Here is a 72,089-nt window from a genome sequence, read left to right as displayed (position 1 = left end):
AGCATGGTCAGAGGGGGAGGAGAAAAATGCTTAAAAGCTAGCGGTCTAGTGAGAGAGAGCAGAAAGGAACGAAACACACACACACGTTTTCTTGAGCCCCACAGAGACCCACAGAAGGACGGCAGCAGGAACAAAGAAGCAGACGAGAGACCAGATTCCTTTGTGGTCACCAGGCCACCGAGGCCTACATTAACCATTCCTTTAGTAACATTATTTTGATTAGTCTGGAACAAAGATCTGAGGGCATAGTCTCATGATCTTTGTCTCATTGCACGTTTTAAATTCAAGCCTTTTGTTATTTCACTTTTCACTTTTTAATAAAGCTGGATCTGAGAACAAGCAAACTCTCTGCGCTTCATTCCATCCTCCTGCTCCGCCGTCGTCTCAAGGCCATTCCTGGCCTTTTTAAGTACAAGGGAATTAGTAACGGACAATCACAACGCAGAGTAGCTTAACTGGTTCTTAAATATAAGAACCATAGACCCTTGTTACTTCATTAGCAGTCGGGCTGCAGAGTTTTGGATTAGCTGAAGCTTCTCTGTGGTTTTCTTAGGGAGACCTGTGAAAAGTGCATTACAGTAGTCTAACCGGCTAGATATGAATGCATGAATTAGCTTCTCAGCATCGTTCTGATTAATAAATGGTCGTACTTTTGCTATATTTCTGAGATGGAAGAACGATGTTTTCGTCACTTTGCTAATATGAGAATTGAAGTTCAGTTCTGAATCTATGATAACCCAGAGACTAGTGACCTCAGATTTGATCCAAGGGGTTAGTCCTCCCAGGTTCTTTATTAATGTTTCTTTTTTAGTTTTGGGGCCGATAATTAGAATTTCAGTTTTGTTCTCGTTTAGTTTCAGGAAGTTCTTACTCATCCATTTATTTATTGGCAGCAAGCAGTCTGTAATGGAGCTAATCGCTGTATCATTTGGTTCAGCAGATATGTACAGTTGCGTATCATCCGCATAGTTATGGAAATCTACATTATGTTCTCTGATGATATCACCTAGCGGTAACATGTAAAGGGAGAAGAGTAAAGGACCTAAGCAACTCCCTTGTGCAACTCCATAGTTGTTGTCGTATATATCAGACATGTGATCTCCTAGTTTAACATAGAATTTCCTCCCTCTGATGTAATGATATTGCGTCTTCGCTGAATGGTTGTCAAGCCCATCTGTATGCAGATGATACTGTTGTGTATTGTATTACTGACTCTGTACAATTGGCCATTGAGAACTTACAACTTTCCTTTATTACCCTCCAGGAAGCTCTTATTCAATTTAAATTGGTTCTTAATGCTAGTAAAACTAAATTGATGCTGTTTTCTAGAGCCATAAACATTGAATATGATGGTATATCTACGTGGTTCTAGCATTGAGAGAGTCACTGAATATAAATATCTTGGTCGTGGCTTGATGAGAAATTAACATTTAAATTCCAAGTTGCGACAGAAAATTGGCTTCCTACAGAACCAGCTTTCCTTTTATTAGTAGGAAGGGAGTTGTCAAAGCAGTTTTCTTATCAGTCCTGGACTATGGTGATGTAAATTATAGGCATGCTGCAACTTCAACCCTTAAATCCATGGACTCTGTATATCACTCTGCCCTCAGATTCATCACTAATGATAGATACGACACTCATCACTGTGTCCTTTATGAGAAGGTTGGTTGGTCCTCTCTGATGGAGAGGCACAACAAACACTGGTATTTGTACATTTTTAAGGCCTGTATTGGTAAGCCACTTCCTTATACTACATCATTATTGGTAAGCTACCTCCTTATACTACATCATTATTAGAATGGAATTTTGGTATATGGAACCCGTTCTAGTGACTGGCTGGGCAGTTGGCTCTGAACAGGGTAAATCTGCATTTTGCTATGATGCCCCTCTAGCTCATGGATTGAACTCCAACAGTCCTTAAAGCTTGAGATTCTCCCCTCTGTTGCAGAGTTTAAAACATTGATCTCCAACCTTTGTCAATCAAGTTGTACGTGTTTTAATTGATTGTTATCCTTACTTGTCTTTGTCAGGATTGGGGGGGGGTGTAGGACACACACAGACACACTCACACAAAAGAGGGGAATCTTAATGTTACCCCAGAGGAGTAACCACTGGAATCGCAGAGCGATTAGATAGGGCGGGGGAAAACACAAGAACGCTGAAATAAAAAAAATAAAAAGGTATAGAAAACACAAAACACTGATAAAATAAATGGGGAAAAGAACCCAAATGACTACCACTGCCTAGCAGTTGAAAACAACCAAGAAACCAAAAGCACTACAGACAAAGAAAACCCAAGAAACATGAACTTGGTACATTCCTCTACTACTGAGGGAAAACATGAAATTGTAGAAATCGTCGGGATATACAGAAACGCACAATTTTAACAGTTGACAACACAAAGCCATGTGTCATTTATTGAGCAGCATGCCGTGGTGCTAGAATCTGACAGCTCGTAGTAACCAAACATTTTATCAATGAAACCCCAAAAAGGGTGTCTCCTCTAAGCCCAACCCCAAAACCAACCTCCTTAAAATGACAGTGCCCAATCAACACATCAAAACAATACCACGGTGAATTATGTCTCTAGAACCCACTACAAAATGAACAAGCATCTGAACACAGGGAACCAAGCCTACTTAGGCACTGCATACCTGACACCAATCAGGTGGCAATCAAGCCCACACACCTGCCATGCCGCATGGCAAATTAACTGGTGTCTGATGATTGACAGCTCACAAGAGAAAACCAAAATACATCCAAAGCATGCAGGAATACACATAGATCCAAACCCACATAGGCCGTGATCCATCAGTCTTATTGTTGTGATTTTATATGCTGTGTGATTTTATATGCCTTTTTTTACTTAATGTGACTGTAAATTAGGGAAATCTCAGTTGCCCAAGTAAAGCTTTGAAATGAAATACAAACATAGTCCTTCTCAATCGTCACTTATTATGACCCACTAGAAGTGTGTAGTGGTGTCTTTATGACCCACTAGAAGTGTGTAGTGATGTCTTTATGACCCACTAGAAGTGTGTTTGGTGTCTTTATGACCCACTAGAAGTGTGTTTGGTGTCTTCATGATCCACTAGAAGTGTGTGGTGGTGTCCTTAGTTATGCCCACTAGACGTGTGTTTGGTAGGGTGACCAGATGCAAAAAGTCCAAAAGCAGGACAACAGTAAGATTTTGGTGGGACAAAGTGGGACAGATAGATAATGTAATTTTTTTTATTAGAATAACTCGTCTTCACCGAATAGATAAAGGTTAAATAAAAATAAATAAATACAGAATTATATCTCTCCACATTCATCTTGGCACTGGCAGCCGGCTTGTTACCACCTAACATCTGTTTTAAATATTCAAACTTTATCACTTGACAGGAATGTCTTGTGTTCGAAAAGAGGGACATCCTCTCAATATGTGGGACGCGGTCTCAAATGGTGGGACAGTATACAACCAAAAGGGGGACACCTGGTCACCCTAGTTTGGTGTCTTTATGACCCACTAGAAGTGTAGTGGTGTCTTTATGTCCCACTAGAAGTGTGTGGTGGTGTCTTTATGTCCCACTAGAAGTGTATGGTGGTGTCTTTATGACCCACTAGAAGTGTAGTGGTGTCTTTATGTCCCACTAGAAGTGTGTGGTGGTGTCTTTATGACCCACTAGAAGTATGTGGTGGCGTCTTTATCTTATTTATAAGTAATATATGACATATTCAGCATTTCAAAATGAAAATGGCGGCTCATTCGCTTGTCACTTTCTCTTTTTCTACTTAAAGTTGAACCTTTCTGTAACATTTCTAGTGGTAGGTTTGATGATACCGCTGGATCCTGAGTCATATTTGATCTGCAACGCCTTATTTGATCTGAACTACGTTCAGTGGCACGGCATTTGTAAACACCACATTGTTTTGGTGGTGCTCTAGTGACATCTAGTGGCTGAAACTACTTAGTGTCGTTAATTAGATCCAAATGTATTATCCTCATGCAGCACAAGTACAATAACAACAAAAAGAAGCTTGGCATCCAACCAGAGTGCAAATGTAAGAGTAAAGTGCAGTAGTAATATACAATGTACAGATGTTTAAACTTGGTATAAAATATATAAATGAGTACTACTGAAAAATAGTGCTAATCAGATGTATGTACAGAGTTGTAGTAGTAATATGTACAGTGATACAGGTATAAAGACACTATGGTAGTAAATAATACTGGTGGTATTAATATGTACAGTGATACAGGTATAAAGACTGGTAGTAAGTCATACTGGTAGTATTAATATGTACAGTGATACAGGTATAAAGACACTATGATAGTAAGTCATACTTATAGTATTAATATGTACAGTGATACAGGTATAAAGACACTATGGTAGTAAGTCATACTGGTAGTATTAATATGTACAGTCAGTGATACAGGTATAAAGACATTTCTTTCTATTAGTGTATTAATTAATAATATCTAATCTGAAATCAAGCTCACTGACCAGCTCACTATATACAGCATTATTGTACATGCTATCATACAGAGTTGTATGGAATATGCAGGTGTATAAGTAGGTATATAGAAGGATTATATGCAGGTGTATAAGTAGGTATATAGAAGGATTATATCCAGGTGTATAAGCAGGTATATAGAAGGATTATATCCAGGTGTATAAGCAGGTATATAGAAGGATTATGCAGGTATATAGAAGGATTATGCAGGTGTATCAGTAGGTATACAGAAGGATTACATGCAGGTGTATCAGTAGGTAGAAGGATTATATGCAGGTATATTCAGACTGATATGGATGTTGTAACTGAGGGGTTACAAAACCCTGACTGTATTAAAGATTGTGATAGATTAAACCACTACTACATATTATTATTACTTGCCAGACAGTACAGTTAAATATGGCAGACACTCAATAGACGGCACAGTGACAAAGAGATAACGTTTACAGTATTTTATTATCAATGTCAAATATACAACTGAGAATTATTTGGTCGCTCTTTTATGGCGAATGATATTAGAATGTCAGAGTATCAAAGTCAGTGGGAATGAATCATTCCTAGGCTAAGGATACTAGACCGGAACGCTGCATGGCGTGAAATGGCGATATAGGGGGGCAAACGAGGGTATAGCTGGAGGTGATTTCCTCCACGGAGTGGTAAACTCCAGAGGATTGAAGAATAGGCGGATACTCCGGCTGGTCACTGAAGAAAGGGGGTCTCATACGGATCCGGTCCTTGTAATCCAAGTGCTCGATAGCAAGGTAATAGCTATTAATCCAGTGCCCGACGGCAGTGATGATAGCTAGCTAGCTTCGTCCTCGAAGCTAGCCCGATGCAGATCTTCAGGGTAGTTAAATCCAAACGACAATGGTATTAACGATGCTCTTCTCCACGGTACTACGTTTCCACAAGTCACTATAATCCACCAACAATGGTTCTACAATATCAAGGTCGTATCTAAGGAGCTACTAGTTATCCATAACGATACACCGCGGGTAGGTTCCACTGCTCACATGTCCAATAGTTCTGCTGCTAGGTTCACCTCGTGTTCTGATACTAATTACGTTAAGTCCACACACACTTGCTAAGGTTCACACTAGTTACTAGGTTCACACTTCACTTCACGTTAGGTTAGGTCGAACTGCACACGTTACTTTAGATTAGGTTCACACTACGGCTGCTGCGCCTTCCACATTATATACTCAGAGTGCTTTCTAGGGCGCAACCGAATCTCTTGTCCGGAATCAATGCGCTGGCCAAGGGCATGTCTCAACTTGTCCGAACTAGTCTTTGAACTTGTCTGGGGGGCGCGATTGTTGGCGCCATGGGTGTCAAGGGCGTTGTCCAATGAGGAAAGCGAATAATGCTATGATTCAAACGGAGTGTGGTATAATATATTGTCCTCATGTAAATATACTCCCCTCCCCTGTGTCCCCATTACCTGTGCCCCCCCCCCTCTCTGTGGAATAAGACATTCCCCTCCCCTTTCTCTCCAAACCTGTACCCCCCCCCCCCATCTGACCTATCAAATGGGACCACACACCCCCCTTTGTTACCTATATAGATCTCCTCCCGAGATCTATCGAGGTCTTCTTACCTGGGGGATTTCAGCTGATCACCTGGGGGGAAGCCCTCAGCCATTCTCTCTATGTAATTCTATCTGTTTGGTTAATAAAACCTTGTTATTATCCAAGCCTCGGTTGACTGAGAACATTCTTCATCAGAATATCCCACAATTGGCGTCTACGAACTTGTGACGGACTCTTGCGTCCTACCGGCGTGCTGTATTGTTTCAGCTATACAGAGAAAAGTGAGTATAATAGGATGGTCGACCAAAAATGTATGGCAAGGAATTAAAACCTTCCCGCTTTTCTCTGTGCCAGGTGAATATTACAGAATGTTGTCAAATATTGAGATCATGGCTGAGTAAGAATAATGTGCATTAATATATCTGATCTGTATTGAGAATTGTACCGGGGAAACGCGTGTACCTGGGTCCTTATCTGGACAGATGTTCTGAGAGGATGGGTTGTTAGTGCTATTCCCGGATTTGAGCTGTTGCCAAACCGAAAGTTAGGGCACAAAATAAGGTTGTTGGTTTGCTAACCCAAGTCTAGCTGATGCAGGCTAAAATATAGGCAACAAGGCAAGAAACGTGGGCTTATTATGATGTGATATCCTTGGAAAACGCTACTCTATTGGAACCTATTAATTACCAGAGTAGCGTCATAATATTCATTGTTTCAACCTCAAACTAAGCCCACAATCTCTTCCATTCCTGAAAACGATGTATTTGGATTGAATTAACCAATTGATTAATACAGATAGCGGGAAGATGACCGGCGATGCCTCGGCAGTACGTGAATGTACATTTAACGGGACATTAGTCGCGGGTCGAAGGGACCGTGAGTATGATTAAAAGGTATATATAATTTAATATATCGCTGGTAAATTTCGAAGTCAGGTTCGGTCGTTATGACTTTAATAACGATGTGTAGTTATATCAAGGGATAAATGCCTTGTCGCAGCAGATGCTGGTCGACTAAACGTACAGCGATCCAATACAGTCAGATATTCACACACGTTAACTTATATGTATTAATGTTTGTTTGTCTGTTTAAAGTCTCGTTTGTATACGCACAATATGCCGACTGATATCGCGCCGAGCATTGAGAGACTAGTACCGTTATACACAGAGAATAACATTGAGGTGCAGTTCACGGGACAAACTAGGATAGTAATTTCCGGAATCAACAAAACCGGCCCACGGGAACGACCATTTGGGGAAGTATAGTTTTATCGTTTCAGTTTGTTTACGTTTCACATATGCACAGACGCGTTCATTCGGTAACAAAACGCTGGTTTAGGAATTCCAGGCTATTGAGAGCTCGTGGGAAAAATACTGTATGAATTGCAAAGCGTTATTTCCGAGGCGAATGAGAACGCACGAACGTCGCTTGGAGCGATGACGTCACGCTATGCGTGCCGTGAAGTTATGATTTTATATGAAACTATCCATAAGCGAACGTAAAGTTTAATGTGCCCAATGCCAAGGGTGTGTGAAATCCACGTGTAGTATATGTTTTATTTGTATATGTATGTGCGCGCTGCTATTGGAAAATGTTGAGTTGCGGTGGCGAGATGCGGGTTGCATTATCCCAGACCACCGGAGAAACGAGCCGAACATTGCATTGACGACACGTAATGTGCTACAGCCTCTGGAACCACTATTCGATTATAATATACGACGTCAACACAACAGCTTTCTCCGGTGAGTATGAAAATCATAAATATATATGCTTTGATTGATTGATTGAAAACTTTATTAACAGATTGCAGAATGGGTACAATACAGTACAGCTCAATACACACAAATTGTTAAGGGGATGCAGACCAGAGAAAGACTTTTGTCTTGTTTACATCAGGGTCCCCCATTTTCAATTCATCAGGACATATTAGGACATACATGACAGACAGATAGTCAGTACTGCTACATCTATACATTTATGACATACCAGATTTGCAAATTCAGTACTGTTTGTGATACAAAAGGAGTCAAGAAAAGGGAGTATATACATTTGACGTAGAACCTGTACATACACAACTATCATCTCAGTTACAGTAAATTACAACTATCTCAGATCACTTGAGTGTTTATGTTGCTTTAATTTACACATTATAAGTCACATAAAGCTAATTACAATGTCTGTTTCAGAATTATAATACATCTGTGGGCGTACCGGTCATACTGACCAATACGGAGAGTTAAACAAACACTCCCGGTTTCCAGTATATGGCAGTACAGGAATTGTAGTCCACATAAACAGCGTTAGATTAGACTTTATACGCTTTTAATGTTGAAAACTTGGGCACAAACAACATAGATTATGTTTAAAAGTAAGATGTTTAGGTTATATTCACTTGAGTTAATGTGTTTATCTAAAGAACCAATGAAAGATAACTAGCCCTTTCCATTGTAAGACATTTTAAACATGATTCAAAATGTGTGGTTCCACATTCATATGATGCTTGTGTACATATGCGATATGATTGATAAATTATAACACTATCATTACATCCTAGGATGGGATGGATGAGAAATAGCTGATGTTTTGTTAAGCTCACAGACAATCAACAAAGAACCCATTCAAATGGTCTTAGGAGTGGAAAATTAACATGTGTTTTTATTTTCAGTCAGGCTCTGAGGCGAGATGCAGAGACCTACACCCAAAATTGTATCACAAAAGACTGAAACTCCAACAATTTGCATGTCAACCAAGAGACAGTGCAGAGCTGAGAGACAATCGATTGACCATTTGAAACAAATCTGCATCCAAACACCCACATGTAAATTTCTTTTACAGGAACGCCAACGATAACAGACGATATTCAGAGTGGGCACTTGGGAGACAAAGCAATGCAAATGCCTGCACTCGTGACCACAGACTTGGTGGACTCACCTGGCGGTGGATGGCAACAGAGAACCACTTAGTTAACATGAATCAGACACTAGTGATGAATTTGCAGTCATGAAAGGCACCATATTTCCCATACTAACAAAATAACATAACTTGCATGCTATCCCCTCCTTCTATTTTCTGCTTTATAACCAATAACATTCATAACTATTCTTTTAACAAACTAATACATTTCCATGACTGCAAAATTATCAACCACCAAAATTGAAACACAATTATCTAAATGTACAAGGTATACACATACATTGATCATTTAGCTGACACTTTTATCCAAAGCGACTCACAGGTTCTGTACGACAGGACATCAAAAAGGGCACAACTCTATCAGCTGAGTAACCATGGTCATCAAAGTGTTGAGTGCTACAGTGTAGGTTAGTTTATTAGGACAAATGCATGACAGTAAGATTAGCTAGGGTTAGAATTATTTGTATCAGTTGAAAGCAGGATAATCATTTACACAATGATTATCAAAATGCACAAGGTGTATTAGAGGTAATTAAATTAATGCTATTTAAGAGTAAATGAGAAAACGAATGATTGTTTTTCATGCAAAATTAACTGGCTGCCTAGATTTTATGTTTTTCCCCCATGCTAAATTATGATGAGCACACTAGAGGTGTGAGGAAAGCCAGAGAAGTCGTGACGAGGTAAGTATCCTGAGGTACATCGCACGCATCCTGAGGTAAGATCAACTCCAATTTGACATCACAGATTATAAAGATAAAAAGAAATTTTCTGATTCCATGCAAAGATCGGATCCAAACGATATCAAATGCATGATGGTATTACACAATGAATTGAATTAACCCTAAATGATTTTCCTCTTTAGCAGAAAGGCGTTGAATCATTTATGTGAGGAGTTTTCTAAGGCAGTTTTTATCATCCTCAGATCACAAATTGGTGAGAGGACAGGACGAGTGAGACGACACATGACCTGAACCACAAACGACAGCATAGAATCACCAGGGACGCCGCCAAGGAGCTGCGGACACAACCAGAGGCGACGACAACAACCGTGGGAGAACCACCAGCCCACACAACACAGACGTCCCCAAAGGAAGGGGAGCAGAGACAGAAAGGACGACATGCAGCCTCACCCCAGCGACCCGCGGCAGACCATCTGCAAAAGGGAACTGAAGTCCCCGACCATCAAGGTGGATTCCCATGACAAGATTGTCATCCGTGTGAGAGAGAGCGTCCTACAGACAGGCCACTACACCAGCAAACCCTCGCCCCTCTGGTACCGCGATGACGGGGAGCGGGGGAACAACCACCACACAGCACGTTCAAGACCACCCTACCGCCATGTCTCTAGGCCTGATAAAGGTCAAGCGTGAGCACAGTGGCAGACATGTGATGGTGGTGGAGAACAACATAGGCTCCAGGAAAAGAGTCTGCAAGGCCACTATAGTTGACTGTTACCGGTGACCCTTGACAAGGTACACAGGGAGTGGACGGCGACCTCCTGTAGGCCCCCTCTGAATGATGGGGGAGTGAATGTTCCCGACTGCACCGTCAAGAAGAGAGACACATCATCAGAGACCTGTGAACCAAGAGACTTCTGAACACACAGTGTCCACATTGTTATGTATTTATTTAATTTTTATGTGTTACTGTTTGGCCCTGCCACACGACCGACAGAACAGTTTCCCATAATCAATCATGTTAGTTTTATTAACCACCAGGTTAACGGTTGTTAAAATGTTTTTGTACACATTAGCCTTATGTGTAAATCCTATTCCTAATAATTATGCACACAATTTTGTTTTTTCACCCTGTGCACTCTGACCACACAGAGACAGTGCATGTATTTAATTGGTTTATTACGATGCCTGTATGTACAACCATCACATTAGCTCCCCTGAGTCACGACATGAACGACTGAAGGTATGCCAAGATATATGCACAGCTATAGCTTATGTTAATTGGTTTGATATCAGAGTTGAGGACCACTCATTGACATAGGTATTTTGAGCAATTAATAAAAGAAAAGGGTGATATCTATTCCCACATCTCTGATATCAAAATAACACAGACCGCAGTCCAGTCGATCATGTCATGAATCATGTATATAAATAATTCTATTTTAAACTGTTATGCCAACCAACATCACATCGGCCAAAATTTTCATTATTTTAATTGTTTTCTATTTTCACTTTTACCTGTTCCAAACAATCCTGGTATATTATACATTAATCTCACCCACATTATAACAGAGAAAGGTGAGTATTGTGGTATAATATATTGTCCTCATGTAAATATACTCCCCTCCCCTGTGTCCCCATTACCTGTGCCCCCCCCCTCTCTGTGGAATAAGACATTCCCCTCCCCTTTCTCTCCAAACCTGTACCCCCCCCCCCCCCCCCCATCTGACCTATCAAATGGGACCACACCCCCCCTTTGTTACCTATATAGATCTCCTCCCGAGATCTATCGAGGTCTTCTTACCTGGGGGATTTCAGCTGATCACCTGGGGGGAAGCCCTCAGCCATTCTCTCTATGTAATTCTATCTGTTTGGTTAATAAAACCTTGTTATTATCCAAGCCTCGGTTGACTGAGAACATTCTTCATCAGAATATCCCACAGGAGGCTTAAAGGGATATAGCTTATATATATAAATAATATACAAGTTATATAAATAATAAAACGTAGATTCTCAGTGTTAATCTGGCCCTTCACAACAGCCGCCTCCTAATTAGTCCGCACCTAATTAGTAAATAAAGGGCACAGATTAATATTAGCGTCCAGTCAACTTCTCCATACTTCGTTATGAGGAGTTGGAACAATCTACAAAGTCAGTGGGTCATGGTCGTCGTCAGGGGAGTCAGGGATCTCCGGCAGGTCTATCAACTTAGCCACAGGTCGGGTGTAAGTCCGCCCTTGGACGATGACTTCTGCCGCTCTGACCTTCCCATCTGCACCAGTAATCACTCTGCTCACACGGCCGGCCGGCCACGTAGCTCGGGGTAGTGACTGGTCTATTATCATGACGACTGTATCCACCTTCAGGTTGTCCCTGTCCTTTACCCACTTCTGACGGGCTTGAAGGGATGGTAGATAGTGGAGGAGGAAGCGGGTCCAAAACTGGTCGGCCAGTACTTGGCTGTGTCTCCACATTCTCCGGCCGTTTATCTCATCTTGTCTGTACACCGCCTGTGGTAGGGCAGGGTCCAGCCGCCCCATCAAGAGGTAGTTTGGGGTGACGGGGTCGACATCTGTCACTTGAGACGTAACCGAGGGGCTTAGAGTTCAAGACGCCCTCGATCTCCGTGAGGACTGTCATCAGGACTTCCTCAACCACGGTCTGGGCCCCAAGTACGGTGTACATAGCAGTCTTTATGGAACGGACCTCTCTCTCCCAGGTTCCCCCGAAATGAGGGGCGTTCGGGGGGTTGAACTGGAATGTGATCTGAGCGGGAGCGAGGCGGGTCTTGAGTTCTTCACCCATAGCCAGGAAGCTCTCTCTCAGTTCTGTGTCTCCTCCTCTGAAGTTTGTCCCTTGGTCGGACAACAACACTGATGGGGTTCCTCTTCGGGCTTGGAATCTCCGGAAGGACATGAGGAATGAGTCCGTACTCATGGTCTGGAGGATTTCAATATGAACAGCTCGGGTGGTCATACACTTGTACACAATGCCCCACCTCTTCTCTGTCCCTCTTCCTTTCTTGACGTTGAATGGGCCGAAGCAGTCCACGCCTGTGGAGTGGAAGGCCCGCTCGCCGAGTCGGAGGCGGCAGGGAGGCAGGTCGGCCATCATCGGGATACTAGGCTGTGCCCTCCACTTGCGACAGTTTAAGCAAGTCCGTTGGAAGCGACGTACAGCTTCTCTCCCTTGGAGTATCCAGAAACGTTGTCGGATCTCAGCGAAGACTCTCTCGGCCCCCGCATGGTGCACCACCTCGTCGTACTTCTGGATGATCAGCTCGGTTATCTTGTGTCGGCGGCTGAGGACGATGGGATGCTTAGCATCGTCAGTCACGTCCGGGGCCCGTCTCAATCGACCACCCACCCTGATGAGGTGCTGGGCGTCGAGCTCTGGGGCCAAGGTGAGGAGTCGACTGTCTGAGGGGGCTGGCTTTTCCCCTGTCAGGCAGTCTAGTTCTTCTGGGAATGAGTCTCTTTGGGCTCTCCTTAACAGAAGAAGTTCGGCTTCTTTGTAGTTCGATGCGTCAAGGTCGGTGGTGGGGGGAGTCTCAGGGTGGTGCCATAAGAATTTCCTTTTCTGAGCACTCTCAAGAGTTAAGCAGTCGTCTAGGTTCGGGTCCGTTGGAGCCGGGGCGTGCGTCAGCCCGCAGAACATAGACTTCTTGATCTCTGACTCCTCTTGACTCGCCTCCCGTGGTGTGGGGGTAGGCCACTTCTCCTCCGGGAGCTTGAGGAACTCAGGACCGTCACTGTAAGGGTTAGGACGTGTGAGGTCGTCTAAGGACATCCCCCGTTTGATGACATCCGCTGGGTTCTGCTTGGTGTCAATGTATCTCCAACATGCTGCTCCTACCAAGTCTTGGATCTCGGTGACTCGGACTCCGACGAAAACCTTGTACCGACAGGAGTCGGACTGGATCCAGGTGAGCACAGTCATAGAGTCTGACCACAGGATGGTCTCTCGCACCGTTATGGTGAGTTCACTTGGTATCAGCGAGTTGCGCGCCTACCAGAGCTGCGCAGAGCTCTAGTCGCGGGATCGACTGCTGCTTGCGGGGAGCTATCCTCGAGCGGGCCAGGACGAAGGCTACGTGTACTTCTCCTCCCTCTTCTCGGGCTCTCAGGTAAGCCACCGATCCGTACGCCACTTCGGAGGCGTCACTGAAGACGTGCAGGTCTATCTGACACGTCTCCAGCCGCACTGTAGGGGGGAAGTAGCTCCGTTGAATGGTCACATCTTGGAGTGAGTCGAGTTCTCTCTCCCATTCTCTCCAGGTAGAAGCCAGGTGCTCGGGTATGGGGTCGTCCCAGCCCTGCTCCTTGTCCCACAGTTCTCGCACCAGCATCTTCGCCCGAGTGGTGTAAGGTAGGATACACCCCATGGGTCGTATTGGCTGGCGAGTGTTCGGTACACACTCCGCCGAGTGGTCGGTAGAGTCTTGGACCTTCCCTGCTCCGTGGTCAGGGGTGTGTGTTTATAATGGAGCGAGTCTGTTTTGAAACGCCAGACGAGGCCCAATGTCATTTCTTGCGCTTCACCTGGGGTGGTCTCCATCCAGGTCTCGCTGCTTGCTGCCTTTGTCTCTGGGGGGCCGTGGGGGTCACGGTGATCTCTTTGCCGCCGAAAACGTTCTTGGCGGGATGGGGGGAGCTTCTCTAATATCCGCTCCACGTTGGAGTTGGCGTACAACTCGTACATCCCCTTCTCTCTTTGTGACCCGAGCATCCCTACCAGGGATTGTACTTTAATGGATAGGTCATCCAGGGCTCTATTGTCTTTAGCTGGGGGGAGACGTTCAATCTCCCGTATCTCCTGAATGACATAGTCCCATGTACGTCCGTAACGCGCGTCGAGGGCCACCAGGGCATCAGAGTAGGGAGTCTTTGAGTTAGAGTATGCCAGCGCTATGTTGTGCGCTCTGGGTACTTTGAGGTGCTTAAGGAGGATGGACATAATGGACATAATGGTCTCTAAACACATGCGCAGTTCGGTATACTGCGCTCTGTCTTCACGCGTAAAGTCTGGGAATGTGGGTGTCCCAATGTAAGATGCCATGGATGGCTGTGACACTGATGCGCGTAGGGGGAGAGGCCTCCTTGGCGAGTCTCCCCGTACGTGGGGTCGTGGGTTCGTGCTGGGTGGGAACCAGAGGCCGGGCCCCCAGGTACTGCTCCTCGGTGCTGTCTGTTGCTCAAACTCACCCCTGGGACGGGTTGGGGGTTCGTAACGCAGCGTGTCGGGGCTGAGATCGGGGCTGTACTGTTCCTCCTGGTCTGAGATGGGTTTGTGCGTGTGGGCTTTATGTCCTCCCTCGTCCTCCGCTAGGCTTTGTAGTCGCTTGGTTAGTTTCTCGGCGACGTAAGCAGGTTCTTCCCGTTGGCTGGGTCCCGTGTAGATTGGTCGGGGAGGGGAAGGTGCCCTCGACCCTTGTCGTGGTGATCTCCGGGAGCTCCGGGTGGAGGAGTGGGGAGTCGCCCTCTGGAGCGCTTGCTCCATCATTTGCGCCTGCAGACGGTCTCGTTCCGCCTCGCGCTGTGCATTGGCGCGGTCTCGTTCCGCCTCGCGCTGTGCATTGGCGGCGTTGCGCTGTGCATTGGCGCGGTCTCGCTCCATGGTTTCTTCAGCCTGGAGACGTTCTCTTTCCGTTGAAGCGGTCAGCGTGGCGATCAAGACTTGCGCTAGCCTCTGGTCGGCCTCGCTTGGGGATGACGCTGATGATGGTGATCTGGAGTTGACAGGGCTTGGCGTTGACCTGTTCTCTTTACGCGCTCCGAGGTCCATCTCGGGGGCGCTGTTTCTTATCTTCTCCCGCGCTCCGAGGTCCATCTCGGAGGCGCGGTACTCTTTTCTTTGGTGCGCGCCGAGGTCCATCTCGGGGGCGCGTTCTTTATCCTCTTGCGCTCCGAGGTCCATCTCGGGGGCGCGTTCTGTACCTTCTTGCGCTCCAAGGTCCATCTCGGAGGCGCGGTCTTTATCTTCTGGCGCTCCGAGGTCCATCTCGGTGGCGCGGTGGTCGTTGGGCATAGTCAAGTCATGTCCCGCTTGTCCCCCCCGTGAGCTAAGTCAGTTTCGCTTAAACCAGCTTGGGTCTCTACTAGAGGGGCTGACAGGTCGATAAGGTTGGGCATACTTAAGCTATTAATTTTATCCGTGCTTAACGTCTTTTTAGATAAGCTAGGAGGTAGATCTACAGCGTAGTTCTCCAAGTGTGGAGGGGGCTGACGCTGGCGCCTAGGGTGCTCTAGTTTGGGAGAGCCGTTTGGAGAGTGTCCGCCGCTGGCCATATTATTATTAATATGATTAGTATTACTGATACCCTCCGGCTCGAAGGACCAATTGTAACTGAGGGGTTACAAAACCCTGACTGTATTAAAGATTGTGATAGATTAAACCACTACTACATATTATTATTACTTGCCAGACAGTACAGTTAAATATGGCAGACACTCAATAGACGGCACGGTGACAAAGAGATAACGTTTACAGTATTTTATTATCAATGTCAAATATACAACTGAGAATTATTTGGTCGCTCTTTTATGGCGAATGATATTAGAATGTCAGAGTATCAAAGTCAGTGGGAATGAATAATTCCTAGGCTAAGGATACTAGACCGGAACGCTGCATGGCGTGAGATGGCGATATAGGGGGGCAAACGAGGGTATAGCTGGAGACTGGTGATTTCCTCCACGGAGTGGTAAGCTCCAGAGGATTGAAGAATAGGCGGATACTCCGGCTGGTCACTGAAGAAAGGGGGTCTCATACGGATCCGGTCCTTGTAATCCAAGTGCTCGATAGCAGGGTAATAGCTATTAATCCAGTGCCCGACGGCAGTGATGATAGCTAGCTAGCTTCGTCCTCGAAGCTAGCCCGATGCAGATCTTCAGGGTAGTTAAATCCAAACGACAATGGTATTAACGATGCTCTTCTCCACGGTACTACGTTTCCACAAGTCACTATAATCCACCAACAATGGTTCTACAATATCAAGGTCGTATCTAAGGAGCTACTAGTTATCCGTAACGATACACCGCGGTAGGTTCCACTGCTCACATGTCCAATAGTTCTGCTGCTAGGTTCACCTCGTGTTCTGATACTAATTACGTTAAGTCCACACACACTTGCTAAGGTTCACACTAGTTACTAGGTTCACACTTCACTTCACGTTAGGTTAGGTCGAACTGCACACGTTACTTTAGATTAGGTTCACACTACGGCTGCTGCGCCTTCCACATTATATACTCAGAGTGCTTTCTAGGGCGCAACCGAATCTCTTGTCCGGAATCAATGCGCTGGCCAAGGGCATGTCTCAACTTGTCCGAACTAGTCTTTGAACTTGTCTGGGGGGCGCGATTGTTGGCGCCGTGGGTGTCAAGGGCGTTGTCCAATGAGGAAAGCGAATAATGCTATGATTCAAACGGAGGCTTAAAGGGATATAGCTTATATATATAAATAATATACAAGTTATATAAATAATAAAACGTAGATTCTCAGTGTTAATCTGGCCCTTCACAACAGATGTGTTTAGAATAGATCTGGAAGGGATCTTTTAAATGTTGGGGTCACAGGAATTTTCCAACCCTGGGTTTGAGGTCACGTGTCTGGGACTGGGTGGGAGGTTGGAAACCTTCTGTTCCTGTAGACCTGCAGTGTTCTGTAGACCCTCTGTGTTCTAGACCCTCTGTGTTCTGTAGACCCTCTGTTCTAGACCCTCTGTGTTCTAGACCCTCTGTGTTCTGTATACCCTCTGTGTTCTAGACCCTCTGTGTTCTGTAGACCCTCTGTTCTAGACCCTCTGTGTTCTAGACCATCTGTGTTCTGTATACCCTCTGTGTTCTAGACCCTCTGTGTTCTGTATACCCTCTGTGTTCTAGACCATCTGTGTTCTAGACCATCTGTGTTCTAGACCTTCTGTGTTCTAGACCATCTGTGTTCTGTAGACCCTCTGTTCTAGACCTTCTGTGTTCTAGACCATCTGTGTTCTAGACCCTCTGTGTTCTAGACCCTCTGTGTTCTGTAGACCCTCTGTGTTCTGTAGACCCTCTGTGTTCTGTAGACCCTCTGTGTTCTAGACCCTCTGTGTTCTAGACCCTCTGTGTTCCTGTAGACCCTCTGTTCTAGACCCTCTGTGTTCTGTAGACCATCTGTGTTCTAGACCCTCTGTGTTCTAGACCCTCTGTGTTCTGTATACCCTCTGTGTTCTGTAGACCCTCTGTGTTCTGTAGACCATCTGTGTTCTAGACCCTCTGTTCTAGACCCTCTGTGTTCTGTAGACCCTCTGTGTTCTAGACCCTCTGTGTTCTAGACCCTCTGTGTTCGGTAGACCCTCTGTGTTCTAGACCCTCTGTGTTCGGTAGACCCTCTGTGTTCTGTAGACCCTCTGTGTTCTAGACCCTCTGTGTTCTACAGGCTAAAGCTTTGATTGATTGATTGAAAACTTTATTAACAGATTTCAGAAAACCGCTCTCAAAGAGCACCTACGGGAGGCTGCAATTCAAAACTGGCCCGGGCCGGTAAATGTCCAGAGCTGCACGGCCAGCAAGCTATTGTTATTAATATTATTATACATCTATGATCCTAACGGTCCTTCTTGGTGTTTATTACGTTGCAGTGTGTAATGTCTGCAGATGGCCACTTGTCGGCGCTAGAAGATCAGTGGCTTCAGTCCATTATAGCCTACTACAAGGGAGGGAGGTATGTGTTTTTAAGGGAGCACTGTGTCTGTGGGATACACTGTTTTATAACAGGCTACCAGGCAGTGACTACTACTACTACTCTCTGGATGATTATCAGACCTCGTCTCCAACAGAATCCAACACGCACACACTCCTACGCAAACCGCTTCTTTGCGCGTCACACAAAGCAGTTGAAATGTTTTGACAGTGGAAACACGTCCACCAGCCTTCTGCGTAGGAGTGTTGCATCCGAGGAGGGGGAAGCCTGTCTGTCTGTGGACGCCGCGCCTGCGCGTTTGCGCCCCGCTTGTGAGGAGGTATGTGTTGGTCGTCTCTGCTGCTGCACGGTCAGCAGGTCTGAGGTCAGCAGGTCAGCAGCAGGAGGTGGAGGACCGAAGAAGAGCGCTGTCAGAGAGCAGGAGAACGAAACGATCGACCGGTTGACACTCGGACGCTCATGCGCTTGGATCTATTTACGCTTCGATCGTCACTATTCTCTGTAGTGTTTGATATGTCGCGTCCGCCGCGCCAGCAGCGCTGCGTTCAGGCCGCCAGCAGGAGCCGCAGTCTGAGCCCTCAGCCTCGGCGTGTTTATTATGGATGATCTATCGCGGCGTGTTTGTGGGTGATCTAACTCAGCCTCTCTGTTTCTGGATGATCTCTCTCAGCCTCGGCGTGTTTTATTATGGATGAGCTGCTCTCTCTCAGCCTCGGCGTGTTTCTGTCTGGATGACCTCTCCGGTCCACGTAGTGATGAGAGATGATCTATTTCTGTGATGGCGAGAGGTCTGTTTCCACGGGCCTGGGTGAAGAACTCGTTCTATTTCCAGGTAAATGATATCGCTGTCTATCTTTCTGTTTGATCCCACCCACCACCCACCCCCTCCTAATGTACAGTCTCCTCCTCCCCCCACCGTATGTATATTTCTCTCCCACCCACCCACCTCCTCCTAATGTACAGTCTCCTCCCCACCGTATGTATATACTCTGTCAGGATCTATGGGTAACAGTAGCCTACTGTATATTTGAATATCGTATATGTCACAAATGTATCAGTACTAAATACCTGTATGTCCCTATGCCATAAATGTCATGTATGTTGTGTATGCCATACATGTCACTATGAATTGAAAATGGGGGACCCTGATGTAAACAAGACGAACGTCTTTCTCTGGTCTGCATGCCCTTCTGTATTGTACCCATTCTGCAATCTGTTAAATGAAGTTTTCATTCATTCATTCATTCATTCATTCATTCAATTCATTCATTCATTCATTGATTGAACATGTTACAGATTGCAGAATGCGGGTACCGTACAATACAGTACAGCTCAATACACACAATTGTTAAGGGGATGCAGACCAGAGAAAAACTTTCATCTTGTTTACATCAGGGTCCCCATTTTCAATTCATACACTGTCTTTCTTTCTTTCTTTCTTTCTTTCTTTCTTTCTTTCTTTCTTTCTTCGCGTGACGTGTATAATGACAGAGCCCCCCCCCCCACTGCATATTGAATGTTGTCATAACACCATGTTGTTACCAGGAGAATTGACAGCTGCTGGCGTTGCATCGTGACTTGAGCGGGTCAACAGACTGTATAGGCTACTTGTTTAGCCACTGGGTAGACCAGCAGCGACCCTGGTCCAGCTAGACCAGGCCTGGACTAGACCCTGGTCCAGCTAGACAAGGCCTGGACTAGACCCTGGTCCAGCTAGACAAGGCCTGGATTAGACCCTGGTCCAGCTAGACAAGGCCTGGACTAGACCCTGGTCCAGCTAAACAAGGCCTGGACTAGACCCTGGTCCAGCTAAACAAGGCCTGGACTAGACCCTGGTCCAGCTAGACAAGGCCTGGACTAGACCCTGGTCCAGCTAGACAAGGCCTGGACTAGACCCTGGTCCAGCTAGACAAGGCCTGGACTAGACCCTGGTCCAGCTAAACAAGGCCTGGACTAGACCCTGGTCCAGCTAAACAAGGCCTGGACTAGACCCTGGTCCAGCTAAACAAGGCCTGGACTAGACCCTGGTCCAGCTAAACAAGGCCTGGACTAGACCCTGGTCCAGCTAGACCAGGCCTGGACTAGACCCTGGTCCAGCTAGACAAGGCCTGGACTAGACCCTGGTCCAGCTAAACAAGGCCTGGACTAGACCCTGGTCCAGCTAAACAAGGCCTGGACTAGACCCTGGTCCAGCTAAACAAGGCCTGGACTAGACCCTGGTCCAGCTAGACAAGGCCTGGACTAGACCCTGGTCCAGCTAGACAAGGCCTGGACTAGACCCTGGTCCAGCTAGACAAGGCCTGGACTAGACCCTGGTCCAGCTAGACCAGGCCTGGACTAGACCCTGGTCCAGCTAAACAAGGCCTGGACTAGACCCTGGTCCAGCTAAACAAGGCCTGGACTAGACCCTGGTCCAGCTAAACAAGGCCTGGACTAGACCCTGGTCCAGCTAGACAAGGCCTGGACTAGACCCTGGTCCAGCTAGACAAGGCCTGGACTAGACCCTGGTCCAGCTAGACAAGGCCTGGACTAGACCCTGGTCCAGCTAAACAAGGCCTGGACTAGACCCTGGTCCAGCTAGACAAGGCCTGGACTAGACCCTGGTCCAGCTAGACAAGGCCTGGACTAGACCCTGGTCCAGCTAAACAAGGCCTGGATGAAGGAATGAATGAATGAAAACTTTATTTAACAGATTGCAGAATGGGTACAATACAGTACGGCTCACACAATTGTTAAGGGGATGCAGACCAGAGAAAGACGTTTGTCTTGTTTACATCAGGGTCCCCCATTTTCAATTCATAGTGACATTTATGACATACACAACATACATGACATCATGACATTTATGGCATAGGGACATACATGACATACAGGTACTGTTACATTTGTGACATATATGATATGCAAATATACAGTACTGTTACCCATAGATCCTAACAGAGAATATATGATGGGGAGGAGACTGTCTATTAGGAGGGGGTGGGGGGTTTGGACATTTACGGGGGCCAGTTTTGAATTGCAGCCTCCCGTAGGTGCTCTTTGAGAGCGGTTTTGAAGGTGGGTATGGATTCACATCTTTTTACGGCTGTGGGTAGGGCATTCCACATTGATGTGGCATAATTGCGAAATGTGTTTAGTCCCTTGTTTGTGCCGAATCAGGGTTGAACATGATTTTTGGAACTCTGGTGTTGTGGTTGTGGTATTCACTGACCTTTGGGAAGTATTTCGACATGTACGTGGGTACCTGAGTCATAGTGTATCTTGTAGACCAGGCCCATTGCAAGTTGCTGTACTCTGTCATCTACTCTAAGCCATCCTAGGTTGTCAAAGTGGGCAGGGGTGAGGTGGGTTTTAGGAGTAAGGTCAAATAGTAGTCTGACCAGTTTGTTTTGTGATGTTTGTTAGGAACATGATGAAATTAGGAACAGTAACGGTCCTAGTATGCTTCCTTGTGGAACACCACAGCTCACTGGGAGGGGGGTAGAGTACCGTTTACCTCTACAATCTGTTCTCTCCCCTCCAGGTAGGATTGCATCCAGCTCACTGATAAACTATCAAAACCAATTGCTTTTAGCTTGTCAATCAGAATGGAGTGATTGACAGTGTCGAAGGCCTTTTTTAGGTTGCAGTATTTGCCCGCGTCCACCTCTTGTTTGATGTTGATGTGGTCGTTCAAATAGAGAAGGCATGTGTCAGTGGAGTGGGATGTTCTGAAGCCAGATTGGAATTCGTAGGTTTGCTTTTTTCCCCGCGAGGTACTTTTCGACCTGTTTGTAGAAAATTCTTTCCATGACAAGTATGGATGTCCAGCCTCGGATATATAAAATAAAAGAGAATAAAAACATAAAAAGGGAATAAAAACATAGAGAAATTGTGCAATATAAAATTGTGCAATGTCAATCACAGAGAAATAGTGCAGTAGAATAGTGTAAATTCAATCAAATGCTTTGGTAAAGAGATTTTTAAGAGTTTTTAAGCTGCCTTTTAAAAATGTCTGATGTATTGGCGGCTTTCCTAATATTGTTTGGTAACGTGTTCCATAGTTTTGGGGCGTAGTTTACAAAGGCTGCATCACCGATCTTCTTATGAATGAAATAATGATTTTATTTCGGTCTTCTTTTACAAAGCAATGTACAGTAGTTGTAGGACTCTTTCTGGTGACCTCTAATAGACTTGCATCTGATGATCACAGTGTTCTGGCAGGTGTGTAGTTTTAGAGAGTCAGCAATGTAGCTGGGTCCTTGAGACAGGACTAATGTGTTCCCTCCTTTTGGTTTTGGTTAGTCGTCTAGCTGCAGAGTTTTGAATGAGCTGGAGTCTTTCATTAGTTTTCCTGACTGAAAGACTTCTAAGATGTTGTTTTCTTTAAGATCTTATTTGGACTGAGACTATCTTTTCCAGTATTTTACTGATAAATGGTAGATTTGATATTGATCTGTGGTTTGCTACTGTGTTGTTAATTATCCAATTTAGGTTTCTTTAATAGAGGCGTTACAATAGCTGCTTTAAAGGCATCTGGGAAGACTCCAGTTTTAAGGGATGTGTTTATAATGTCCAGGACCGGACTGGAGACGCTATCAAACACTCGCTTAAATAATTGTGTGGGTATAGGATCAATATCTGAGGCTGTGGAGTTTGCTTCTGAGACAGTTTTACACAGTTCACTTAGTGTGATGCATGTAAAGTTACTCATGGTTACATTACATACTCTACTGAGATCGGTTTCATCTCCACCTCCACTAGTAATATGATACTAGCTCTGATTGAAGTTATTTTTTTCTAAAAAAAAGAAAAATTAGCAATTTCCTCACATTTAGCTGTTGAGGAGGGTGGGGGGGGGGCAGAGACAGTGTTTAGCAGCTGATCAATAGTGGAGAAAAGAACTCTGGAATTTCCGGCATTTTTTATTTTTTTTTATCTACTTTTTCTCCTTTTAAAATGTTTCTCCCATCCCAATTCCAGTGTGCCAATTCTCCCCTCCCCTATCTTGAACGTTGCTTGCATATGCCCCCCACTGGCCGGTTGTAGGGAGGATAGAAGCCTTGCATCACATGTCCCCTCCGATACACAAGGAGGCAGCCTGTCACATCTTTTCACCTGCCAGCGCGGACTCTCATTGGCGAGGTGTAACGTGTGGGAGGCTCACACTACCCCCCCCCCCCCCCACATTTCCTGTCTCTGCTGTGCAGGCGTCCCCAACCGACCTGTAGGGGTCGCTGTCCACAACGTCCAGATTACCACCCATCGACTTCCACCCGCTAACTCTGCCAATTGAGTTAGTATGACGGCTGGCCCAAGCCGGAGGCAACGCCGACAGCCGGAGTCGAACCCGGTGTCTCTTGCGTTGGTGACGAGCGCAATGTCCACTGCGCCACCCAGCCGCTCCTAATTTCCGGCATTTTCTATGATAATATTGGAAAAATTATCTTTCCTTGCTAAACTGTTATAGGCAGTTAAAGCATCTTTGTAGATATCACAGCAGATAGTGTTTTTTTTTCCAAAAAAAAATCTCTGCTGCACAACATTTCCTTTTTTCTTCTTTGACACCATTATAGTTCAACCAGGGGGAGGCTCTGGTTGTCGACTTATTTTTAGTTTTTAGTGGGGTGACAGAATTTAATACAGATGATAGTGCAATGCATCATTGAGATTTTCTACCATTTCATTTAGAGAGCTGTGTCATGACTGTGTGTTTCATATAGTCTGATAAGATCGGTGAACTTTGATTCAGCTTTGTCATTAAGGAGCCTCTTTTGAACTATGACTTATTTTTTAGTTTTAGTAAGGGTTATTTGATCATCAAAGAATATACAGTGATGGTCAGAGAGAGGTAGCTCAGTTATTGAGATATTATTGATGTTTTTAGGAGAAAATGGCTGCAACCCCTCCTCCTCTTCGGTTCTTTCTGGGCAGTTGATGAAAGCTATAGTCTGGACAGGTCTCTATCATTATTGATGTAGCTGTGTCATTATTAAAGGAACACGACAACCTTTTGGGAAATTAAATTAGCTTATTTGCCATCTACCATGGAGTTAGACAAGCAGATACATACTGTTGTGGAATATTTTAAATGAGCCATGACAGTGAACTGTAGAAATTAGATAGAGTCAGTTCAAGGGGCGGCTAGGTGGTGTACTCGCCACCAATGCAGGAGACGCTGGGTTAGAGCCCAGCTCTCCACATTGCTATCAGCTTGGCTGGTCGTTCATACTAACACAATTGGCAGTGTTAGGGGTGGGAAAGCTGATGGGTGGGTCCTGGTCGTTGTAAACAGCGACTCCTACAGTTCAGTCGGGGCGCCTGCTCAGCGAGGATAGGATCTAAGGGGGGTAGTGTGATCCTTCCACACGTTACACCCTCTCAGTGAGAGTCCGCGCTGCCAGGTGAAAAGAAGCGGTTGATTGGCTACATGTGTGTCGGAGGAAGCACGTGATAGCCTCCACTCTCCCAGACCGACTGTGGGGGGTAAGTGCGCAGCGACCAGGAAGGGGATTGGGAATTGGCATAACGACTAACATTGGGATGGGAGAAAAACGGAGGAAAAAGGAGGGGGGAAAAGATAAAAAAAAAAAAAAAAAAAAAAAAAAATCAGTTCAGTTGTATATAAAAACATAGTTTAATATCTGTGCTTCCAGGGGCGGCTACGTGGCGTAGTGGGCAAGGCGCTCGCCACGAAATGCTGGAGACGCTGGGCTCGTCAGTTCGAGCCCAGCGCTCCACATTTGCTTTCAGTTTAGCTGGTCGTCCGTACTAATACACATTGGCCGTATTAGGGGGTGGGAAACTGATGGGTGGGGATCGGGCGTTGTGGACAGCGACTCCTACAGGTCGGTTGGTGCGCCTGCGCAGTAGAATCAGGAAGTGTCGGGGGCAGCGTGAGCCTCCCACGCGTTACTCCTCGCCACTGAGAGATCGAGCTGCGCAGGTGAAAAGATGCGACTGCTGTTACCTCAAGTACCGGAGGGGACTTGTGCTATGTATGACTTAGTCCACATTGCAGCCGGCTTGTGGGAGGCAAGAAACAGCGTCCGTGACAGGGGAGGGTTGAATTGGATGATATGAAATTGGGATGGGAGAAAAATATAGAAAAATGGGAGAAAAAGTGGACCAAAAAAAAATATCTGTGCTTCCACAGAGATCAGTTTATAGAGAGACACATAAGCGTCTGTACAGAAAGTGACCAAGAGGTCTGGTCAGACACAGATTAAATACATAATTGAAATGACGTACATTAGACATCCAGATATGACCGGAAGGGTAAACAAAATATGCCCTAGTTAGGGAGTCATAACAAGATTGGCTCAATAGCCTTTGTTATGTCTCAACTGGAGAGGTAAATAGCCTTGGAGCTCTCCTATCTCCTCAAACCTTGGTTCGTTGTTAAAGAGACAGTCAGACTGTAGAAATTGTCTGCTGTAGTCAGACTAGTTTACTAGTTGGTCATATTAAACTAGTCAAGGCTATCAGAGATAGAATATGTATTTCAACACGGATCTATAATGACATGATAATATTTCCCTCACAATACCATTTTCTTCTCTGTGCATGCATTAGGCTTAGGGAACAGCCGCACTGTTAGCCTAGCTTAGCGTCATTCACTGGAAGTAGGTGTGCCAGTGTAGCCTAGTTCCCAACAGTCACCCCCAATACACTCCAAATACAACTCCAAAACGTTCCTGTAAACATGTTGTGACCTGTGTATTTACCACGTGGAGAAATAAAAAAAAAAAATTTTTAGTTTTCTAAGCAGATATATACTCTGAACTATATTTTGCAGAACCACTGCTGCCTGGGCGCAGTGCTTTTATCACCTCAAAAACCCTCTCTGTCTTCTACCATCATGATGAGAAGAGAGAGGGTTAGTTACCTGCTTACTGTCTTCTACCAATCTACCATCATGCACTCTTCCACTAATTAATCTTCCTTTTCTATATTTACTACCTACTATACTAATATGTCTCTACTATCATGCACTCTTCCACTAATTCATCTTCCTTGTCTATATTACTACAGTACCTACTATACCAATATGTCTCTACTACTAAGCACTCATCACTGCAGCACCCAAGTTTCAACACTGTTTGATGAACATTGTTACTGAGTTGTAAGAGTCGTACAGAACTTGTAAGTCGCTGCGTCAACGTGGTACAGAGTTCAGAGAGATGACAGCTGATTGGACGGGAACTCACAGACCTTTAACCTTCCTGTGAGAGAAGCCTGTTTACTACATAACCTCACAGATTAGGCATCTGCAAAATCATAAATGCATGAGAAAAGGCATGAAACACAATGGATTATGGATATAATATAAAATATGAGGAACCATGTCACTCTGGAACAGAAACAATGCAAAGAACTTGCTGCAAAGAAACATATTCAGAGAAAAAGAGTCTGATGTCATGATTTAACCCTTTCACTACCACACTACAGAAGGTTAACCCTTTACTATCACACTACAGACGGTTCCGAGATGGCGACAGTGAAGCCACTTCTCTTTTGACAGTAGCAGCTAGAACCATGAAGGATGACCACTCGCCAAGTAGCAGCTCTCATCCTGCTCCCCTCTCCTCCTCCCTGCTCCTCCTCTCCTCCTCCCTGCTCCTCCTCTCCTCCTCCCTGCTCCTCCTCTCCTCCTCCTATCCTCCTCCCTGCTCCTCCTCTCCTCCTGCTCCTCCTCTCCTCCTCCTCTCCTCCTCTCCTCCTGCTCTCCTCCCTGCTCCTCCTCTCCTCCTGCTCCCCTCTCCTCCTCCCTGCTCCTCCTCTCCTCCTCCTCTCCTCCTCCTCTCCTCCTGCTCCCCTCTCCTCTCTCCTCCTGCTCTCCTCCTCTCCTCCTGCTCTCCTCCCTGCTCCTCCTCTCCTCCTGCTCCCCTCTCCTCCCTGCTCCTCCTCTCCTCCTGCTCCCCTCTCCTCCCTGCTCCTCCTCTCCTGCTCTCCTCTCCTCCTCCTCCTCCTCTCCTGCTCTCCTCTCCTCCTCCTCTCCTCCTGCTCCTCCTCTCCTCTCCTCCTCCTCTCCTCCTCTTCTCCTCCTCTCCTCCTGCTCCCCTCTCCTGCTCCTCCTCTCCTGCTCCCCTCTCCTGCTCTCCTCCTCTCCTCCTGCTCTCCTCCTCTCCTCCCTGCTCCTCCTCTCCTCCTCCTGCTCCCCTCTCCTGCTCCTCCTCTCCTCCTCCTCTCCTCCTCCTCTCCTCCTCTCCTCCTGCTCCCCTCTCCTCCCTGCTCCTCCTCTCCTGCTCTCCTCTCCTCCTCCTCCTCTCCTGCTCTCCTCTCCTCCTCCTCCTCTCCTGCTCCTCCTCTCCTGCTCTCCTCTCCTCCTCCTCCTCCTCCTGCTCTCCTCTCCTCCTCCTCCTCCTCTCCTCCTGCTCCCCTCTCCTACTATCCTCCCTTCTCCTCCTCCTCTCCTCCTGCTCCCCCTCTTCTCCTCTCCTCCCTGCTCTCCTCTCCGCTCCTCCTCTCCTCCCTGCTCTCCTCTCCTCCCTGCTCTCCTCTCCTCCCTGCTCCTCCTCTCCGCTCCTCCTCTCCTCCCTGCTCTCCTCTCCTCCCTGCTCCTCCTCTCCTCCCTGCTCTCCTCTCCTCCCTGCTCCTCCTCTCCGCTCCTCCTCTCCTCCCTGCTCTCCTCTCCTCCCTGCTCTCCTCTCCTCCCTGCTCCTCCTCTCCTCCCTGCTCTCCTCTCCTCCCTGCTCCCCCTCTCATGTTCTCCTCCCTGCTCTCCTCTCCTCCCTGCTCTCTTCTCCTCCCTGCTCTCCTGCTCTCCTCCCCTCCCTGCTCCCCCTCTCCTCCTCTCCTCCCTGCTCTCCTCTCCTCCCTGCTCCCCCTCTCATGTTCTCCTCCCTGCTCTCCTCTCCTCCCTGCTCTCTTCTCCTCCCTGCTCTCCTGCTCTCCTCCCCTCCCTGCTCCCCCTCTCCTGCTCTCCTCCCTGCTCCTCCTCTCCTCCTGCTCTCCTCTCCTCCTGCTCTCCTCTCCTCCTCTCCTCCTGCTCTCCTCTCCTGCTCTCCTCTCCTCCTCCTCTCCCCCTGCTCTCCTCTCCTCCCTGCTCCTCCTCTCCTCCCTGCTCTCCTCTCCTCCCTGCTTCTCCTCTCCTCCTGCTCTCCTCCTGCTCTCCTCTCCTCCTGCTCTCCTCTCCTCCTCTCCTCCTGCTCTCCTCTCCTCCTCTCCTCTCCTCCCTGCTCCTCCTCTCCTCCTGCTCTCCTCTCCTCCCTGCTTCTCCTCTCCTCCTGCTCTCCTCCTGCTCTCCTCTCCTCCCTGCTCTCCTCTCCTCCCTGCACCTCCTCTCCTCCTCCTCTCCTCTCCTCCCTGCTCCTCCTCTCCTCCTGCTCTCCTCTCCTCCTGCTCTCCTCTCCTCCTCTCCTCTCCTCCTGCTCTCCTCTCCTCCCTGCTCCTCCTCTCCTCCTGCTCTCCTCTCCTCCCTGCTCCTCCTCTCCTCCCTGCTCTCCTCTCCTCCTGCTCTCCTCTCCTCCCTGCTCCTCCTCTCCTCCCTGCTCCTCCTCTCCTCCTGCTCTCCTCTCCTCCCTGCTCTCCTCTCCTCCCTGCTCTCCTCTTCTCCCTGCTCCTCCTCTCCTCCTGCTCTCCTCTCCTCCCTGATCTCCTCTCCTCCTGCTCTCCTCTCCTCCCTGCTCTCCTCTCCTCCCTGCTCTCCTCTCCTCCCTGCTCCTCCTCTCCTCCCTGCTCTCCTCTCCTCCCTGCTCTTCTCTCCTCCCTGCTCCTCCTCTCCTCCTGCTCTCCTCTCCTCCCTGCTCTCCTCTCCTCCCTGCTCCTCCTCTCCTCCTGCTCTCCTCTCCTCCCTGCTCTCCTCTCCTCCCTGCTCCTCCTCTCCTCCTGCTCTCCTCTCCTCCTGCTCTCCTCTCCTCCCTGATCTCCTCCTCCTGTTCTCCGTGTTTAGTCTGTTTTTCCACTCCGCCCTGTGGACCACATGCATTATGATATCATGTGAAAAACCACATGACTGGTGTTTTAGTTCAGGAGTTTATGTTGTCATGGTTTCCTACTGGAAGGTTCACACTGTCCTTCTCTCCTTCTCTTCTCTCCTTCTCTCCCTCTCTTCTCTCATTCTCTCCTCCCTGCTCTCCTTCTCTCCTCTCCTTCTCTCCTCCCCTTCTCCCATTCTCTCCTCCCTGCTCTCTGGAATGTTCACACTGTCTTTCTCTCCTCTGAGTCTCCTTCTCTCCTCCCTGCTCTCTGGAATGTTCACACTGTCTTTCTCTCCTCTCCTTCTATCCTTCTCTCCTCTCCTTCTCTCCTCTCCTTCTCTCATTCTCTCCTCCCTGCTCTCTGGAATGTTCACACTGTCTTTCTCTCCTCTCCTTCTCTCCTCTCCTTCTATCCTTCTCTACTCACTGCTCTCTGGAATGTTCACAGTCTTTCTCTCCTCTCCTTCTCTCCTTCCTTCTCTCCTTCTCTCCTCACTGCTCTCTGAAATGTTCACACTGTCTTTCTCTCCTCTCCTTCTCTCCTTCCTTCTCTCCTTCTCTCCTCCCTGCTCTCTGGAATGTTCACACACTGTCCTTCAAGGCTGATTGTGGTCACAGGGGCCAATGAAACCCATTCAAAAGCTGTTGATGATTTCAGTAAATCCATTAGATTATAATATATTAGAGTCACATCACATGTATTGTACAGTAACTTACAACAATAAGAGGTTTGGTGTCCAACCAGAGTGCAAACGTAACAGTAAAGTGCAACAGTAATATACAATGTGATTAAACTGGGTATAAAATATATAAATTAGTACTACTGAGTAATAGTGCTGCTAATCAGATGTATGTACAGAGTTGTAGTATTAATATGTGCAGTGATACAGGTATAAAGACACTACTGGCCAGCAGCATAACTAGTAAGTAGGTAAGGGATATGTACAGATATAGATATAGTATCAACACATATGTACAGATATAGTATCAACAGATATGTACATATATAGTATCAACAGATATGTACAGATATAGATATAGTATCAACAGATATGTACATATATAGTATCAACAGATATGTACAGATATAGATATAGTATCAACACATAATGTAACAAGGATATAAACACCTAGTAGTTTTACAGCCTCAGCAGGATGTCACCTGGGAGTTTCAGGGGGGTCACCTAGGGGGTCACTAGGGGGTCACTAGGGGGTCGCCTGGGAGAAGAGGAGCCTCTGGAGGTGTTCATGACAAAGTGCTTACTGGGGGGGAACTAAAGACCCACCACACTGGTTCCTCCTCTCTGTCTCTCAGCCAGCCATGTTTGCTGCCTGTTCACACAAAGACCTGTCGACAGACGCCTCGCCCGACATGCAGGCTGCTCCTCCGGGCAAATACCCCACAAGTCACCAGTCTTATCGTTCCTTTGGTCTGTGTGGACTAGCTGTCGAACACACACACACACACACACACACGCACACACACACGCACACACACACACGCGCACGCACACACACACACACACACACACACACACACACACACACACACACACACACACACACACACACACACACACACACACACACACACACACACACACACACACACACACACACACACACACACACACACTCGGGTGACTTATATCTGGCCATGTCATCTGGGTCTATTTAAAGTTCAACCGACATGCATGTCAAGGCCAGGTCCGTAATCCCACAGTAAACAGCAGCCATAACATGTCTTTCTGTAACGTGGACTTATTTTTCATAATCTGCTTGACTGACCCCTTCATAGAAGGACTCTTCTATCAAACACTCCACAACTGTTACGTTTCTATTTAGATTTTAGAGTTGTGGGAAGCGCTTGGTTGGAGGTGCAAATACACATTTACTGTAGAGGTAAATACAGGTTTACTGTACATTTACATTTTACATTTAGTCATTTAGCTGACGCTTTTATCCAAAACAACTTACAGGTTCTGTACGACAAGTCAGCAGGAAGGGTACGACTCTTTATAGGGCTGACCTTCGAAGCTTTTTTTGGCAATCGGAGCTTCGATTTTAATTCGAAGCTTTGGAAAAAAATTTAATTAAAAAAAAAATTAAAACAAATATTTTTTTTATTTATTATTATTATTATTATTATTATTATTATTATTATTATTATTTTTTTTTTTTTTTTTATCTTATGTTGTGGGACTTGTACAGCACTTTCATAAACTTTGTTGTTTTTAAATGTGCTATATAAATAAAGTGGGTTGGATTAATTAATTAAGTAGCCCCTTTCGTGACTGAGCCAACAAGGTTTCACTCGGCTGTGTGATTTAATTCAAGGTGGATCGCTGTTGTCGTTTGAACAACTTCAGATTTCATGGGAACTACCAATCCCCCAAATCAAGAATGTTTAAGATGAATGAAGTAAGATTTTGATTATTTGAAATATGGCCTGTGTAGACTAAACTATGCACAGAATTATGTCAGTCTACAAGGTCCGGATTCTACATGGTCCGGCAATGTAGACCTTGTAGACTCCACTACAGACCAATTATCAGTGAATGTTCATGCATTTTTAAGAAGGGCAACTTCCACAAAAAAACAAAGAACTCACCAAAACATCTCAGTAGCACCTTATCTAAATTTTATTTCCTATTTTGTTTATTCATCCCAGTATCTTTCTTTCTTATGTGTGGAATTCTACAAGGCATGTAGGTGTATATGTATTTGAGGATGATATCCTTCAAACAGGCAATAGTGATGATATAATTTGGGCAGTGCTGAGCTGGGTTACTTTCCTCCAGTGTATTTGTCCCCCGGCTCCACCCAATGGACACACACACACACACACACACACACACACACACACACACACACACACACACACACACACACACACACACACACACACACACACACACACATATTTACATTTACATTTAGCTGACGCTTTTATCCAAAGCGACTTACAAGTTCTGTACGACAAGACAGCAAGAAGGGTACAACTCTATCAGCTGAGTAACAATGTTTATCAAAGTGTTGCGTGTTACAGTGTAGGTTAGTTTATTAGGAAAAGTGCATGACAGTAAGGTTAGTCACGGTTAGATTTTTTTTTTAATCATTTCAGATAATGGTTGAAGAAGTGAGTCTTTAGTCGACGGCGAAAGATTGGACGGGATTCGGCTGTCCTAACTGGGATGGGTAGTTCTCACACACACACACACACGCACACGCACACGCACACACACACACAAATCGAAGTTAAAAAAAAAAAAAATAATAATTTAAAACTTCGATTTTTTTTTTAATGTTCGAAGCTTGTGCCATCGAACGAAGCTTCGAAGCTTCGAAGTATTTAAGACAGCCCTAGACTCTTACAACTGAGTAACAATGTTCATGAAACAGTGCTGAAACTTGGGTGCTGCAGTGATGAGTGCATAGTAGTAAAGACATATTAGTATTTAGTAGGAAGAGTGCATGATGGTATAAGACAAGATTTTTTTTCATTTCAGATATTGATTGAAGAAGTGTGCTTTTAGTCGACGGCGAAAGATTGATCGGGTTTCGGCCGTCCTAACTGTGGTCCACCATTGTGGAGCAAGGACCGAGAATAGGCGACTTGATGACCCTCCCGCAGCTCGGATAGGAGTGGGTCTGACTGGCATCCAGAGGATGTAGAGCGGAGGGGTCTTGAGGGTGTGTAGTTAGAGACCATTGACCGGAGGTAGGCGGGAGCCGTTCCCTTCGCCACGCGATACGCCAGGTCTAAGTGCCTAAGAGCCTCTGTGACCGCTATGAGGCCCGTCTCTCAGGAGTGACCAGTCCTGAAGCCTGACTGACTGGGTGTAGGAGGTCATTCTGTAAGACATATTCAGTAAGTTGGGGTACAGCACGTTCAAGTGATTTAGAGAGGAAGGAGAGAAGAGAGACAGGAGTGGACGATAGTTGTCTATGACGGTGGGGGTTCATGGTAGTTTTTCTTATGAGGGGTGTGACTCTGGCTTGTTTTTAGGGAGGTGGGAACCACCCCCGAGTTGAGGAAGGAGTTGATGGTTGCTGTTCGGAATAGGAGGATGTCTGGTGCTATGGTCTGGAGGAGTGGGGAGGGCAGCGGGTCCAGCTGGCATGTAGTGTAGTCTCTATCACTACTAACTGATGTCAAACACCTGCCTCTGGGCCTTGATGGCTCAATTACCTAAAGAAAATGGCAGTTTTAAACACACACCCTATCAAGTCACCTGATACCTGAACAGAGTTCAGCTTTAAGATTTAACTAACTAAGAAAAGCTTACCCTAAGTTTCAGTTTAAAGCAATGTTTCTCAGTAGTAGCTAGTAGTAACTTTTACTGTAGAGGTAAATACAGGTTTACTGTAGAGGTAAATATTTTAGTATTTATTTATGCAGGTACTGTTTGTTATATTGGAGTGAAGCAGAGTCATATTCTGACGTACAATGGGTTAAGAAGAAAGATCCAAACATCTTTATTTTCCAGCTATGACTTCAAGAATGTATATCAACATACCCTGTGTTAATATGTTCCAAAGCTTGCAGACGGTGGCTTTAAAGGTCAGATCTGATAACTATGTGTAGTAGCTTTGTTCTCCACTGGTACCAGTTTAGTGAGACCTCAGCGAGACCTGATGCTATCTGGTGACAATCTAACATCATCAAAGAGAAGTCGCCTATTCTCAGTCCTTGCCCCACAATGGTGGAATGAACTACCCACCCCAGTTAGGACAGCCGAAACACGTCCAATCTTTCGCCGTCGACTAAAGACGCACTTCTTCAACCATTATCTGAATAAAAAAAAAAAAAAAAAAAAATCTAACCCTAACTAACCATACTGTCATGCACTTGTCCTAATAAACTAACCTACACTGTACATTTACATTTACATTTAGTCATTTAGCTGACGCTTTTATCCAAAGCGACTTACAAGTTCTGTGCGACAAGACAGCAAGAAGGGTATAACTCTATCAGCTGAGTAACTGTAGCACTCAACACTTTGATGAACATTGTTACTCAGCTGATAGAGTTGTGCCCTTCCTGATGGCTTGTCGTACAGAACTTGTAAGTCGCTTTGGATAAAAGCGTCAGCTAAATGACTAAATGTAAATGTAACATCAACAGCACCTAGCTATACTACTCTCAGATATTCATGCAGGTCAGTAGCTACACTACTCTCAGATATTCATGCAGGTCAGTAGCTACACTACTCTCAGATATTCATGCAGGTCAGTAGCTACACAACCCTCAGATATTCATCTAGGTCAGTAGTAGGGCTGTCTTAAATACTTCGAAGCTTCGTTCGATGGGCATGGGATTCGAATATGAAAATAAAATTTGAATATATTAAAAAAAAAAAAAAAAAAAAAATTCGTTCTTTTTTTTGTGTGTGTGCAAAATCAACTCTGTGTCTCTCTGTTAACTACAACAAGAAATGCTGTTTGTTATTTAAGATTAGGTCGGACTCGGCACTGACAGATTTGTGTTCATTGCTTTTATAAAGCCTCAAATGACGGCTTACAATATTTCATGAAAGCAAAGTGTTTCGTTTGTCTAAGATTTAAAAAGGTTTAAACTTTACAGCACTGACAAAGTTGAACAAAGTGCTGTACAAGTCCCACAACATAAAAAAAAAAAAAAAATTATTTATACTTTTTTTAATTTTTTTAATTTTTTATCTCGAAGCTTCGAATCAAAATCGAATCTCGGCCCGAAGCTTCGATTTCCAAAAAAAGAATTCGAAGGTCAGCCTACCCTCAGATATTCATGTAGGTCAGTAGCTACACTACCCTCAGATATTCATGTAGGTCAGTAGCTACACTACTCTCAGATATTCATGTAGGTCAGTAGCTACACTACTCTCAGATATTCATGCAGGTCAGTAGCTACACTACTCTCAGATATTCATGCAGGTCAGTAGCTACACTACTCTCAGATATTCATGTAGGTCAGTAGCTACACTACTCTCAGATATTCATGCAGGTCAGTAGCTCTACTACACACAGATATTCAGGTCTTGGTGAGGTTCCATGATATCCCGGGAAAATGTTAGGTAATAGTTTCATTTCAATATTCTATTGAGTGCTTCTACTGCAGATTATTTATTAAAGGTGCTCTAGGTAAGTTCAAGTTCACTTCAAGGTTTTCTCTCCCGTCCCCTCCGGCTGTCAGGCCTGAAATGCAGCTCTCTGACATCGATTAGTGAACTGGCCTCCAGGTGTGGCGACGCCCACATGCTGATTGGCTGCAGAGAGTGAACAGGGACGGAGCAGTGGTTACATTTTTATCTATTGCACCTTTAACCCTTTCACTACCACACAACAGCCGGTTAATCCTTTCAGTACGACACTACAGACAGTTAACCCTTTCACTACCACACTACAGACAGTTAACCCTTTCACTACCACACTACAGCCGGTTAACCCTTTCACTACCACACAACAGACGGTTAATCCTTTCAGTACCACACTACAGACAGTTAACCCTTTCACTAACACACTACAGAAGGTTTACCCTTTCACTACCACACAACAGACAGTTAACCCTTTCACTACCACACTACAGACAGTTAATCCTTTCAGTACCACACTACAGACAGTTAACCCTTTTCACTACCACACTACAGACAGTTAACCCTTTCACTACCACACAACAGACAGTTAACCCTTTCACTACCACACTACAGACAGTTAATCCTTTCAGTACCACACTACAGACAGTTAACCCTTTTCACTACCACACTACAGACAGTTAACCCTTTCACTACCACACAACAGACAGTTAACCCTTTCACTACCACACTACAGCCGGTTAACCCTTTCACTACCACACAACAGACAGTGAATCCTTTCAGTACCACACTACAGACAGTTAACCCTTTCACTACCACACTACAGACAGTTAACCCTTTCACTAACACACTACAGGCAGTTAACCCTTTCACTACCACACTATAGACGGTTACCCCTTTCACTACCACACTACAGACAGTTAACCATTTCACTACCACACTAGACGATTAACCCTTTCACTACCACACTACAGACGGTTAACCCTTTCACTACCACACTACAGACAGTTAACCATTTCACTACCACACTAGACGATTAACCCTTTCACTACCACACTACAGACGGTTAACCCTTTCACTACCACACTACAGACGGTTAACCCTTTCACTATCACGCTATAGACGGTTACCCCTTTCACTACCACACTAGACGATTAACCCTTTCACTACCACACTACAGAAGGATAACCCTTTCCCTACCACATTACAGACCATTAACCCTTTCACTACCACACTCCCTTTCAGACCTGTCAGATATTTAAAGGGATAGTTGTGATGTTTGGAACCCTGGCCCTATTTCCTACTTACCAGTGATGTTGTTCCTCATAGCAGAGAAGTATCACTTTAACATGTGACTGCATCATGTGACACGCTTTAATGTGCCGTCTGCGACATGTGACACGCTGTGATGTGCCGTCTGCATCATGTGACTCGCTGTGATGTTCCGTCTATTTAGGGGTTCTTGACACAATAACATTTGAGAACCACTGAAGTACACAACATACAAGTACAATGTTGGGCGACAGTGGATCGGGAGGTAGAGCAGTCGTCTGGCAATCCGGAGGTTCCTGGTTCGATTCCCGCTCCTCCCGAGCAGCGTGTCGAAGTGTCCTTGAGCAAGATACTTAACCCCTAATTGCTCCCGATGAGCAGGTTGGCACCTTGCATGGTTGCCTCTGCCGTCGGTGTGTGAGTGGGTAAAATGTGAGTAACAAATTGTAAAGCACTTTGGATAAAAGCGCTATATAACAAATCAGCCATTTACCATTCACAATGTGACTTGTGGTAATGTAGAACTCACACTGTTCCTCACTTGTGTGTGTGTGTGTGTGTGTGTGTGTGTGTGTGTGTGTGTGTGTGTGTGTGTGTGTGTGTGTGTGTGTGTGTGTGTGTGTGTGTGTGTGTGTGTGTGTGTGTGTGTGTGTGTGTGTGTGCGTGTGCGTGCGCGAGCGAGCGCATGGGGCCATTGGGTGGGGCCGGGGGACAAATACACTGGAGGAAAGTAACCCAGCTCAGCACTGCCCAAATTATATCATCACTATTGCCTGTGTGTGTGTGTGTGTGTGTGTGTGTGTGTGTGTGTGTGTGTGTGTGTGTGTGTGTGTGCGTGTGTCCCACTGTAGGCTCGTATCTCCTTCGTCAGGGTGAAGTACCTGTTCCTCACCTGGCTGACGGTGCTGTTGGGAAGCTGGGTCATCTACGTCCAGTACTCCACCTACACAGAGCTATGCAGGGGGCGCCAGTGCAAGAACGCCATTGTAAGTCATCTATCTATCTCTATCTCTTTCTCTCTGTCATTCTATCCCCTCTCTCTCTCTCATTCTGTCCCCTCTCTCTCTCTCTCATTCTGCCCCCCCCCCTCTCTCTCATTCTGCCCCTCTCTTTCTCTCTTCTCTCTTCTCTCCTCTCTCTCTCATTCTGCCCCTCTCTTTCTCTTTCTCTCTTCTCTCCTCTCTCTCTCATTCTGCCCCCCCCCCCCTCTCAATTCAATTTCAATTCAATTCAAATGGGCTTCATTGACATGGGAAACATACGTTTACATTGCCAAAACAAAACAATCAAACAGAGAAACCAGAAGAAACCAGTACAGTACAGAAGGAATTTTGTTTGTGTGATTGACAGTCTTTATGGTGGTTGTATTCCGTTGGATGTCCTTTTCTTGTCACAGCAGCTCACAAATCTTGCTGCTGTGTTTGCACATTGTTGTATTTCTCCCAGTAGGTAGGGGAGTTTTGAGTTATTTTCCATGTTTTCAAAGTCTCTTTGGGTGTTTGCAATTTGTGGGACGTATATGTCTCTGATGTCTTGGTATAGTGGGCAGGTTGTTAAGAAGTGTAGCTCGGTTTCCACCTCTTCTTGTGTGCAGTGGGTGCACAAACTGTCTTATCTTGGGAGCCAGGTCTGCCTATGGCGGCCTTTCTCGATGGCTAGGCTGCGCTCGCTGAGTCTGTACCTAGTCAAGGATCTTCTTCGTTTTGGGTCAGTCACAGTGCTCAGGTATTCTGCCACGGTGTACTCTCTGTTTAGGGCCAAATAGCATTCCAATTTGCTCTGGTTTTGGGTTGATTCTTTGATTCAATGTGTGAGATGTCTGACTAAAATGTCAGTATTGTTCAGTTTTTGGTTTATGAGGTAGGCCTCTCTCAGTCCAGTGGTACTTAGTACTCTATTTACTCCAACAAAGCACTAGTGGTTGTAGGTCCTTTCAGGTAATTTTGTTCAAAAATAAGTCTTAATTCCAGATTCCTGGATGTGTTTGTGAAAATTATAAAATTGGTTTAATCCTCTTTAGATCCTTGTAGAAATATCCAGGTGTATTCCACTTTGAGGCAATTTCTTCCGCCTAAAATCTTTTCAGGAGCTCTTCAGGCACATCCTCTCACCTTGACACCTCTCTCTCATTCTGCCTCTCTATCTCTCTCTCTCATTCTGTCTCTCTCTCTGTCTCTCTCGCTCTCTCTTTCTCTTTCCGTCTCTCTCTCTCTGTCTCTCTCTCTCTCTCATGCCTCCTCTCTGTCTCTCTCTCTCTTTCTATCTGCCTCTCTCTCTCTCTCTCATGCCTCCTCTCTGTCTCTCTCTCTCTCTCTCTCTCTCTCTCAGTGTGAGAAGTACAGGAGTGGCATCATCGATGGCTCAGCGTGCAGTAGTCTCTGTGAGAAGGACACTTTCTACATGTCCCGGTGTCTGTCCTCCTCTCCTAACAACCAGGTAGGACACAGTGTCCAGAACCTTTCACACAATCAGAGGGTTGTCAGAGAATGTTTACAATGCCCATCTGTCCTCCGTGTTGGAAGAGACAACAGTTGCTAGTTCAAGTTTGTTTATTAGTTACATGTTACATAACATGCATGTACTTTACGGTGAAATGCTTGGTTCTGTATGAGCGCCTGAGAGTGTGCTTCATACAGTAAAAAAAGTTAAAAAGTAAGTAAAAGAGGAATATACAATATACAATACAATCGAAAGTACAGCCTAAGTACAGTGAGTAAAACTGAGTAAACATTGAGGTACAAAAAACAGCTATGTGCTGATATGAGAAATGTACACGTTCATAATATATGAGAAATATATCAACAAAAATGTAATACATTGGTGTCTTATTACTGGATCAGTGGACAGTGATACTGTGATTTTCACCTGCTCTCTAAACAGTTAAGGCATTTTCTTTTAAAAGTGGTTACCATTGGTTACAGGCAGCCATGTTGGAAGAAGGAGAACATGAAGCCTCTTATCTTCCACAAGAGTCCGCAGTGTTTCTCAGATGACCAACTAACATGTCAAAATGTCCCCCGGCCACTCCCAGGTGTACACGGGAAGCTGGGGGGATCTGGACGGTCTGATTCGCTGCCAGCTGGGGGAGGCGCCCCACTACGAGCTGGGGGAGGAGCTAGAGCCACGGAGGGAGGCGCCCGTCTTTGACAAGCCCACGAGAGGGACGTCTGTGGAGAAGTTCAGGGAGATGGTCCTCAACCACCTCAAGGTACGGACGTGTAGATGGCTTTCTTGTTTCTCTACAACTGTGTTGTACTGTATTGTACTGCGTTGTACTGTGCTGTACTGTGTTATACTGTGTGTGTGTGTTGTACTGTGTTCAACCTCCAATCATATTTCTCTCTTCTCTACCTTCTCTCCTTCCATCTATCCCTCCCTCCCCCCTCTGTCTCTAGTCTAAACTGGGAGAGCAGGCTAACCTTGCCAGCCTGGTGGGTCAGATTCTGCTCATTGCTGACGGCAACAAGGACGGCCGTGTGTCTCTGCCAGAAGCCCGTTCCACGTGGGCCCTGCTCCAGATGGAGGAGGTAACCACAACACCTCTACCCAGACTCCTCTCTGTTTACTAGGAACATGTGACTCACTACTACTTTCAAAGCAAACCTAAAAGCACTCACTGTCTAGATGACCTCATCTGTCTATATGACATAACCTCTATGGTCATTGGTCAGTAGTAATGTTTATACTGTCTATACTGTAGGTGAAGATCACCTATGATCAGCATAGGGTAGTAATGTTTATACTGTAGGTGAAGATAACCTATGATCAGCATAGGGTAGTAATGTTTATACTGTAGGTGAAGATAACCTATGATCAGCATAGGGTAGTAATGTTTATACTGTAGGTGAAGATAACCTATGATCAGCATAGGGTAGTAATGTTTATACATTCTCTCACTGGGCTAACTAACTAACTAACTACTAGTCAATGGAATAATAGTGAAATTAAAAAATACCCCATTTTTCTGTGGACCCTGGAACCCCAACCTCAAACCAACCGGCTATGTCTATATTGTTTAGTAACGGTCGCCTACTGAATGGTCGGCTGAACTGAGATCAGTGACTCGGGGCTAATCACACTGTGTGGTTTTAACACAGAGCACACAGATCACATCATAATAATAATAATATTAAATTGAATTTGTATTGCACTTTTTGTTCGCTGGGATCCCAAAGTGCTACAGGGTTAAAACATAGTTAAAAAATGTAATAATTATATATATAAAAAAAAAAAATACAGAATAAAAATAGAACATAGTTAAAAACATAGTATAAACAGAAAATGTAAGACAACAGCACAAGAAAAAAAAATTATATCAAAAGAAAAAAACAGTCCAAGGCCTTTTTTAAACGGATACCTGTGTTTCCCTGCAGGTGCTGCTGGGACTCCTCCTCCAGGACCGCGGCCACGCCCCTCGGCTGCTGGGCTACTGCGGGGACCTGTACATGATGGAGCGGGTGCCCTACGGGCCCCTGTATGGCCTGGCCCTGCCCTGGCCCCTGGCGTCCTGGGTGCCCGGCGGCCTGCAGCGCAGCGTGGACCAGTGGTTCACCCCCTCCTGGCCGCGCAAGGCCAAGATCTCCATGGGCCTCCTGGAGCTGGTGGAGGACATCTTCCACGGGCCCTACGGCAGCTTCCTGATCTGCGACCTGGCCGCCGCCCACTTCGGCTACACCGACCGCCACGAGCTGCGGCTCACCCGCCCCGGCGCGCTGGTGCCCGAGGAGGCGTTCCGGCGCTCCATGCGGGCGCTGAGGTGCGAGACGGACGCGGACTGCGTGTACGGGGTGGACTGCCGGGCGTCGTGCGACGCGGCGGAGAGGCGGTGCCGGGAGGAGCCTCTGCGGCCCAACCTGGCCAAGGCCTGCAGCGCGCTGGGGGACTACCTGCTGCGGGGCGCCCCGGCGGACCTGAGGGACGAGCTGGAGAGGCAGCTGGACACCTGCATGGCTCTCCGGGGCAACGCCGGACAGATGGACATGGAGCATTCGCTCATCTTAAACAACCTGAAGGCTCTGCTGTGGAGACAGATCTCACACACCAAGGACTCCTGATGAGGGGCCTCACACACCAAGGACCCCTGATGAGGGGCCTCGCACACCAAGGACCCCTGATGAGGGGCCTCACACACCAAGGACTCCTGATGAGGGGCCTCACACACCAAGGACTCCTGATGAGGGGCCTCACACACCAAGGACTCCTGATGAGGGGCCTCACACACCAAGGACTCCTGATGAGGGGCCTCACACACCAAGGACTCCTGATGAGGGGCCTCACACACCAAGGACCCCTGATGAGGGGCCTCACACACCAAGGACCCCTGATGAGGGGCCTCACACACCAAGGACTCCTGATGAGGGGCCTCACACACCAAGGACCCCTGATGAGGGGCCTCACACACCAAGGACCCCTGATGAGGGGAACATCACAAACATATCTCAATATCGTGTGAAATGAAATGTTAGGTGTTGTTTGTTTTTAAGTGTACATTTAAGTGATGTAGGTACATAACTAAGGTAGCCTACTTCCAAGAGGATGATGATATTTAAACTAATTTAAAGGGATACGTTAACATTTTGAATTGTGGTTTAATTTTTCACCCGGCTTCTCACATCCTCACGTCAAACAAACAAGGGGCCCAACTGAAGCCTAGTGAGCTAGCTTGCAAGCTAGGGGCGGTATCAAGCTAGTAGCACTAATGGTTCCAGTGAGGGGCGGTATCAAGCTAGTAGCACTAATGGTTCCAGTGAGGGGCGGTATCAAGCTAGTAGCACTAATGGTTCCAGTGAGGGGAAGTATCAAGCTAGTAGCACGAATGGTTCCAGTGAGGGGCGGTATCAAGCCAGTAGCACTAATGGTTCCAGTGAGGGGCGGTATCAAGCTAGTAGCACGAATGGTTCCAGTGAGGGGCGGTATCAAGCTAGTAGCACTAATGGTTCCAGTATCAAGCTAGTAGCACTAATGGTTCCAGTGAGGGGTGGTATCAAGCTAGTAGCACTAATGGTTCCAGTGAGGGGAAGTATCATGCTAGTAGCACTAATGGTTCCAGTATCAAGCTAGTAGCACGAATGGTTCCAGTGAGGGGCGGTATCAAGCTAGTAGCACGAATGGTTCCAGTATCAAGCTAGTAGCACGAATGGTTCCAGTATCAAGCTAGTGGCACGAATGGTTCCAGTGAGGGGCGGTATCAAGCTAGTAGCACTAATGGTTCCAGTGAGGGGCGGTATCAAGCTAGTAGCACGAATGGTTCCAGTGAGGGGCGGTATCAAGCTAGTAGCACTAATGGTTCCAGTATCAAGCTAGTAGCACGAATGGTTCCAGTGAGGGGCGGTATCAAGCTAGTAGCACTAATGGTTCCAGTGAGGGGCGGTATCAAGCTAGTAGCACGAATGGTTCCAGTGAGGGGCGGTATCAAGCTAGTAGCACTAATGGTTCCAGTATCAAGCTAGTAGCACGAATGGTTCCAGTGAGGGGCGGTATCAAGCTAGTAGCACTAATGGTTCCAGTGAGGGGCGGTATCAAGCTAGTAGCACTAATGGTTCCAGTGAGGGGCGGTATCAAGCTAGTAGCACGAATGGTTCCAGTGAGGGGCGGTATCAAGCTAGTAGCACTAATGGTTCCAGTGAGGGGCGGTATCAAGCTAGTAGCACTAATGGTTCCAGTGAGGGGCGGTATCAAGCTAGTAGCACTAATGGTTCCAGTGAGGGGCGGTATCAAGCTAGTAGCACTAATGGTTCCAGTGAGGGGCGGTATCAAGCTAGTAGCACTAATGGTTCCAGTGAGGGGCAGTATCATTTAATTTCAAACCTTTATTTAAAGTAACATTGCTCAAAATAAATGTTTTAAACTAAAGAGACATTTTCTCTTACGTTGAGGCATCAATGCTTGGTTAAGAAAAATAAGACTGAAATTCAAAATGTGAAAACGTCCCTTTTTAATATCCGTCATAATATCTCTCCTTGATCTCAGCGCCCCCCCTCTGTTGATCTCAGCCCCCCCCCCCCCCCCTGTTCGCTGGAAGAGGCGGTTTGTTCCCTACAGAGTGGTCCCAGGCCTCCGGGGACAGTTTGCAGACCTCAGACATCTGGAAGCTCATGAGAACATCAACCTTTTGACAAACTTTAAGAATCAGTGTCATGCTCCAAAACTGTTCTGAACCGCTGAGATGAAGGATAAAATATGTATTTCAAAATGCTGAGAGAGCGATTAGTGGAGATGCTGTTGGCAATCTGAGAACTGAAACACAAAATGGCTGTTTTGACACACAACGATGTTATTGTTGTTTCCCAATATGAAAACATGGGCTAAACTTTAAGCCCAGACTAACTGGGCTAACTCTGTTCTAGAAACCTTTAAACCCAGGCTAACTGGGCTAACTCTGTTCTAGAAACCTTTAAACCCAGGCTAACTGGGCTAACTCTGTTCTAGAAACCTTTAAACCCAGACTAACTGGGCTAACTGGACTAAACCTTTTTAGTTTTCCAGGGTTAGGGGCAATAAAAACAAAAAGCAGGTCAGGGGTGGAACTCGAGAACTTTAGCCCTGTGCTAATCTGGTGGACTGTGGGCCAAATCTATTAGTCTAGGATTGAGGATTATAACCCTGGATTAAGAATGTACAGCGTGAGACGCTCTGGAGATGAAGTAAGAACCACCAGGCTGAAGGCCTCAGAATGTACAGACCCTCTGAAGGTGAAGGATGAACCAGCAGACCCTCTGAAGATGAAGGATGAACCAGCAGACCCTCTGAAGATGAAGGATGAACCAGCAGACCCTCTGAAGATGAAGGATGAACCAGCAGACCCTCTGAAGGTGAAGGATGAACCACCAGACCCTCTGAAGATGAAGGATGAACCAGCAGACCCTCTGAAGATGAAGGATGAACCAGCAGGAGGATAGTTGAGTTTCATGTCACGAAGCTGTGGATTCCTCTCTGAATGGAACGATGTGACTTGGGAGTTTTCATTATTTCAGTGTAGGCTACGTTCACACTGCAGGCCTAAGTGCTAAATTCTGATTTATTGCTCAGATCAGATTTATTATTTTTTATTTTAATGTTTGCTTGTTCACATTATCATTTAAAAAATGTGGCCAATATCAGATTCCAGTGTGAACTGGTCACAACCCTGAACTGACCCGCATGCACAAATGAACATTACATCAGGGGACAAATGTAAATCTAGAGTGACGTAAACGTTGCATGAAAGTCACATGACTGTTCAGACTGAGGTCACATTGCAAAATATCAGACCTGTATCTGATTTAGGACCACATAATTATGTAAGTGGCCCAAATCTGAATTGAAAAGATCAGATTCCATGTGATCGGTGTTGTTCACACTGTTGTGATACAAAACTGATCCTGAATCACATATCGTCACCGTTCTTAGAATTATGGCTTAAATCTTAAATACAGAATAAACTGAGCCAAATATAGAATAAATTATATTTATTAATCATCTCACAACTGGGTAGGAGCAGTTTTACCAGAGGTGGGAGCATCATGAAGAGGCGACTCAGGCAAAAGCATCACCTTCCTTAAAAAGTGACTTAAGCCGTTACTTTAAGAAGGTGACGATATGAGCAATGAAATTAGATTAGTGCCACACAGACTGGACGCAGCCCCACCACATAGAGAACATGGAACACTTGGATTTATGTGCAAAATGTATTTTCTGATATGGTTTGTGTACGATGTACGTAGCTGTCTCACACATGAGAAAAACACTTTGCAATGTGTGATGAAATCGAGTTTGTTTCTTTTGTTTTCCCTCCTGAATGAATGGTGCCATATTTAAGAGACTGGGGCTAGAAAGAGATTCGAATCTAGGAGAAGAGTCAGGCTTCATGTTCAGAATGTTTATAAGAGACCGGGCTAGAAAGAGATTCTAGGAGAAGAGTCAGGCTTCATGTTCAGAATGTTTATAAGAGACCGGGCTAGAAAGAGATTCTAGGAGATGAGTCAGGTTTCATGTTTCAGAATGTTTATTTAAGAGTTGGGGCCTCATTTATATACTGTTTACATATATATAATAAAGGTCTTTGATTTAGACCTAGATTCCAGCGTACGATTATTTCAAAGAATACGATTTAAATTATAAGAACAAAGACAGATGAAGATTATTCCTACAGCGTTGATAATGAATTGTACCTTTTCAAATGTGACATAAAGTTGGAGCAAATCACTGCCAAAATGCTGATTATGACATCAGGATGACCGATGGATCATTGACTTGGATTTGGTCGTGAGCCCAGAACTTGTGTCTTAAGAACCTTTTATAAATGTGGCCCCTGGACTGTGTGTACGGAGAACAGCGTCAGTACCAGGAGGAATGCACTGGTACTGATAGTAGATATGGACTGAAGAGAATCAGTACCAGGAGGAATGCACTGGTACTGATAGTAGATATGGACTGAAGAGCATCAGTACCAGGAGGAATGCACTGGTACTGATAGTAGATATGGACTGAAGAGCATCAGTACCAGGAGGAATGCACTGGTACTGATAGTAGATATCACATATTGGGCAGATACCAGGCTAAACTAGATAATTCATAGTAGAAATCTTCCTTTAATGCCTGGTTCCTTTGACTTTTTAACACATTACAAACATATTACTACTGTTGTCATGTGACCCAGGCTCATTGAAACATATCACACATATTACTACTGTTGTCATGTGACACAGGCTCATTGAAACATACCACATATTACTGTTGTCATGTGACACAGGCTCATTGAAACATACCACATATTACTGTTGTCATGTGACACAGGCTCATTGAAACATACCACATATTACTGTTGTCATGTGACACAGGCTCATTGAAACATACCATATATTACTACTGTTGTCATGTGACCCAGGCTCATTGAAACATATCATATTACTGGTCATGTGACAGGCTCATTGAAACATACCATATATTACTACTGCTGTCATGTGACCCAGGCTCATTGAAACATATCACATATTACTGGTCATGTGACAGGCTCATTGAAACATATCACACACATATTACTACTGTTGTCATGTGACACAGGCTCATTGAAACATACCACTACAGCTTAACCCTTTCACTACCACACTAGACGGTTAACCTTTCACTAACCAACTACAGGTTAACCTTTCATTACCACACTACAGAAGGGTTACCCTTTCACTGCCACACTACAGAAGGTTAATTGAAACTGGGGAACTGCTAGCTGGAGCTGTGACCTGTGATGTTAACATGGAACGCTAACGAGGCAAACCTTTTAGGGAAAATAAAGACCAGTGTAAATGATAAATGTTGTATTTATACAACTTTTTATCCAAAACGCTTTACAATTTGTTCCTCACATTTTACCCATTCACTCACATGGATGGCGGAGGTGACCATGCAAGGTGCCAACCTGCTCATTGGGAGTTCAGGGGTTCAGTGTCTTGCTCAAGGACACTTCGACACGCTACCCGGGAATCGAATGAAGAACCTCCAGATTACCAGACGACTGCTCTACCTCCCGAGCCACTGTCGCCCCACGAGTGACAGGCGTCTAGTGAAGGACAGTAACCAGTAACAAAATAAAGACCAGTGTGACAGGTGTCACAACAGCTGTAATCTTGTCATGTGGGAGCTATAGGCTCATTCAAACATACTAGTACTCTCGTCATGTGGGAGGAGCTAGGCTCATTAAAACATACTAGTACTCTTGTCATGTGGGAGGAGCTAGGCTCATTAAAACATACTAGTACTCTTGTCATGTGGGAGCCAGGCTCATTAAAACATACTAGTACTCTTGTCATGTGGGAGGAGCTAGGCTCATTAAAACATACTAGTACTCTTGTCATGTGGGAGGAGCTAGGCTCATTAAAACATACTAGTACTCTTGTCATGTGGGAGCCAGGCTCATTAAAACATACTAGTACTCTTGTCATGTGGGAGGAGCCAGGCTCATTAAAACATACTAGTACTCTTGTCATGTGGGAGCCAGGCTCATTAAAACATACTAGTACTCTTGTCATGTGGGAGCCAGGCTCATTAAAACATACTAGTACTCTTGTCATGTGGGAGGAGCCAGGCTCATTAAAACATACTAGTACTCTTGTCATGTGGGAGGAGCCAGGCTCATTAAAACATACTAGTACTTTTGTCATGTGGGAGGAGCCAGGCTCATTAAAACATACTAGTACTCTTGTCATGTGGGAGGAGCCAGGCTCATTAAAACATACTAGTACTCTTTGTCATGTGGGAGGAGCCAGGCTCATTAAAACATACTAGTACTCTTGTCATGTGGGAGCTATAGGCTCATACCGGTACTCTGCTCGTCACATGTCATTTTGGGTCAGAACCCATAGTTGGACAAAACCCCAAAGTAATCAATTATTAATGACAAGACGACAATGAAATCTTTTTTTTACATTAAAATTTATTGTGGTGAGTCTGTGGAGCCCGTCGCCGTGGTAACAGCGGGGGACACCCCGTGCCCCTAGCCGTCCCCTGCCTCCTGCTCTTGCGCTCGTAAGAAGCTGGCCTTTTTCTGGGCGACGCGGTCCTTCCTCTGAGCCAGAGACAACTTGGCTCGGTTCCACCTGAAACAAACAAAAGACCCCCATTAACATTCTGCTCAGAGTCCTCTCTCAACGTCCCAGTAGAGACATTCTGCTCAGAGTCCTCTCTCAACTCTTAATGTCGTCATTGTTTCAACTTTATGAACTCGGTCTGGGAAAACGTTACTCATGCCCATCCCTAGTCGTTTCTATGCTTCCTGGGTGTCGAGTAGGGATGGGTACCGAATCCGGTAAGTATTTTTTTTTTTATCCACTTTTTCTCCCATTTTCTATATTTTCTCCCATCCCAATTTCGTATCATCCAATTCAACCCTCCCCTGTCACGAACGCTGTTTCTTGCCTCCCACAAGCCGGCTGCAATGTGGACTAAGTCATACATAGCACAAGTCCCCTCCGGTACTTGAGGTAACAGCAGTCGCATCTTTTCACCTGCGCAGCTCGATCTCTCAGTGGCGAGGAGTAACGCGTGGGAGGCTCACGCTGCCCCCGACACTTCCTGATTCTACTGCGCAGGCGCACCAACCGACCTGTAGGAGTCGCTGTCCACAACGCCCGATCCCCACCCATCAGTTTCCCACCCCCTAATACGGCCAATGTGTATTAGTATGAACGACCAGCTAAACTGAAAGCAATGTGGAGCGCTGGGCTCGAACAGGCGAGCCCAGCGTCTCCGCATTCGTGGCGAGCGCCTTGCCCACTACGCCACGTAGCCGCCCCCCGAATCCGGTACTTTTAAGGGTATCGACCGAATCGTGCCGGTACTACAGAGTACCGATTCACGTTTGAGATCCACACCGGTGCCACATTTCGGTAATGCAATTCTTTTTTTTAAATAAAAGTCAGATGACGTCAACGTTTCATTTACCGCTAAACTAAATTACCGTAAGTGTGCCACACGTTCACGCGCACAATACACGCTTAACTAGGCAGTCGGGGCAATGGCAAGCCGAAAACGTCGCAAGTGTGGTAGGTAGATAACATTTTTAGAGACTAAAGTGATTCAAATGTGAACGTTACCCAACCCTAGTGTGTAGTCGTCTTGCTTCTCTCAGCCCCGTCTTGAAAGGACAGTAAACATCAGCCAATGCAAATGAAGGACCAACTACATTTTGCTCAGTGTGCTTTGTATCATCATCGAGAAGCAAGGATCTCAACTCCTAACGTACCCAGTATTTCACTCATTGTTTCAACGTTATGACAGTGCATGGATCTAATAGGTCATGGATCTAATCAACACTAGGGGTTGGGTACCGTTCACATTTGAACTGGTACCTGGGAATCGCTACCGGCACCCGACGGTACTTTCAAAAAAGATTAGTTGTAAAACTAACTAACGCTAGTTAGCTTAGCGGCTAACGATGTGGACATCGAGGAATGGCGAGGATGCCAAGCATGTTAAGACACATTGGACCCGTTGCTCGCGCTGGTCTGTGTCTTATGAAATGACAATTGCGCATCATTGGAATTCTGATTATTTTTGAACTGGGCAGGTCTTAGGTACCGAAATGTGGCACCGATTGATCTAACGTGAATCGATACTCTGTAGTACCGACGTAATTGGGTCGGTAGTCGGTACCCTTAAAAGTACAGAGTTCGGTACCCGACCCTAGTCAACACAGTGTGGTCTCTAATGTACCACCTGCTCAACATGATACATAAACATGAAGTCAGAAACAAACCTCTTCTTCTTGACGTCTTTCTGGAGCTGCTTTTCGTGGACTGGGTTATCTCTGATGCCGGTGTGTGCTTTTTTATACATCTCTTCTACCTGAAAACAAGACGTGAAACATAATGAGGCACCACATCATTACTCTGTGGCAGCAAACAACAGGTGATGTTTCTATTAGTAATCCATTACTCGCCATTTCAGACAGTCATGTTTTTTTTATTATATATATATATAAATATATATACATTTAGTTACCACGTACGTCCACTAAAACTAAAAGTGCTTGTTTTTTCTACTGAAACAGAAATCTGCCGTGAGTTGTTGCAGGAAGAAACAGTGGAAGCTGTGGAGCCTGAGGGCGTGAGGAGGATTCTATGGATAGTAGGCTAAAGTTACAGCGGTGGTTTGTTGTGTTGGACTACAGCTAGCTTAGCGTTATCTAAAAAGGTAAAAACAGTGGTTCGGTTTTTGTGCATTCCTAAATGGTGCCAACAACATGTCGCCCACTTTGCGTAGCGTTCATAGACTATTGATACAGACATGCCGTTCCAAGAGCAGAGAGACCTGCTGCAGACAGAGTGGAGGTAATGTAATTATTACAAATGGTAACCGACTGTTTTGACTGACGATATGCATTAAGCATCGGGTATATTGCCGACTGTTCATTGTTATTGCTGCTGCCATGCTCTTTAACCTCTTAAGCCCGATGGGTCTTAAGAGATGGATTTATGGCGTGATGTCAAGAGGTTTAAGTTATTTCTATGCTTCCTGGGTGTTAAGTTGTTTCCATACTTCCTTCACGTTGAGATCCACCGGTGCCCCATTTCGGTTATGCAAATAAAAATATATATATAAAAGTCCGATGACGTCAACATTTTGTTTACCGCTAAACTAAACCCATGAAGTGTGCCGCACATTCACGCCAACGTTCACACGCACAATACACGCTTACCTAGGATTTCGCTTGATTAAACAACAAAGCAGTCGGGGCAATGGCAAGCCGAAAACGGTCGCAAGTGTGGTAGGTAGATAACATTTTTAGAGACTAAAGTATGGAAAAAAGGTACAGTTGGGTATCGGTATCGATTGACGGGTACCGGTATCGGTTCAAATGTGTTGAGTCGTCTTGCTTCTCTCAGCCCCGTCTTGAAAGGACAGTAAACATCAGCCAATGCAAATGAAGGACCAACTACATTTTGCTCAGTGTGCTTCGTATCATCATCGAGAAGCAGTTGGACTCAGAACACCATGCAGGGAGCTTAACCTCTTAAACCCGAGCGGTAAGGTTCGAGATTGCTATCACGCCATAAATCCATCTACAGAATAATTGTATGAATTAATGTTGCGTTTTTTTTCCCTCTTCAAATGTAACCAAGATTAAAGACCCCAACCCTGTCATAACAGTCAAAGTGTATATTTTCAGCACTATGCTTGTTTACCAATGATTTTAAGTGTCATTAGTGAAATATGAGTTTATAGAAATCTCAGCGCATCGAGTCGTAAAAAGGCGCTTATTGACGCGAAGACTTGGCGCAACATAACTTGAGTGTAGTGTTTTGAGAGAAGAGACCCAGGGCTTTCAAAAAAAAAAAAAATCCCAGCTCACACTAGCCCGTCAATCATCAGACTTGTAGCATGTTTTTTTTTTCTCTCCTTATTTTCGGGATCATAAAATAGAACGCAGTTAGTTTCTCTACCTTTCTGTAAATGTCTAGCAAAAAAAAATAAAAACAGGGTTAATGAGATAAGGGTTAAGGGTCTCACCGCGTCTGGCGTGACTCCGTTCTTGATGAAGCGTGAGAACTGTTTCTTATAGGCGTCTTCGTCCTCCTCCAACAGGAGGGACATGTAGTCGGACACGTTCATCCCCAGGATGTGTTTCCTGTGCATCTCAGCATTAAACTCTTTACTCTCTATGTCATACCCAGGGAAACGCTTCAGACTGAGAGAGAGAGAGAGGGGAGAGAGAATGAGGGTGATTTAGAAGCGAGGAAATTACACGGTCATGAAATAGTTGTAGTCCTAAGAAGGAGACGACCCAGGGCTTTCGATTTCATAACACCCCACTACACAGCTCACACCAGCCGCAGAAACAATGTACGTTATGATTATATCTCACGGGTCGAACAAACCTGAACGCTCTTGCCATAAAATACAACGTAGATTGTTTCTTTACCTTTCTGTGAGTATCTAGAAAAGAAAAAAAAAACTAGTCGCAATCTGGTGAAAAATGGCAGATCTATGGACATTATACAAAAGTAACTGTAGATTTCATTCCGTCTTTTCTGCCCTGTCAGGGCCGCCTGGTGGTACTAAATACAGATTGAACTCTGCCATTGGAAAGAGGAGACTTGGCCATAATAAGGTCATTTATAGGCCTGATATTCTATATTCATATTTCAAATTGCACGTGTCCAGATGGCAAAATTCAATACTGTATCTACAATACCCCCTGTAAATAATCAACCCACTCACTTTTTATTGTGTTAGCAACTTCAGAATGTTACCTTTCAAAATAAACCAGACTTATGCATGTGGTATAAGTATAATAAATCGCAAATTACTTTGGGTATGCAATCGTCTAAAAAAAAGCTTCTTTTTCTCCTTCACATTTTTGTCCTAAGGTTAATAAGGACTTGCCTTATTGATGAAATGGGAATCTCCCAATAGACAGTGTTTTTACTTAGTCAAGTGTCCCGGAATATGAATTCAAACTGTTGTACTTATTGTAATTCACTAATTGTAATTCACTATATGAAATAATTAACCAGAGTGTAACAGAAGAATCAGTCATGTTGTGGATGTGAGGAAAACCCACCCTTGTGTGTCTAAAAGATAGATGATCTAACAGATCACCCTTGTGTGTCTAAAAGATAGATGATCTAACAGATCACCCTTGTGTGTCTAGATAGATGATCTAACAGATCACCCTTGTGTGTCTAGATAGATGATCTAACAGATCACCCTTGTGTGTCTAGATAGATGATCTAACAGATCACCCTTGTGTGTCTAGAGATAGATGATCTAACAGATCACACTTGTGTGTCTAGATAGATGATCTAACAGATCACCCTTGTGTGTCTAGATAGATGATCTAACAGATCACCCTTGTGTGTCTAGATGGATGATCTAACAGATCACCCTTGTGTGTCTAGAGATAGATCTAACAGATCACCCTCGTGTGTCTAGATAGATGATCTAACAGATCACCCTTGTGTGTCTAGATAGATGATCTAACAGATCACCCTCGTGTGTCTAGATAGATGATCTAACAGATCACCCTCGTGTGTCTAGAGATAGATGATCTAACAGATCACCCTCGTGTGTCGAGACAGATGACCCAACAGAGGTTTGATCAAGGGATGTGATCAAATCACCAGAGAATGAAAGGAAGGAGTTGATTGGTTCTCGTCTTGCTTCTCTCAGCCCCGTCTTGAAAGGACAGTAAACATCAGCCAATGCAAATGAAGGACCAACTACATTTTGCTCAGTGTGCTTCGTATCATCATCGAGAAGCAGAGAACCAACACACAGGGGTTTCAGACCCAAAAAAGAGAAATGCAATTAAAAAAAACGACCACATAGAATTTCCATGGACACATTTGTAGTTCTTCTTCCAATATGGCACTTTCAAAAGATTTGTCTAGTGGTGGAGTAGGTAAAACACTAAAATAATGATATTACCGTTCCACTGTGACTCGTTTAGAAGATCGAGCAGCAAGAAATACTAAATATATTTTTTAAATTGCATAGAATATAGTATGTAGCGTGGAGGACTGAGGAATAGCGACCCCGCCCCTGTGAGGAAGAGCCCCCCCCATGAGGAATAGCGACCCCTGCCCCCCCCCCCCCCCCCATGAGGAATAGCGACCCCTGCCCCCCCCCCCCCCCATGAGGAATAGCGACCCCCCCCCTCACCTGTGAGGTATAGAGAGCCCCCCGTCCACTGCGCCCTTCAGGGCTCCGAACACCTTGTTCCCGGTGGTGGTGCGCGTGAGGCCGGCGTCCAGGTAGCAGGTGAAGGCTCCTGGCTGGCCGTCCACACTCTCCACGTTAAACTCGTCCCCCGTCACCTCCACCTGGCCCTCGTACACCTGGTCCAGACCCAGCTTCTTCAGGAGCTGCAGGGGGGAGCAGTGTTAGACCAGGACTGGGACAGAGGTATAGAGGCTGCTAGACCAGGACTGAAACAGAGCGGTATAGAGGCTGCTAGAATGAGAACAGGACTGAAACAGAGGTATAGAGGCTGCTAGAATGAGAACAGGACTGAAACAGAGGTATAGAGGCTGATAGAATGAGAACAGGACTGAAACAGAGGTATAGGGGCTGCTAGAATGAGAACAGGACTGAAACAGAGGTATATGGGCTGCTAGAATGAGAACAGGACTGAAACAGAGAGGTATAGAGGCTGCTAGAATGATAACAGGACTGAAACAGAAATATAGAGGCTGCTAGAATGAGAACAGGACTGAAACAGAGGTATAGAGGCTGCTAGAATGAGACCAGGACTGAAACAGAGGTATAGAGGCTGCTAGAATGAGAACAGGACTGAAACAGAGAGGTATAGAGGCTGCTAGAATGAGAACAGGGCTGAAACAGAGGTATAGAGGCTGTTAGAATGAGAACAGGACTGAAACAGAGAGATATAGAGGCTGCTAGAATGAGAACAGGACTGAAACAGAGGGGTATAGAGGCTGATAGAATGAGAACAGGACTGAAACAGAGATGTATAGAGGCTGATAGAATGAGAACAGGACTGAAACAGAGGTATAGAGGCTGCTAGAATGAGAACAGGACTGAAACAGAGAGGTATAGAGGCTGCTAGAATGAGAACAGAACTGAAACAGAGAGGTATAGAGGCTGCTAGAATGAGAACAGGACTGAAACAGCCTGTTAAATTAAATACAATCTGTAATCAGAGAAACATGCTTCATCTTAAATACTGTCTGATGGAAAGAAGCCTAGATCTGTGTTGCATGGTATACAGATACTAGAAAGGTATCATAATACCCTGTCGACATTAGCTTACTAAAAGACGTTGTTAGCTTACTAAAGACGGTATTCGCTCACTAAAGACGGTGTTAGTTTACTGCGTGTCGAGTTGTTTCTATGCTTCCTGGGTGTTGAGTCGTCTTGCTTCTCTCAGCCCCGTCTTGAAAGGACAGTAAACATCAGCCAATGCAAATGAAGGACCAACTACATTTTGCTCAGTGTGCTTTGTATAATCATCGAGAAGCAGTCGGACTCAGAACACCATGCAGGGAGCTTAAGACACTCATTCAACTGACCCCAGATCAGAGTAATTACTTGGCTTGAAATTATGCTAGTTTACCACTGTCTTTAGTCACTGGTATCCATGGCAACCTGACCACCCAAGACAGCCGTCTTGTAGGTTGGTTTAATACAGGTGACTCTAGACGTCAAAGAGTAGCATGTGCAATTCAGAGGTATAGAGGCTGCTAGAATGAGAACAGGACTGAAACAGAGGTATAGAGGCTGCTAGAATGAGAACAGGACTGAAACAGAGAGGTATAGAGGCTGCTAGAATGAGAACAGGACTGAAACAGAGGTATAGAGGCTGCTAGAATGAGAACAGGACTGAAACAGAGGTATAGAGGCTGCTAGAATGAGAACAGGGCTGAAACAGAGGTATAGAGGCTGCTAGAATGAGGACAGGACTGAAACTGCGAGCCAGCATCAGACTGTGTGTGTGTGTAGGTCTCACCCTGCGAGCCATCAGTAGACCAGTGCAGTAGGCTGCAGCGTAGTTGGACAGTCCTACTGTGATGCCGTATTTAGGAAGCTCATGGGAGTAGGCAGCGGTCACGATGTGATCTCCTTCTATCTTAGCATAGGCCACCTGAAACACAGACACACTTCAGGTTAAATACCATCTGAAACACAGTGTGACCATTTCACTCGCATTTGCCCCAAAAATTTGATTTGCGAACCAGAAAAATCATTTCGGAGGACAGTGTGCGAGTAATAGCTTTGCGTAGTGGGCGTGTCAATGATTGACCGCCGTTGTAGCCAAGGAGCGTCTGCTCCCAAAGCGATCCCAGACGAGCGCAGATTACAACGAGAAGGGGGCAGAAGACCAACAAGCTTGGTTTTGACCGCACGTCTGAATGGAAGTGGATGGCCATTTTAGATAATCACGCTGAATTATTGCGGTGTACACACACATTACAAAAACCTTTGTAAAACACTTATTTTCCGTGGGATTTTTTTATAAACTTTGGACTTTTATGACTATAAGACATCAGGCTATGGAACCGTTATGTTTTCCAGCTCCTACCTCTCAGCTGGAACCCAAAAACAGGCAACAAGTAACATTAAATACCATCTGAAACACCCTGCATATTAAATACCATCTGAAACACCCTGCATATTAAATACCATCTGAAACACCCTGCATATTAAATACCATCTGAAACACCCTGCATATTAAATACCATCTGAAACACCCTGCATATTAAATACCATCTGAAACACCCTGCATATTAAATACCATCTGAAACACCCTGCACATTAAATACCATCTGAAACACCCTGCACATTAAATACCATCTGAAACACCCTGCATATTAAATACCATCTGAAACACCCTGCACATTAAATACCATCTGAAACACCCTGCACATTAAATACCATCTGAAACACCCTGCATATTAAATACCATCTGAAACACCCTGCATATTAAATACCATCTGAAACACCCTGCCTGCATATTAAATACCATCTGAAACACCCTGCACATTAAATACCATCTGAAACACCCTGCACATTAAATACCATCTGAAACACCCTGCACATTAAATACCATCTGAAACACCCTGCACATTAAATACCATCTGAAACACCCTGCATATTAAATACAATCTGTAATCAGAGAAACATGCTTCATCTTAAATACCGTCTGATGGAAAGAAGCCTAGATCTGTGTTGCATGGTATACAGATACTAGAAGGGTATCATAATACCCTGTCGACATTAGCTTACCAAAAGACGTTGTTAGCTTACTAAAGACGGTATTCGCTCACTAAAGACGGTGTTAGTTTACTGCGTGTCGAGTTGTTTCAATGCTTCCTGGGTGTCGAGTCGTCGTGCTTCTCTCAGCCCCGTCTTGAAAGGACAGTAAACATCAGCCAATGCAAATGAAGGACCAACTACATTTTGCTCAGTGTGCTTCGTATCATCATCGAGAAGCAGTCGGACTCGAAACACCATGCAGGGAGCTTAAGACAAACTCATTCAACTGACCCCAGATCAGAGTAATTACTTGGCTTGAAATTATGCTAGTTTACCACCGACTTTAGTCACTGGTATCCATGGCAACCTGACCACCCAAGACAGCCGTCTTGTAGGTTGGTTTAATACAGGTGACTCTAGACTTCAAAGAGTAGCATGTTCAATTCATACAAAAGATGAAACAATTTTTTTTATTGATATTTTTCCCCCTCCATTTTCTGCCGATTTTCTCCCATCCCAATGTTAGTCGTTATGCCAATTCCCAATCCCCTTACTGGTCGCTGCGCACTTACCCCCCACAGTCGGTCTGGGAGAGTGGAGGCTATCACGTGCTTCCTCCGACACACGTCCAGCCAATCAACCGCTTCTTTTCACCTGGCAGCGCGGATTCTCATTGAGAGGGCGTAGCGTGTGGAAGGATCACACCATCCCACTCAAGTCCTATCCGCGCTTAGCAGGCGCCCCGACCGAACTGTAGGAGTTACTGTTTACAACGACCCGGACCCACCCCGCCAGCTTCTCCCACCCTCTAATACTGCCAATTGTATTAGTGTGAACGGCCAGCCAAGCTGGTGACAACCCCGGAGCTGTGAGCTGGATTCGAACAGGCGAATCTAGCCGCTACGGGGTTTGGTGACGAACGCAATCTCCGTTACGCCACCTGACCGCCCAAGATGAAACTATTCTAAAGACATACGTCTGTCCTCCTAAATTACAAGTCAAAACATCCCTTCCCAGACTGACCTGGCAGCAGATGTCTCTGTTTGATAAGCGAACGATCATACGGTACTTTGGCGTGTTGTACTTGTTCTTGTCTTGGATCACCAGACGCTTCCTGGCAAAGTAGTCAGTCTTCCCCTCTGTTGAAACAAGACACAGTAGTCAGTCTTCCTCTCTGTTGAAACAAGACACAGTAGGGCCATGCAAAATTAATTGTTTGGTTCCGGTTGCGGACCGACCCTGCCGATTTTAGGTGCGACCCAAATTTATTTCATGAGTAAAATAAATTAATTAATTAAAACACTTTTTTTTAAACAATAAAGTAGAGTTAAATCTTAGTAAAAAAGTGCAGTCCATGTCAATAATGAGAATATATCAAAAGCAAGTATTTCACAATATTTGCACAGCTCTCTGACGTCAGGATATTTAGTGAGTAGTATTTAGGGGTGGCATTTTTAATACTACTTTTGTACATTGTACTTTTGTAGTAGTGTCTTTGTATTTTAACCTTTAGTATTATGGATTGGATATTAAACATGCTGGCAGAGTACATGCTGTCATGGACATTTTAAGTAAATAAAAAGAAATTCCCTATCCATAGTCACCGTTAAAAAAAAAAAAAGATTCCCTACCTACCCATGGCCTTAACACTTTGAATGCCCAAAACATAAGACGTTTTATCAGCCCAATGCCTGAATGCCCACGACGACAATTATCGCTTTATTTTTCTATTAGCGATCTGAATTCATATTTCATCAACCGAGTCTCCCGTTGGTATGCAGCCCCTGTAGGAGCTCAGATGTGAAAAAACCACCCCCTATCGTCTCCCAGATGGTAATGCACCCTTTTGGAATGGACTCAATGAAAATGGATGAGAAAAGAAAAATCCGGAATCCACATTTTACTTCTCAGGCATGTAACCCGAGCCGATCGGATTCATTGTGGAGCCTCAGAACAGTGTGGAATACATATGTACAGTATGTAGCGTTGGATCAATAAAAGCGATCGATTTTTGGAATGGCGATCAGGAATAGGAATGATCTTTTTGGAGAACATCTGATCTGAGGTAAGGAATCTATTTTACAAGTCTTGGGATAATCAGAGTTGTATTCGCTGAGATCTCAGCGTTCGCCCTGTGTGTGGGCGATCGCTTTGAGGAAATCAGAGAATCGATTTTTCAGATCGCCTATATAGCGTGCATACGTACACATACTATCGATAATCTAGCGTTTATTTGAAAACGATTCATAAATAGGCAGAAAAATGACAACGTTCAAGAATATTCCAGTAAAGGGCGATTATCATGGAATATTTATATTTTCCTTGAAAACGAGGGCTTTTCAAAATGCTATAAAACAAAAATGAACAGATAAAAAAACAATCCGCTTCGACAATGTTGACTGGAAAACGAGTCATTGATAAGCGACGGGCAGATTAGACACATAGCCATAATTTAAAACATAGATTAGGCGTTATTAACACTAACATTGAAGTGGATGGTGGGCATTCAAGGGGTAAATCAAGATTAAGCTTGGGCTCTGAAAGTGTTAACTGACAACCAACAGGAACCAAACAATTTATTTTGTTAGGCCTAGTAAGTCTTCCTCTCTGTTGAAACAACAATTAACAACAACAATTTCATTATTCCACACCAGGCCCGGGTGTGAAGCGGTGGCTAATCTAGTCCACAAGTGGAATGATTGTTAATTAACAGACATATTGTTATTATTACCTGCATTACTTTTACTCTTTTCCTACTCTCTGTATTGCTTTTATTCTGTCAATGTTATGCTAATTGTATGCCTATGTCTATTTTATAGCCGTGAAGCACTTCGGGCTGACCATCTTGTATTTTGCACTAGAGACTCATATCACTGGACTATCTTGTGTTTTGTACTTTTTTATATTATATTATATTGTATTTGTATTTATATTTTATAGTGTATATAGATACTGGACTGTATAGGATTGTGAAGCCATGTATGTGCATAACAGAGGTGTAGAGAAAGCTTCGGAAAAAACATCTCAGGAGCTAAGACAGAAATCTTATCTGGGGAGGAAATCATTTACGGTGCTCTGAATCGAAGACATGAGTGTTGTCAAGTCGTGTCTATCTATGCTTCCTGGGTGTTGAGTCGTCTTGCTTCTCTCAGCCCCGTCTTGAAAGGACAGTAAACATCAGCCAATGCAAATGAAGGACCAACTACATTTTGCTCAGTGTGCTTCGTATAATCATCGAGAAGCAGTCGGACTCAGAACACCATGCAGGGAGCTTAAGACAAACTCATTCAACTGACCCCAGATCAGACTCAGAACACCATGCGCAGGGAGCTCTCTCTCGGTGTGTATTATATATATATAAATTAAGGCTGTCAAATATATCGCGTTAATATCGCGTTAACTCCCGATTCTATTAATGCCACTAATTTTTTTAACTCAAGATTAACTAAAAAAATTTTTTTTTTTTTTTTTTTTTTTTTTAACTAGACTTCACTCAGGTGTATTATTGATGCTCTCATTGATACTATGTTTGTTTCTGAAGTGTGTGTGTGTGTGTGTGTGTGTGTGTGTGTGTGTGATATAGAGAGAGAGGGGGGTGAGAGAGATGAGGAAGGGGCAAAAGAGAAAAAGAGCTGGGAGAGTGTGTGTGTGAGGGAGAGAGGGGGGTGTGTGATTAATCAGCCCTTGTGTGTGTGAATGTAACAAGTTCCTAACGTTTTCTTTCCCCTATTATTTCATGCACACTTTATTCATTGTTTTAAATTATTATTTTCTTTTAAGTTATTTTGTGCATCACTCTGTTTTGAATTTGATGCAAATTTGCAATGCATGAGGGTCATCCTTTTGTGTTAAATGGCTGCACAAAGCAAGCATTTGTTGACTCGCATGTTGATAGTATTAAAACTTGGAACTTGAAAAAGATCTGTTTAAGGTATAAAAAAAAATAAAAATAAAAAATGCGATTAATCGCAAATTAGTTAACTATGGACAATCATGCGATTAATCGAGTTAAATATTTTAATCGTTTGACAGCACTAATATAAATATAAATACATAAACTTAAACAGTTTGACATGTGGGCACTGCTGATGTTGCATAATAATGGCCTGACTTTGTCAGACGGGTTTAGTTCTAGTAGTTCAACCAACAATGTCTTCCTTCCTATGTAGTGAAACAGTTACCTCTCCTCCTCCTGAACTTGACCTGGTATCTCTTGAAGTAGGACTTGTTCTTGATCACTTTGACAAATCCCTGAGGAGAAAAACATTAAACATGACACGTCACACATTAGGAACATCATCTGCAGGCTGAATCAGCAGAAAGCAGTGGCACAATCCTGATATTAGATTAGATTAAAATATATTGTCATTATAGTACAGCACAACATATCCAACCACAGTGCAAATGTAACAGTAAAGTGCAATAGTAATACACAATGTACAGGTGATTAAACTGGGTATAAAATATATAAATGAGTACTACTGAGTACTAGTGCTGACTGAGTATTATTCAGATCATATGCATGTACAGAGTTGTACAACTTGTAGTAATAATATGTACAGTGACAGTGACACAGGTATAAAGACAGAGTATCTATTAGATATGCAACAAGGGTTATAATATGCAGGTATGTACAAACAGATGTGGGTAGATAGGGTAAGAATATGCACTATTGACTATTGTACAACATGCCATCATATAGTTATAATATGGATTATATTCAGTTTGGTCACATTTTCTAACGGTTAATACTGTAAACACTCCACTGCATGCGAGGCATCAGTCAGATCAGAATCAGGACAGATTACATTACTATACGTCTCTATAGTATATTATAAATAATTAAATGATATGTCATCATCAGCCATTAACGCCACGCTGGAACCAGACCGGCAGAGAGGAACTCTGCAAACATCCGACATCATCCGAGCCTCAAACCTCCACTCTGCTCTTATTCACTCAGACAATCATACATTACAAAGGCGTCCTGTTGGATATCAGAGGATATTGTAAAACTTTACGAACCATCTTGAGGGGAAATGTTGTCTCTCCTCCTGCAACACGACTAAAGAAACTTTCTACGGAAACGTCTGGCTGACGAAGCAGATTCTTGTCTCTTCAAAGCGTCTGTTTGGCTAGTAGCGCCCCTACCGTACCGGAAGGGAAGTCTGGAACCATGATAGTCAGTAGGGGGCAGCAGTGATTGTTGTCATCATAAGTACAGTACAATGGAAATACATTACATTACATTAGATTCAATATATTGTCATCGTACAGCACAATGAAAAAATGAAAAAATAATTAGATTAGATTAGATTAGATTAAAATATATTGTCATCATATAGCACAAGTACAGTACAATAATGGAAAGAAGTTTGATTTTAACTTTGATTTAAAAACATTAAAACCTTTAAACAGAGGATGAGTTAGAACATTTAAACCTTTAAACAGAACATTTAAACCTTTAAACAGAGGATGACTTGGAACATTTAAACCTTTAAACAGAGGTGAGTTAGAACATTTAGGTTTGTGTTTATGAAACTTACCAAGCAGGATCATGAGATGTATCATAACAGTAACTTCAAAATAAACAATAACATCTTTAAGATGTAACGTCATAAAGGGTATTTCTTAAAATATATATTTCCAAATCTGTCCAATATGATATAAATGTGTCATTGTTTCAGGTTCACTATTACAAAATGTAAATTTTTCATCCAAGTCAAGTGAAGGCAAAATAATAAAATAATAAATAATAAAATAATAAAATAACAGGGCGGTAGGCCACTGTACAGCTCAGTTTAGATATGTGGATATGAACAAGTCTCTTCTTAACCCTTTGGTAGTGTGGTAGTGAAAGGGTTAAAGGTAGTAATCTGTAATGTCATCAAACAGCGACCTCTAGGATTTTTTTTTATATTTAACCTTTATTTAACCAGACAGGTAATTTAAGAACACATTTTTATTTACAATGATGGCCTGGTGAGAAGACAAAAGGACCTGGTGAGAAGACAAAAGGACCTGGTGAGAAGACAAAAGGACCTGGTGAGAAGACAAAGGGACCTGGTGAGAGGACAAAAGGACCTGGTTAGAGAACAAACGGTCCTGGTGAGAGGACAAACGGACCTGGTGAGAGGACAAAGGGACCTGGTGAGAGGACAAAGGGACCTGGTGAGAGGACAAAGGGACCTGGTGAGAAGACAAAGGGACCTGGTGAGAAGACAAAGGGACCTGGTGAGAGGACAAAGGGACCTGGTGAGAGGACAAAAGGACCTGGTGAGAAGACAAAGGGACCTGGTGAGAAGACAAAAGGACCTGGTGAGAGGACAAAAGGACCTGGTGAGAGGACAAAAGGACCTGGTGAGAGGACAAAAGGACCTGGTGAGAGGACAAAAGGACCTGGTGAGAGGACAAAAGGACCTGGTGAGAAGACAAAGGGACCTGGTGAGAGGACAAAAGGACCTGGTGAGAGGACAAAGGGACCTGGTGAGAAGACAAAGGGACCTGGTGAGAGGACAAAGGGACCTGGTGAGAGGACAAAAGGACCTGGTGAGAAGACAAAGGGACCTGGTGAGAAGACAAAAGGACCTGGTGAGAGGACAAAAGGACCTGGTGAGAGGACAAAAGGACCTGGTGAGAGGACAAAAGGACCTGGTGAGAAGACAAAGGGACCTGGTGAGAGGACAAAAGGACCTGGTGAGAGGACAAAAGGACCTGGTGAGAAGACAAAGGGACCTGGTGAGAGGACAAAAGGACCTGGTGAGAGGACAAAAGGACCTGTGAGAGGACAAAATGACCTGGTGAGAGGACAAAAGGACCTGTGAGAGGACAAAATGACCTGGTGAGAGGACAAAATGACCTGGTGAGAGGACAAAAGGGACCTGGTGAGAGGACAAAAGGACCTGGTGAGAGGACAAAATGACCTGGTGAGAGGACAAAAGGACCTGGGGAGAGGACAAAAGGGACCTGGTGAGAGGACAAAAGGACCTGGTGAGAGGACAAAATGACCTGGTGAGAGGACAAAAGGACCTGGTGAGAGGACAAAAGGGACCTGGTGAGAGGACAAAAGGACCTGGTGAAAGGACAAAATGACCTGGTGAGAGGACAAAAGGACCTGGTGAGAAGACAAAGGGACCTGGTGAGAGGACAAAAGGGACCTGGTGAGAGGACAAAAGGACCTGGTGAGAGGACAAAATGACCTGGTGAGAGGACAAAAGGACCTGGTGAGAGGACAAAAGGACCTGGTGAGAAGACAAAAGGACCTGGTGAGAGGACAAAAGGACCTGGTGAGAGGACAACATGTTTTGGTGAAAGGACAAAATGACCTGGTTAGAGGACAAAGGGACCCGATGAGAGGACAAATCTGCCTGGTGAGAGGACAAAATGACCTGATGAGAGGACAAAAAAACCTGGTGAGAGGACAAAGGGTCCTGGTGCAAGGACAAAATTACCCGGTGAGAGGACAAAATGAACCTAGTGAGAGGATAAAAGGTCCTGGTCAGAGTCAGAGTCAGAGATTTTACTGTAATTGTTTGAAATATCGAATGTTTTGGTGCTGTTATAAGCTTTTGCATATACTATTCTCTGATTTGACACTGGTATTTCAATTTTGCATGCTATATTGCATTTTGAACCCAAAATTAGCAGTATAGCATTCTGTGTTAAGGGTTTTGCACATTGAAACTCTGATGTGCAAAATGCATCAAAGCAGTCGTAAAAAACTGTAACACACCAAAATAAAGTAGGATAATTATGATAATATACAAATCTAGCCTTTGGAGTTATTCAGGCTGCGCACAGCACTGGGGAAGAAACTCTTAGTAAACCGAGAGGTAGAGCATGTGATAGAGCGGTAGCGTCTGCCCGACGGGAGGGGGACAAAGAGGCCTGCGGCTGGGTGACCAGGAGGGGTCGTTGATAATGCCAGAGGCACGGGAAAGCAGCCTGGCACCATAGATCTCTTCTAGAGCTGGCAGGCTAACCCAGATTGTCTTGCGTGCGAGACGCACAATTCTGTTCAGAGATTTCTTCTCCTGGTCTGTAATGTTACCAAACCATATGTACAGTACAGGAGGAAGTAAGAACGCTCTCAATCACACTGCGATAGAAGCTGTGTAGAATCACCCTGTTATTAGTGAACTCTTTCAGTTTCCTAAGAAAGAAAAGACATTGCTGGGACTTTTTAACAATGGTTCTGGTATTGGAGTGCCAGCTCAGGTCATTTGAAATAGTGACCCCAAGAAATTTAAAACTGCTCACCATCTCTCCACCTCTGAGCCATTTATGGTAATAGGGGGATGCGATACCTTGAGAGGACAAAAGGACCTGGTGAGAGGACAAAGGGTCCCGGTGAGAGGACAAAATTACCTAGTGAGAGGACAAAGGGTCCCGGTGAGAGGACAAAATTACCTAGTGAGAGGACAAAGGGTCCCGGTGAGAGGACAAAATTACCTAGTGAGAGGACAAAGGGTCCCGGTGAGAGGACAAAATTACCTGGTGAGAGGACAAAGGGTCCTGGTGAGAGGATAAAAGGTCCTGGTTAGAGGATAGAAGGTCCTGGTGAGAGGACAAAAGGTCCTGGTGAGAGGACAAAAGGTCCTGGTGAGAGGACAAAAGGTCCTGGTGAGAGGACAAAAGGACCTGGTGAGAGGACAAAAGGACCTGGTGAGAGGACAAACGGTCCTGGTGAGAGGACAAACGGTCCTGGTGAGAAGACAAACAGACCTGGTGAGAGGACAAAAGGACCTGGGGAGAGGACAAAAGGACCTGGTGAGAGGACAAAAGGACCTGGTGAGAGGACAAACGGTCCTGGTTAGAGGACAAAAGGACCTGGGGAGAGGACAAAATGACCTGGTTAGAGAACAAACGGTCCTGGTGAGAGGACAAACGGTCCTGGTGAGAAGACAAACGGTCCTGGTGAGAGGACAAAAGGTCCTGGTGAGAGGACAAACGGTCCTGGTTAGAGAACAAAAGGTCCTGGTGAGAGGACAAACGGTCCTGGTGAGAGGACAAACGGTCCTGGTGAGAGGACAAAAGATCCTGGTGAGAGGACAAAAGGACCTGGTGAGAGGACAAACGGTCCTGGTGAGAGGACAAACGGTCCTGGTTAGAGAACAAAAGGTCCTGGTGAGAGGACAAACGGTCCTGGTGAGAGGACAAACGGTCCTGGTGAGAGGACAAAAGATCCTGGTGAGAGGACAAAAGGACCTGGTGAGAGGACAAACGGTCCTGGTGAGAGGACAAACGGTCCTGGTTAGAGAACAAAAGGTCCTGGTGAGAGGACAAACGGTCCTGGTGAGAGGACAAACGGTCCTGGTGAGAGGACAACATGACCTGGTGAGAGGACAAACGGGCCTGGTGAGAGGACAACATGACCTGGTGAGAGGACAAACGGTCCTGGTTAGAGAACAAACGGTCCTGGTGAGAGGACAAACGGTCCTGGTGAGAAGACAACATGTCCTGGTGAGAAGACAACATGTCCTGGTGAGAGGACAAACGGTCCTGGTGAGAGGACAAACGGACCTGGTTAGAGGACAAAAGGACCTGGTGAGAGGACAAACGGTCCTGGTGAGAGGACAAACGGTCCTGGTTAGAGGACAAAAGGTCCTGGTGAGAGGACAAACGGTCCTGGTGAGAGGACAAACGGTCCTGGTGAGAGGACAAAAGGTCCTGGTTAGAGGACAAAAGGTCCTGGTTAGAGGACAAAAGGACCTGGTGAGAGGACAAACGGTCCTGGTTAGAGGACAAAAGGACCTGGGGAGAGGACAAAATGACCTGGTTAGAGAACAAACGGTCCTGGTGAGAGGACAAACGGTCCTGGTGAGAGGACAAACGGTCCTGGTGAGAGGACAAACGGTCCTGGTGAGAGGACAAACGGTCCTGGTTAGAGAACAAACGGTCCTGGTGAGAGGACAAAATGTCCTGGTTAGAGAACAAACGGTCCTGGTGAGAGGACAAACGGTCCTGGTGAGAGGACAAACGGTCCTGGTGAGAGGACAAACGGTCGTGGTTAGAGGACAAAAGGACCTGGTTAGAGAACAAACGGTCCTGGTGAGAGGACAAACGGTCCTGGTGAGAGGACAAACGGGCCTCTTGAAGGGTAACAGGGAACGGGAACAAATTATTTAAGTTTTTTTATTAAATTAAAAAATAAATGAATTGAAAATGTATAAACCAAAAAGAACAATCCAGATTAGACTATTGGACACAGAGACGACATACATTACAAATAATTAAAACACACATCAAACAAACAACCAAATAAAATTGAAAGGTATGTAATACATGAAGCAGAACAGACAATTTCCATGTCAGTTAAAAGGCTGTGTGACAGTTGCATGTGTGTGTAAACAACTCTCGTCAAGAGTGTAACAATGGCCAGTTTACAGAAGTGTACAAGTCACAGTGATGTGTTGAAAAGAATATAGAATCTATAGTAGCTATTGTACCACATAGGGACAATATGGTAATCTATAGTAGCTATTGTACCACATAGGACCAAGATGGTAATCTAGTAGCTATTGTACCACATAGGACCAAGATGGTAATCTATAGTAGCTATTGTACCATAGGGCCAATATGGTAATCTATAGTAGTTATTGTACCACATAGGACCAAGATGGTAATCTATAGTAGCTATTGTACCAAGTAGGCCCAAAATGGTAATCTATAGTAGCTATTGTACCACATAGGACCAAGATGGTAATCTATAGTAGCTACTAGGGGTGTAACGGTACACAAAAAACACGGTACGGTACGTACCTCGGTTTTGAAGTTAAGGTTCGGTATGGGTTTTCGGTACAGTGGGGGAAAGTTTGGCTTTCCATGTTCCACTCAGGGGTGATGTAGTGTGCAGTAACTAACTAATTGTACTTGTAGGGGCTGTCAACGAATATTCTATGTTGAAATTAATAATTGACTTGTTAAAATATTTAAAAAAAAAAAGTATTATTATATTAGATTGTGAAAAAAACAGCCCCCGGTGGGCGGTCGTTAGTGGTTAACATACTGTTGTATTCGTTCGGTACACTACACAGCTGTTCGGTACGGTACAATACACACTGAAATGGTTTGGTTTGGTATGGATACGTGTACCTTTACACCCCTAGTAGCTACTGTACCACGTAGGACCAAGATGGTAATCTATAGTAGCTATTGTACCACATAGGACCAAGATGGTAATCTATAGTAGCTACCACGTAGGACCAAGATGGTAATCTATAGTAGCTATTGTACCACATAGGACCAAGATGGTAATCTATAGTAGCTACCATGTAGGACCAAGATGGTAATCTATATAGATACTATACTCACAATCACAATGCATTGTGATTAACAATTAACATTAGCTTTAGAGGTCCTAAACTCTGGAACACTCTAAGTTCATCATTGAGGTCAACAACCTCCTTATCTATTTTTAAAAAACAATTAAAATCTAATTTAATTTCATCATAAATCACCATCACATTAGGTTACTCCTGTGCATCAGTGTTACAACTATGGTTAGTATGACTGCTTGTTTCTTTTTACTAATTATATACTGTTAATATGTTATTCTCCTCTCCTTTGCCCTCTTGTACAAAAAAAAATAAAAGATTGTTCTTGTTACTGACTCATGTAAATTGTCCATGTTTTCGCTATAGTGTCTGCCTTATGTCCCTGATTCTGTTTTGTAGTTTATTTTGTAGACCATGCTTACATGTACTTCGTTCATATTGTTTATGAACAATGAGATGGGAGTGGAACTTTGTACAAGCCCATTGGGCTTCGTTCCCTCCTAGCACTGTTTTATTTATTTTTTTAAAATAATGTGCTAAATAAATAAATAAACTAAACTAAACTAAAGCCAAATGTACGTTTACAGATGAAGTTAAAAATTCCAAATGTACCGTCCCGGTCCGAACAAATGGGAGGCGGAGTGCACCGTGTGCAAAGCTTGCACATATACGTGTCTGTGTCTAATAAAGGTGCCGGAGATGTTAAAGCGCACATGGACACAGAAAAACATTTTTATAAAGCTATGGTGAGAGTTCGTCTGCAAAGTTGACATAATTCTTTGTTAGACCCGGGAAAACAGAGGATGCTGTAAATGCGTTTGCATTTCATACTGTGAAACATCACAACAGCTATAGATCCATGGATTGCACCAGTGCCTTGCTAAAAAAGACATTTCCAGACTCTGACACTGCCAACAAGTTTAGTAGCCTTATATTTGGTTCATGGTGCCTCAAAAATCTTTTTGTTTGATTTATGTAATAAACATATAGGTAATAAATATGTTATGTTCACTAATGGCAAGTTATGCAAATGTACAAATCCAAAACGGCACAGTGCACTTTTAAAATAATCTGATTAGTATCTTTAGTACTGTTTTATTATTTACATTGAAAAGATACAAAGAGATAATTTGTTAAAGCTGGATTTTCTACAGAAGAGGTATTATTTAGAACATTATTTTATATTTTTCTGTTATTTTTGTCCCAGTAAGACTTGAAAAGAGAGCTATTCTTTTGTTACAGGTTGATTTTTAAGTTATTCTTGGGCCATTGAGATTTGTCAGAGAGATCATTTTAGGCATAATAAAGCAAGATAAGATAAGATAAGATAATCCTTTATTGATCCCCTAGGGCAGTGTTTCTCAAAGTGTGGGGCGCGCCCCCCAAGGGGGGCGCAGAGGCATGACAGGGGGGGCCTTGAGATTTCTTTTTTCTTTTTTGGATTACAGAAAATTATCACTAAAGTGCTATCTGTTGCCATGAAAATACCATATTTGGATAAGTTTGACCATTTCTCAAAATCTGAAAATCATTATTTAATAAAACACAGAAAAGGATCACCAAGTTACTCTGGATAAAAAAAACTTTACAGACAACATTGAGACAAAGCTTCCTGACACATCTCCATCCAAACTCTTGGAAGAACTCATTGAAATCTCATCTGATACCACCTGGAGAGCTAGTTTCAGAGTGTGGTGCTGAGTACCAAGTATCTCATGATGCAGCAGTTAAGGTGTTGATACCATTCAGCACCACATATCTGTGTGAAGCTGGCTTTTCATCCATGATAGCTCTGAAAACAAAATATAGGGCCAAGTTGAGCCTTGAGGATGACATGCGTGTTGCCTTGTCAAAGACTGACAGCAATAAAGACTGTTTGCTTATTTCCTATGTTCGCTTTGTAAATTCCCAGTCACTGAGTGAAGATCTGCTGTTTTGCAAATATGTCAAAAACAGAGCGACAGCTGATGAGCTCTTCAAAATTATTGACAGTTACCTGACAGAACATGGACTGAAATGGGAGAACAGTGTGGGCTTTTGCTCTGACGGTGCGCAGGCCATGGCAGGGAAAAGGAGGGGGCTACAGGCGCTCATCAAGGGGGTCTCGCCAAACACGCAATGGACGCACTGTAAATTCACAGAGAGGCGCCAGCGTCAAGACAGCTTAGCCCTGAGCTGAATGAGGTTTTGACAGAAGTTATAAACGTGGTAAATTTCATCAAAACCCGACCCCTGAAAGCGCGCCTGTTCTCTGCACTGTGTGAGGAGATGGGAGCTGACCATTCTGCAGTGCTGTTTCACAGCGAGGCAAGGTAGCTCTCGCGAGGGAAGGTGTTGTCAAGGTCACGATATTGCTGTTATTTCAATAAATTTAAACATGGCCCATTTCATGACTATTTTGTTGGGGCGAGGGGGGGGGGCCCAAAATATTTTGGTCCGCCAAAGGGGGGTCTGACAGAAAAAGTTTGAGAAGCACTGCCCTGTCACGATGGGGTAGGTAGAATGCAATAATACAGAAAGGGAAGGAATGGAGAAGGCAGAGGCGAGGAGTGAAGCTTGGAGAAGGGTGTTTACTGTAGAATCCAGTGCAATACAAGGAACATACAGAAACTACATAACAACTTCACAATACAAAACAACAAACACTAAGACTTACTAGAGGGAGAACGGTGCGACACGACGTGGATAGGAACAGGGGGTAACTGGAGGTATGTCGCTACACCAAAGGGAGGACAGACAGAACCCTATATACCCCAACTAATTAACAATTAAGAACACCTGGCCAACACAGAATCACAAACAACACCTAGACATTAAGCAAAGAACAACTAAACACAACTAAACACAAAAGCAACTCCTAACAACCCAAAAAGTGCATGACATCACACCAGGGAAGGGAAAGACAATGACAGCACACACCAGGACACCACATTGATTACACAATTAATTATTGTTAATACAGTGGTCAAGATACTTGTCATTGTAGCGTGCACCAATTGTTTGTGACCACTAGAGGGTGGTAGACCAATGTCAGGCCGAGGGCCAATGTCAGATGGAAGGCATTGCCCAAAGTTAGGTGGAAGGTACTGCCCAATGTTACCATCCTGCCCAGTCCAGCCAGGACCGGGCCTAGGATCATGACAGTACCCCCCCCTCAACGGGGGGCTTCCAGACACCCGAAAACAACGTCCATAAGCAGGTGAGGGAGGAAGCCGGAACCCCGGAGAGGACCCAGGGAGAGGACCCGAAGAAGAGGGACCAGGAGGCTAAACGAAAAACCCAGGAGGGGCATAGCAGCCAGGGGGGTAGAAAACGGGCGCAGATGCCCGGAGAGGGGGGGTGGGGACGGGAACAGAGGCCCGGGGAGGAGGACTGGACCTGGGAACAGAGGTCCGACGAGGGGGGGTGGGGATGGGCACCGAGACCCGGGGAGGGGGGCAGAACCTGAGAACCGAGGCCCGGCGAGGGGGAGTGGGGACGGGCACCGAGGCCCGACGAGGAGGGCTGGACCTGGGAAGAGAGGCCCGACGGGGGGGGGGGGGTGGGTACAGGTGTAGAAGCCCGGGAAGGGGAGCTGGACCCTGGAGCAGGATCCCGGGCGAGAGACCCTCCAGCCGCCGGACTCGGGGCCGGTTCAGGAGAGCCGGACCGGAGGTGCGGCGGCGACGACCCCTGGAGCAGTATCCCACGCAGACCACGGCGAAGACCACGGCGAAGACCCCGGCGAGGACCACGGCGAGGACCAGGACGCTGATCACGGCGCAGAGCTGGACCAGACGGGGAGCCAGGATCCGTCGAAGAGCCGGGAGCCGGCACGGCAGCCGGACCAGGTGTAGAGGCCGGGCAGGGCGTGGAGACCGGATCGGTCTCGGTGGCGAGGCTTGGTCTAGGATCCGGAGATGAGGAGCCAGGATCCGTCGAGGAGCCGGGAGCCGGCACGGCAGCCGGACCAGGTGTAGAGGCCGGGCATGGCGTGGAGACCGGATCGGTCTCGGCGGCGAGGCGTGGTGTAGGAACCAGAGATGAGGAGCCAGGATCCGTCGAGGAGCCGGGAGCCGGCACGGCAGCCGGACCAGGTGGA

General features: G+C 45.1%; 2 protein-coding genes across 2 annotated transcripts; one reads left to right on the top strand and one right to left on the bottom strand.

Moving 5' to 3' along the window:
• Positions 1-18,423: 18,423 nt before the first annotated feature.
• Positions 18,424-42,784, top strand: dipk1aa (divergent protein kinase domain 1Aa). Its single transcript, XM_084313651.1, has 6 exons — positions 18,424-19,127; positions 37,394-37,528; positions 38,871-38,978; positions 39,574-39,750; positions 39,938-40,069; positions 40,916-42,784. Exons 1-6 carry the CDS (start codon positions 19,074-19,076, stop codon positions 41,594-41,596), a joined length of 1,287 nt encoding a protein of 428 aa, XP_084169777.1. The 5' UTR covers positions 18,424-19,073; the 3' UTR covers positions 41,597-42,784.
• Positions 42,785-47,931: 5,147 nt separating this feature from the next.
• rpl5a (ribosomal protein L5a) lies at positions 47,932-61,846 on the bottom strand. The gene is made up of 8 exons (XM_084313657.1): positions 61,758-61,846; positions 60,914-60,983; positions 57,756-57,871; positions 55,486-55,620; positions 53,679-53,881; positions 51,525-51,702; positions 49,771-49,859; positions 47,932-48,112 (listed from the first exon to the last, which is right to left on the bottom strand). Exons 1-8 carry the CDS (start codon positions 61,758-61,760, stop codon positions 48,010-48,012), a joined length of 897 nt encoding a protein of 298 aa, XP_084169783.1. The 5' UTR covers positions 61,761-61,846; the 3' UTR covers positions 47,932-48,009.
• Between the last annotated feature and the right edge of the window lie 10,243 nt (positions 61,847-72,089).

This window comes from Notolepis coatsorum (genome assembly GCF_963971535.1).
Source record: "Notolepis coatsorum genome assembly, chromosome: 4".
NCBI lineage: Eukaryota > Metazoa > Chordata > Actinopteri > Aulopiformes > Paralepididae > Notolepis > Notolepis coatsorum.
This window is presented reverse-complemented; position numbering and strand designations above follow the sequence as displayed.

Coding starts and splice junctions, on each gene's coding strand:
- dipk1aa (XM_084313651.1), top strand. CDS start 19,074: ATGGCGAGAGGTCTGTTTCCACGGGCCTGGGTGAAGAACTCGTTCTAT. Junction 37,529..38,870: donor GCCAGTGCAAGAACGCCATT/GTAAGTCATCTA, acceptor TCTCTCTCTCAG/TGTGAGAAGTACAGGAGTGG. Junction 39,751..39,937: donor TGGTCCTCAACCACCTCAAG/GTACGGACGTGT, acceptor CTCTGTCTCTAG/TCTAAACTGGGAGAGCAGGC.
- rpl5a (XM_084313657.1), bottom strand. Junction 55,621..57,755: donor ACAGAGACATCTGCTGCCAG/GTCAGTCTGGGA, acceptor TCTGTGTTTCAG/GTGGCCTATGCTAAGATAGA. Junction 53,882..55,485: donor GTCTACTGATGGCTCGCAGG/GTGAGACCTACA, acceptor TCCCCCCTGCAG/CTCCTGAAGAAGCTGGGTCT.